The following is a 71,455-nucleotide window of genomic DNA, read 5'->3' as shown; positions in this document are numbered from 1 at the left end:
GGGAGTAACTTTGAAAAAAACCTCAGTTTATTGTTTAGCAATCTCACCTCAAAAACACTCCTCAGATTCTATAGCAACACGGTTGGTGATGGATCCGACAAAGTGTATGGCCTCTTTCAATGTCGATTTGATGTAGGGGACGATAGATGTAACGCGTGTGTTGGGGATGGAACACGAAGGCTAACTCAAGATTGCCATTCATTTCGCGAAGCTATTGTATGGTACAATGAATGCATGGTACGGTATGCAAATCGCAACATCTTTTACTTGAACCAGACGCTCCCTGCGTATTATATCCATAGCAACGCGAATGTAACAAATGAAGCTTCATTCGGAACAATTCAAGATACTGTGATGAATGGCGTCATCAAGAATGCGTCTTCAACTATCTTGAATTACGCTTTTTCAGTAACCAATTGGTCAATATCGGAGAAATTGTATAGTTTTGCGCAATGCACCCCTGATATTACTCCTTCTGGTTGCACTCATTGTCTCACAACTGCATTGCATGATATGGTTGAATTATACCCTTCAAGTGCAGCGGTGATCGTCTTTTATTCGAGTTGTCAGCTACGGTATAATACAACTGGTCCCTTCTTGTATGATATTGTTATGCCGCCTCCTGCTCCTCCCTCGGCCAAGAATTCCGGTGAGTTATTTCGCAAATTCATTCAAAATTTAAAAGTGAACAGAGCAACGCAAATCCTATTTTAGTATTGCCATGTATTCCCTCCGTCTCAATCATTTGTTTGCCTATGATTAAAATATCCTTCACAAAGAATAAAAAAGGCAAACAAATGATTGGGACAAAGGGAGTATATATTTATGCGAGAAAATGATCACTTCGCTTCCCTCGTTGACTCCATCGTTGAGCATAAACTTTACACATGACTGGGTCTTTATATCTTGAACTTCTCGTAATTTTTATTTTAAGATCCGTCACTGAATGTTGTTCAATGACTGGATTATTAGAAGTAACATTATTTCACCCCTTGTTTGAAATTGCAAATGGTACGGGTGTTATCCGTCTGAAATTAAGACGGATATCTTTTTTTTTTTTGGTGTTGAGTGTTGACCCTTCGGCGTACTGAAGGCCAAATAATGGGAAGATCCTTCTTAAGTTTGACTTTTTTATTCTCAAGAGTAGGAATCGAACTCTTGACCACTTGTTTGAGAGAAGAGAATAAAGGTATTAAGGTAAGAATATTAGTTATAACTTTTTATCACTAAATGGTCACTTTTTAGCATCAGAATCGAAGACGGCGGTCATTGCAGGAGTAGCAGCTTGCGCAGGAGTTGGATTGCTAGTTCTATCGGTTTTCTTGTGGATATGTGTGTGTCGTAAAAAGCCTAAGGAAGGGAGATTATTACGACGTGGTAATGATAATTCATCAATTCAACCATCTAAATACCGACATTTTTTATCGCAAATAACAATTCTGTGAAGAAACTCATATTTACCCACATGTGAGTGTTCACATGGACAAAGAGGAGAGAGTTTACCACTTTATAAGCTGAGGAACTGCTCTCTCTACGGCCAATTGGTTTTAGAGTGAAACCTCTTTGAACTTATGAAGCTGAGTGTCTCCTCTATTTGGATGTGACCCAAGCCTGTATGCATGATTTAACAATTTCTGTATAAAATACTTAAAATTAAAGCACGGAGTAAATCATCTTAAAAAGCTTATTAAGAATTTCAATTTGCATTTGTGTAAAATGGATAAACTAAAGCAAGTAGTATGAGACTGCTTTAAATGAGACAATAGTAACTAACAAGATTTGTTTTACAAATTTTCTTGTGTAAGGCTGTTTTACAGAAGAATTTGTATTCTATTCTGCATACTGTCTAATATCCCCAATTCCTTATGATGAAACAGTCGATAGTGATATAAGTCTTGGAGAAAAAGATGTTGTACAATACGATTTCGCCACTCTTAGAGTTGCAACCGGAGACTTCTCAGCCGAAAGTAAGCTGGGTGAAGGTGGCTTCGGCGGTGTTTACAAAGTACGCTCCTCTCACTTTTTTATTGTACACTAATTCAGATAGTAAACCCTTTAATCTTTTTATGTAGAAATTTTAACAATTTCAATACAATTCTGACAACATTAGAAAACTTTCATGTATTTTGATATAGGGTGCACTTGAGAATGGAGAACAATTAGCCATTAAGAGGCTCTCGGACACCTCAGGACAAGGTAACAAGGAATTTAAGGCAGAGGTTCGACTTCTGGCTAAGCTTCAACACAGAAATCTTGTTAGGCTCGTAGGGTTTTGCTCTGAAGGTGATGAAAAACTACTTGTCTACGAGTTTCTGTCTAATTCAAGCTTGGAACGCTTCTTATTTGGTACATATTCTTTTGCAACTTTACCTTTTGTTCTATCCACCGTAAATCATTCTATGGCCTTATTTTACGTCCAGACGGCTACTACCCCATAAGTATAATAACAAACCTTCGTTTATGTGAATAATGGGAAAAACATGAGGAAATGGGGGGAGTAGTATATAGTTGCAGAGTATTTCTTATCTTCTACTCTGTATATAATTATTTGATTGATAGACAGAGAGGTGTGAACATAATGAAAGATAATCAGACACAGATCAAACACCCTAATGATAATTGTTCCATAAGTTTTTGTGGTTATATGACTTGCTCCCCTTATGGTACTATAGATCCGGAAAAGCGTGCACATTTGAATTGGGAAACACGGCACAAAAACATAGTGGGAATTGCAAGAGGCCTTCAGTATCTCCATGAAGATTCACGATTGACTATTATACATCGTGACCTTAAACCTGAAAATATATTATTGGATGATGAAATGAATCCCAAAATAGCCGACTTTGGCTTAGCAAGACACTTCGAACATTCACAAAAGTTTGGGAACACCATTCGTATAGCAGGAACACGGTATGTCTATCATCTCCTTAGTTATCAGGTTTGTGGTTTTAGTGTCATTTTTCGTATTGAAGCCCTACTTATTATCATTGCTTATTCCTCTTGGAGCCATACTTATATTCGCGGTTTTTTGCCCAAGCGTGATAGAATACCGCGAAAAGACTTATTCGCTATGGATCATCTAAATACTAGCTCCTTATATTGAAATGAATGATAAAAAGTATGTGTGCATATGAGTATTTCACGAATCTCAAGACAAGGGGAACTTGTAATGCATCAAAGTTGAAATTGTTTTTATTAGTTCGCAAAATTAAGATTGATAACAGTTCGTTCTTATGAAAATGTTTCATTGAACCGATATATGCAGAGGCTACATGGCACCAGAATGCTTGTTAGGGGAGTATTCAAGCAAATCCGATATTTATAGTTTTGGTGTCATGCTTTTGGAGATAGTAAGTGGTCAGAGTAACAGAAGATTTAGCCAGAGATCAAAGGAGGATCTCCCAATTCATGTAAGCTTGAATACACAATTTTTTCCAATTCAATCATTTGTTTGCCTTCGATTAAAATACCACCCATAAAGAAAAAAAAAGTTAAACAAATGACCGAGAGATGGAAAGAGTATCAACTAAGTAAACCTTTGTTTCCATTGAAAGGCATGGATACTATGGAATGAAGAGAGATCCATCGAACTAGTAGACCCTGAATTGGACAAAACTTATTCAAGCAAAGAAATTGAGAGGTTCATTCAAATTGGATTACTATGTGTGCAAGCGGATGAAGAGCAAAGACCCAGCATGACAGAAGTGGTTCTAATGCTAACCGTCGCCTCAATCGATCTTACTTTGCCATCACCACCAGTGGTGATCGTCCCTCAACTAAATGTTGCATGGGCTAACCCTAATGGACAACATAGTACTAGTGATCAATTTTCCACAAAATCTATCACCCAAGACTTATACCCAAATCCAAGATGATTGGTATAGTTTCGCCAATATTGTTACAAAACCATTGTCTTCAAATGCTCAATATGGAGTGTCATGTGATTTGCAATTACATGGAACTAAATTTGACGAAATTGTAGTGTATACTCATATTGTGTTGCCATTTCCTTGTGAGTGGAGTTCTTTTTGTGAGGTTGGAGAATTTGAAGGTGTTAATATATACTTTCGTCCCGGTTATTTATTTAGCTATTCTATTTATGAGGGTCTTACTCTTTTGTTTACCTTTTTATATTGAGAATATTTTGGGAGGGCAATTTGATAATCCTCAAAACCTACTGTCCACTTATCACCCAATAAAAACCCCACAAATGGTCCCCTCCCATCTCTTAGATCTTTCTGTTAAAACCAAAGGTAAACAAATGATCGGAACGAAGAGAGTACAAGAATTTGGTACCATTTGGAAAATATAAAACAATTTCGTAAAATTGAAGCCAAATTGACATATTTTACCTAATTCTTCGACACACAAACTCCCTCCGTCCCGGTTATTTGTTTACTTAATTATTCGATTTTAGGTGCCTCATTCAATTGTTTATCTTTCTATTTTGAGAATGTCTTTGATGACAATTTGATAATACTTACTCTACAATACTTAATTTGGTCTACTTGTCATTCAATAACTCGTCCCCTTCTCTTTTCTTGATCTTTATGTCAAAATCAAAGGTAAACAATGACGGGGACAGAGAGAGTAAATATATAGAACTCCATTCATAAACGGTGGTTACACAATAACATGGGTGAAGGGATGTAATGGTTCACAAGTAAATCATTTGTACGGAGTATTATAGTTAGTTTAACCAAATCTGACCTCAGCCGCAAAGAGCACCACTTTCATCCCTAATCGACCCAAATAACGCCCAACCAAAACCCTATCCACCACACTGGACACCTACCCTACACTACAGTTTGACCTTCTGCCAAAAATCAAACTCCCTGGACCACCGGAAGACCCGTCGAACCCCTCTACAAAACCCCCAATCCAACCGCAACAACCCAGAAAATGTGACCAGACCGTCTGAGCAACGACCTTTACCACCCAATCGACCACCAATAAGACCACCTATGACCACGCTAGTTACCATTAGGAGAAACCCTGTTGATCCACCTTTACAACGGACCAAAAACCCTCTATTTATGACTTCGTTTGCCCATTCAAATATTGACTCAAACTTGCCTCCTCGATACTGATTTATCAAAACTCGAAAAATCACTTGTAATTGTGTACCTTCAATCAATTTCTTGTATTAGTTTGTACTTTTTCATCATCTTACAATGGTTTTATTTATGCACCATAGGAGCCTTTTGATAAAGTCTTTTTTATTATGTCATAAAACCATTTCAAAATCTCTATTCGAATTTGAGAAAACGATTATACTGTGTCATAGTTGGTATCGTAATAAACCGTATAATTCTTGCTACATTATAGACCAATTCATGCGAGAGCTATCCTATGTCATCTGGGTAGCTTAGGGTCACTAGACCGAGAGACGTCTAATCAACCCAAGACCCGCGTAGTAGACCCTAATCTCCCCCATATGAACCCATTTGTCCTAGTCTCTTTTTAATTGTTTGAATTCGCTATTGTCTTAGCGTTATTTAGTTTACACCACTTTTTATTGTTTTTACTGAATTGTCATAGTTTAGACCACAAACCAAACCCAAAACAGTGACCTAGGCACCACTCTAAATAGATTACATTTCATTGATCGACCGTCCTTGAGGATCGACCTCGACTTACGTACTATACTAGGTTGAGTATAAGCATTGTTTGATAGGTAAGTAAACGACCACCTATCAACAACAGTCATGCACTTGCGAGGTACATATAATAAATTTACAGTTTCGGTGTCATGCTTTTGGAGATAGTAAGTGGTCAGAGTAACAGAAGATTTAGCCAGAGATCAAAAGAGGATCTCCCAATTCATGTAAGCTCGAATACACAAGTTTCTCCAACCCAATCATTTGTTTACCTTTAATTAAAATATCACTCATAAAGAAAAAGAAAAAGTTAAACAAACGACCGAGAGATGGAAAGAGTATCAACTAAGTAAACCTTTGTTTTTATTGAAAGGCATGGATACTATGGAATGAAGAGCGATCCATCGAACTAGTAGACCCTGAAATGGACAAAACTTATTCAAGCAAAGAAATTGAAAGGTTCATTCAAATTGGATTGCTATGTGTGCAAGCGGATGAAGAGCAAAGACCCAGCATGACAGAAGTGGTTCTAATGCTAACAGTCGGCTCAATTGATCTTACTTTGCCATCACCACCAGTGGTGATCGTACCTCAACTAAATGTTGCTTGGGCTAACCCTGCTGGACAACATAGTAATAGTGATCAATATTCCACAAAATCTATCCCCCAAGACTTGTACCCTAATCCAAGATAATCCGTATAGTTTCCCCAATATTGCATGATCATTTACAATGCCATATTGAACACTCCTTTCAGTTGTGTTTCTTAATTCTTATGGTTATCAGGTTATGTGAGCTCATATGAAGTATTGAATTGGTCGATCACATTTTACATTATTCTCCTACACATATTACACATATGACATGTATAGAACTCCGTACAAAAACTATTAGTAAATATTCTGTATATATTTAGTTTGTTATATTTCCTTGTATATCTCGTAGTTAGTTTATCTCGTAGTTAGTAATGCAATCCCTAATTAGGGTATTGTATTATTGTCATATATATAGTTACAGTATCCTGAATACAAGGAAACGATATCACAAGATAAACTAACTACGAGATATACAAGGAAATATAACAAACTAAATATATACAGAATATTTACTAATAAATTAGGGTATTGTATTATTGTCATATATATAGTTACAGTATCCTGAATACAAGGAAACGATATCACAAGATAAACTAACTACGAGATATACAAGGAAATATAACAAACTAAATATATACAGAATATTTACTAATACAAAGGTTTACTTAGTTGATGCCATGATACTCTTTCCATCTCTCGGTTATTTGTTTAACTTTTTTTTCTTTATGAGTGGTATTTTAATCAAAGGCAAACAAATGATTGGGTTGGAGAAATTTGTGCATTCGAGCTTACATGAATTGGGAGATCCTCCTTTGATCTCTGGCTAAATCTTCTGTTACTTTGAGTCTCTGACCACTTACTATCTCCAAAAGCATGACACCGAAACTATAAATTTATTATATGTACCTCGCAAGTGCATGAGTGTTGTTGATAGGTGGTCGTTTACTTAGCTATCAAACAATACTTATACTCAACCTAGTATATCACGTAAATCGAGGTCGATCCTCAAGGACGGTCGATCAATGAAATGTAATTTATTTGGAGTGGTGCCTAGGTCACTGTTTTGGGTTTGGTTTGTGGTCTAAACTATGACAATTCAATAAAAACAATAAAAAGTGATGTAAACTAAATAACGCTAGGAGTCTAAGACAATAGCGAATTCAAACAATTAAAAAAAACTAGGACAAATGAGTTCATATGGGGTAGATTAGGGTCTAATAGTTGGGTCTTGGGTTGATTAGAAGTCTATATGGTCTTTTGGGCCGAGTCTCTCGATCTAGTGACGCTACCTATATGACATAGGATAGCTCTCACATAAATCACGCTATAATGTAGCAAGCATTATACGGTTTATTACGATACCAACTATGACACAGTATAATCGTTTTCTCAAATTCGAATAGAGATTTTGAGATGGTTTTATGACATAATAAAAAAAGACTTTATCAAAAGGCTCCTATGGTGCATAAATAAAACCATTGTAAGATGATGAAAAAGTACAAACTAATACAGGAAATTGATCGAAGGTACACTTACAAGTGATTTTTCGAGTTTTGATAAATCAGAATCGAGGAGGCAAGTTTGAGTCAATATTTGAAAGGGCAAACGAAGTCATAACTAAAGGGTTTTTGGTGCGTTGGAAAGGTGGATCAACAGGATTTTTCCAAATGGTAATTAGGGTGGTCATAGGTGGTTTTATTGGTGGTCGATTGGGTGGTAAAGGTCGTTGGTCAGAAGGTCTGGTCACATTTTCTGGGTTGTTGCGGTTGGACAGGGGGTTTTGTAGAGGATTTGACGGGTCTGCCCGTGGCCCAGGGAGTTTGATTTTTGGCAGAAGGTTAAAATGTAGTGTAAGGTAGGTGTCCAGGGTGGTGGTTAGGGTTGTGGTTGAGCTTTGTTTGGGTCGATTAGGGGTGAAAGTGGTGCTCTTTGTGGCTGAGGTCAGATTTGTTCAAACTTAACTATAATACTCCGTACAAATGATTCTTCTTTACTTGTGAACCATTACATCCCTTCACCCATGTTATTGTGTAACCACCGTTTATGAATGGAGTTCTATATATTTACTCCCTTTGTCCCCGTCATTGTTTACCTTTGATTTTGGCACAAAGATCAAGAAAAGTAGAGGGGACCTGTTATTAAATGACAAGTAGACCAAATTAAGTTGTGTGGAGTACGTAGTATCAAGTTGTCATCAAAGACATTCTCAAAATAAAAAGATAAACAATTGAATGAGACATCCAAAATAGAACAAGTAAACAAATGAGCGGTGCGGAGGGAGTTTGTGTGTCGGATAATTAGGTAAAATGCGTTCAATTCAGCTCCTGTTTTACCAAATTGGTTTATATTTTTCAAATGGTACCAAATTCTTGTACTCCCTTCGTTCCGGTCATTTGTTTACCTTTGATTTTAGAACAAAAATCAAGGAGATGGGAGGGGACCATTTGTAGGGTTTTTATTGGGTGACAAGTGGACAATAGGTTATGAGGATAATCAAATTGTCCTCCCAAAATATTCTCAATATAAAAAAGGTAGATAAATGACTGAGACCCCCATAAAATACATAAGGTTAATAAATGACCTTCAAATTCTCCAACCACACAAAAAGAAATCCACTCACAAGGAAATGGCAACACAATAAGTGTATACACACTACAATTTCGTCAAATAATTTCCATGTAATTGCAAATCACATGACACTCCATATTGAACATTTGAAGACAATGGTTTTGTAACAATATTTGTGAAACTACACCAATCATCTTGGGTTTGAGTATAAGTCTTGGGTGATAGATTTTGTCGAAAATTGATCACTATTACTATGTTCTCCAGTAGGGTTAGCCCAAGCAACATTTAGTTGAGGGACGATCACTACTGGTGGTGATGGCATTGTAAGATCGATTGAGCCAACGGTTAGCATTAGAACCACTTCTGTCATGGTGGGTCTTTGCTCTTCATCCGGTTGCACACATAGCAATCCAATTTGAATGAACCTCTCAATTTCTTTGCTTGAATAAGTTTTGTCCAATTCAGGGTCTACTAGTTCGATGGATCTCTCTTCATTCCAAAGTATCCATGCCTTTCAATAGAAACAAAGGTTTTTAGTTGATACTCTTTCCATCTCTCGGTCATTTGTTTAACTTTTTTCTTGTTTATGAGTGATATTTTAATCAAAGGCAAACAAATGATTGGGTTGAAAAAATTTGTGTATGTATTCGAGCTTACATGAATTGGGAGATCCTCCTTTGATCTCTGGCTAAATCTTCTGTTACTCTGACCACTTACTATCTCCAAAAGCATGACACCGAAACTATAAATATCGGATTTGCTTGAATACTCCCCTAACAAGCATTCTGGTGCCATGTAGCCTCTGCATATATCGGTTCAATGAAACATTTTCATAAGAACGAACTGTTATCAATCTTAAATTTGTGAACTAATAAAAACAATCTCAATTTTGATGCATTACAAATTTCCCTTGTACTAAGATTCGAGAAATGCTCATATGCACACATACTTTTTATCATTTATTTCATTATAAGGAGCTAGTATTTAGATGATCCATAGCAAATAAGTCTTTTCGCGGTATTCTATCACGCTTGGGCAAAAAACCGCTAATATAAGTATGGCTCGAAGAGGAACAAGCAATGATATTAAGTAGGGCTTCGATACGAAAAATGACACTAAAACCACAAAACCTAATAACTAATGAGATGATAGACATACCGTGTTCCTGCTATACGAATGGTGTTCCCAAACTTTTGTAAATGTTCGAAGAGTCTTGCTAAGCCAAAGTCGGCTATTTTGGGATTCATTTCATCATCCAATAATATATTTTCAGGTTTAAGGTCACGATGTATAATAGTCAATCGTGAATCTTCATGGAGATACTGAAGGCCTCTTGCAATTCCCACAATGTTTTTGTGTCGTGTTGCCCAATTCAAATGTGCACGCTTTTCCGGATCTATAGTACCATAAAGGAAGCGAGTCAAATAACCACAAACACTTATGGAACGGTTATCATTAGGGTATTCGATCTGTGTTTGATTATCTTTCATTATGATCACACCTCTTCGTCTATCAATCAAATAATTATATACAGAGTAGAAGATAAGAAATACTCCGCAACTATATACTACTCCCCCCATTTCCTCATTGTAAGACAGTATAATACGATATAATGACTTGATTAATATTGATGAAATAGAATACAATATATAGTAGAGTGTCTTGGAGATCACTCTAACAATCTTCCTAAATATCTTATAGAATATTATGATACCTCATAATATTCACCTAATCAATATATCATTCTAATATATCTCTAATACACCCCCTCAGTCAAAGCGGTAGTGAACGAACACTTTGACTAGACCAAAATATATAGTTGATGATGCCATTGTCGTAGGGGTAAGTTGACGTTGTCGACGATGGTATCGGATGTGATGCCTTGCTTGTCTTGATCTTGCCATAGTAATAGCCACACACATAATAATAACTAAGACTAATTGTGTGCGAGGGGCCGAAGCAACAACTCGTGAGACACACAACACTAAAACGTCAAGGTGTACGAGGGCCGTAGCAACTCGTGAAACACCGACTTAACAGAAAATAAATATGGTGCACGAGGGCCGAAGCAACTCGTGAAACACCGACTCAGCAGAAAATAAAAAATGGTGCACGAGGGCCAAAGCAACTCGTGAAACACCGAACGGTGAGGGCCGAAGCAAACTCAACGGTACAATTAAAATAAAACAATACTACTAAACCAAAAACAAAAGCACACACATCCGAGAGGCACTTCGATCCTGTGGCGATGTGGTTGGCCGTGCGGGTCGAAACCGGCGGAGTCATTCCACCCGGCCCGTTAGGCAGGGGTGGTTGCTAGGGCGAACCTGTAGCGGACAAGGAGAAGGCAATAGCGGAATGCGGCGGAGGTTTAGAACGGTGGCGGTTGCCGAAGCAACATGGCAAAGAGGGTTGTTTTAGCAACTCTGGACAGCGGCAAGTGTGTTGATGGTGGCGGCGTGAACACAATCAACTCAGCGGCATCGGCGGAGGCACACCGACTTAAAGAGCGGAGGAGGGTAGAAAATTTATTCCTAAACTAATACTCTAGGCGTCGGGACGGTGGTGGTGTTGAGGTTGTGTATGGATGGAAGGGTGGTTGTTGATAGGGATGGGGTTGTGGGTCCGGGTGTGAGAGGTGATTGGTACGGAGGTCAGGCAGCGGGTGGGGTTTTGATGTAGGGTTGAGGCACGGTGATGGTGGCTTGTTTTGGGTGGTGAAATTGGCAGGGAGATGAAAGGGGTAGCAGGTCAGGGGCGATGGGTCAGGAGGTTGGTCGGTCGGCCGGAGTCGGGATGTGGAGGCGGAAAGGCTGGTGGTGGGGAGGGAGATGTGGGTCGTGGGCTGGTTGGACAACGAAGGGCATAATGGTCTGGTTAGAAGATAGGATGGCAGGTGTTTGTGGAAATTGGGCAAATGAAAGGCAGTGAGCGTAGGGTTTGTGGCAGGGCTAGGAGGCCTAGATCACTTTATTGAAAAAAAAAAAAGAAAAACTAAAGTGCAGCACACTACTAACTACTAAGGAATTATGCGCATGACTTGATTACTAACGATGAAACGGGATACCTCTCGGAGATGGTATAAGACGACCATCTCCGGCCGGTGATTTAAAGACGAGGTTGTTGCAAAGCGGAAGAGTTTTGAGAGGATCGACTTTTAGGCTGATACCATGTAAGACGGTATAATACGATATAATGACTTGATTAATATTGATGAAATATGATACAATATATAGTAGAGTGTCTTGGAGATCACTCTAACAATCTTCCTAAATATCTTATAGAATATTATGATACCTCATAATATTCACCTAATCAATATATTATTCTAATATATCTCTAATACTCATGTTCTTCCCATTATTCACATAAATGAAGGTTTGTTATAATACTTATGGGGTAGTAGCCGTCTGGACGTAAAATAAGGCCATAGAATGATATACGGTGGATAAAACAAAAGATAAAGTTGCAAAAGAACATGTACCAAATAGGAAGCGTTCCAAGCTTGAATTAGACAGAAACTCGTAGACAAGTAGTTTTTCATCACCTTCTGAGCAAAATCCTACGAGCCTAACAAGATTTCTGTGTTGAAGCTTTGCCAGAAGTCGAACCTCTGCCTTAAATTCCTTGTTACCCTGTCCTGAGGTGTCCGAGAGCCTCTTAATGGCTAATTGTTCTCCATTCTCAAGTGCACCCTATCTCAAAATACATGAAAGGTTTCTAATGGTGAGAATTGTATCAAAATTGTCAAAATTTTTAGATAAAAAGATTAAACGGTTTACTATCAGAATTAGTCTACAATAAAAAGAAATGAGTAGGGCGTACTTTGTAAACACCACCGAAGCCACCTTCACCCAGCTTACTTTCAGCTGAGAAGTCTCCGGTTGCAGCTCTGAGAGTGGCGAAATCGTATTGTACAACATCTTTTTCTCCAAGACTTATATCACTATCCACTGTTTCATCATAAGGAATTGAGGATATTAGACAGAATGCAGAATACAAATTCTTCTGTAAAACCGCCTTACACAAGAAAATTTGTAAAACAGATCTTGTTTGTTATTATTGTCTCATTTAAAGCAGACTTGCATACGGGCCTGGACCACATTCAAATAGACGAGATAGTCAGCTTTATAAAGTAGTAAACTCACGTATAAGGCTGAGCAAGTTTAGGTCCGGACCAATAAAATGGACTAGACCAGACTAGACCAAAATTTGTTCTGAACCGAACCCGGATCGAATTCTTCTAGGGCTAGTCCTCGATCCTTGTTTTTTTGAAATTTCGGTCTTCGGTCCGGTCCGGTCCGGTCCAAGACCGGTAATTTTAGGTCCCGACCGAAATATATGACTTTCACGTCTATTTATTGAAACTTTGTAAATGAATTGGATATTTTACGTTAAAATGTCATTATAAACTCAATTATAGTCATTGTTTATATTAAACAATAGGTCAAATACTTATTTTATTTGATTTGATGAATTTAAAATTCATTAATCATATACTAAATACCGACATATCGTACTTTTCGGTCCATTTTGGTCTAAAACCTAACTGGACCGAAAAATTCGGGTTTGGTCCAGACCAGGACCGAAACTTTTAGGTCCGGTCTTTGGTCCACTTAATTTATTTTTAGGACCGATCCAATTCGGTCCGATCCCATTTTGGACCGATGTTCAGCCCTACTCACATATAGGTAAATATGGGCTTCTCCACAGAAATGTTATTTGCCAATCAAGAATATCGGTATTTAGATGGTTGAATTGATGAGTTAGCATTACCTCGTCGCAGTAATCTCCCTTCCTTAGGCTTTTTACGACACACACATATCCACAAAATAACCGATAGAACTAGCAATCCAACTCCTGCGCAAGCTGCTACTCCTGCAATGACCGCCGTCTTCCATTCTGATGCTAAAAAGTGACCATTTAGTGTTAAAAAGTTATAACTAATATTCTTACCTTAATACCTTTAACAGTAAGACTCTCTTCTCTCAAACAAGTGGTCAAGAGTTCGATTCCTACTTTTGAGAATAAAAAAGTCAAACTTGAGAAGAATCTTCCCATTATTTGGCCTTCAGTACGCCGAAGGGTCAACACTCAACACCAAAAAAAAAAAGACACATTTCATAACTTTAGAATTCTCTTTGATTAGTTTTCCATTGCTTTTTTGTTTCATATCAAACTACAATAATGGAGTGAAAAAAATAAATATTAATAAGGTGCCTATATATTTTAAATGTATAAATAATACCCCTGGAAATAAAAACTCTATTTATGCGGGATCTATACTAGTAAAAAAAAAGTAAACAAATAATTGGAATTAGAGGTGGCAATTATTGACACGACCCAAAAACACGACACGAACCCGACACGAAGTTAGCGGGTTAGGGTTAAGACGTTGTGACCCATTTAAGTAATTGGGTTGACACGGACATGACACGAAACTTAAATGGGTCTAGTGGACTATTCCTCTTACCCAGTCAAATAGTCAAACAATCAAAGTCTTTTTATACTCCCTCCTATTCTATATTTTCTTCCCCTCTCATTTTTACCCAAGAAATAACAAAGTGAATTTGGACCACACTAAACACACTACTCCACATATCATTGAATTTAGACCACACAAATCATCCCAAAAAAGGAAATAGGGAAGAAAACCCGAATAACCGAATAAAAAAATAGGGAAGAAAATATAAAATAGGAGGGAGTATTAATTAAGTAGTCGAAGTCTTTTTTAATTAATTTAGAACATATATAAGTAGTCAAACTGTCAAAGTCATACTCTGTGCCCAACCCGAGTCAAACATAATATTCAATCGACTCACCTAGTCACGTCTACTATTCTTGTCCCGACTCAAACCTGACCCATTATTCAACATATATAGATGTATACGATAATTCAAAATAAGTGAAATAATAATTTGTATAAATTAAATGAGAGATATGGGAGTACCTGATGATGGCAACGGTGACGGTGACGGTGACGGTGGATGTACTTGTGGTAGATACGAAAGATTGAAGAAAGGGAAAGCCTCAAACTGTACAATGCAGCTCGGCGCCAAAAACCGACCACCCGGCTTCTGTTGAAAGTATTGGATCGACGAGTTCAAACACTCATAACAATCATTACCAATTAAATTCGGGGTACATTGTCCCAACCCATATATAGGCTGACTCGCCGAATAGTTGACAAAATTGGTTGCAAATTTCTTAAAAGACCCGCCTCCGGCTGCTTGAACCGCGATCACATTACTAATCATATTCGTTACCACGTCCATGTATTGGATTTTGTCACCGATAATGTCGCTACCATGCCAGGCGATCAATCCAGGTACTTCATCCATATTATTGAAAAAAGACGAGTTTGAATACCGAACCTGACATTGGTCGTACCATACAATAGCCACCTTCATATTAGGACAAATCGTTGGAATGTCGGTAGTGGTAGCGGTAGCGACACATTGGTGACATGAGCTGATGTTCTGGTCCCCTCTGCAGAGATATTCGCCGTAGACAGCTTCTATTGACGGATTACCGACTGTGGTTCTATAGAAACCCGATGGGTTGTTAGTCGCGTTGGAGGCGAGAGCGCGAAAAAGGGTGTTTAAATTGGTTTGGTAGGTACTTCCGTTGGTGAACATTGTGTCATTTGTGCAGGTGTTGGCGAATTGGGCTGACACGGTTGTCGTTTGATGGATCATTGTAACGATTAGCACCGGTAAAAAGGCTAATATCCAATTAATTTGGTACATTTTTGTGCTTAATTACTAATTAGCTAATAATAAAATGAAAAATGAAAAATTGAGTTGAATTGTTGATGAAGAGTATTGTGTGTGAACCGTTGCATTTATGTGTATATATTTATTGGGGACTAGAATACTGTTATGGCTTGGAATCCTTCAAAGGAAAAAAAAGGTGGATGTTGATATTTTTCAATGTGTAATGTTCCGCGAAGGAGAAAATCAAGTTCCTAACCAAGAAAAGTCATTAAAGGAGAAAATTAAGTACCACTCAACATAGTAGTCCCTTTGACACTCTCCCCACACATGTGAGGACCACTTCAACGGATAGAATTTTCTGCGACTTGGGCCAAATAAGAGGTCCACGCATGGTGATGACGGGGGACGAATTGGTGGTTGGTATGGTGATTTAATGGAGGTGTGTTATGGTTGTTGATGATGGTGAAATGTATGATAATGGTGAATTGCAGTTGAATGAAGGAGGGAGGAGGAGTTTGCCAAAAGTCAACCTTTTGACTTTGTCAATTTGACTTCTCACGCTTGATCAATGCAAAACCTGTTATGAAATATTACATTATAATATTATATGGATGTCCATATCTTAGAATATTCTAGGGTATATTATATTATGGAAACTCTACCTCATTGTATGTGTATATATACCCCTCATAATGGAATAATATACAGTTCTGTCTCTACTTTCTTCTCCCTACCTTCTCTCTACTATTCTCCCTTCTCGTTATTTCACAACACGTTATCAGCACGAACCTTAACCGACTGAGCAACTCTTTGGATTTAATTGCAAAAGGATTATTGGGTCTTACTTATTTTCTTTACTCCGTAATTGATAAATTCTACCCCGCATTAATTTGTAAGTCTCGTATCCATCTTTATCATTTACGTTTGACTTGCTGTGATTTATCTACTGAATTGTTTGTGTAGCTAAACAGAAGGTACGTCAATAATAACATGCAATAACATTATTTTTCTTTACGATCGTATGGAGTATGACTTATCTCTTTTTGATTGGTATAGGAAATCTATCTCTTTATGAAATAATTATCTCGTACTTATTATATTCATGAAGTAACTTGTAGTCCGGCCACTTTCGTTTGCATTGAATTTACTGAGTCCTAGTCAATTGAGTTGTGTTTTATAAATTGAGATAAAGTCTTGACTTGTTAGTAATATCTATATCTATATCTATTACGGCTAATAATAAGGATAATGCTATAACCATTGTTTATTACGGAGTAATTGGTCTAATGAATACCCTCTTTGTTAACCATAGCGTTTGCTTTGTTGGGTTTGTTTTATGTGTGACCTTATTAGCTTATTGTGAATCTCCCTTAAAAAAAAAAAAAAAAACATGCGAGAAAGCCAAAATCACAAAAGACTCGAATTTGTGTAGCATGTGTCATTAGCCAATATAACTGATGTGTTAATTCTTAATTTCTAAGGTTGAATATCGTTATAAAATATTTGTTGCCTTTAATCTTTGACTATAAACATGTTCTGTAGTATCAATGATTGAACTTAATTTCTGGATGACAAACTTTAAGGGTATTGTGAATTTGTGATGATAATTTATTGGCTTGTGAATTATATATTGTGACAAAGTTTTTAAGTTGTTTGCGTGAGCATTGTATGTAGTCTTAATTATTTGCAAACTCTAATTTAATCAGAACCGTGACCGTAAAATTCTGATGATGGGCTACGATTTTATTCTTTTTTTGACATTAAAACATTTATGCGTATGTTCAACAAATTTTGAATAAAGGACGTATCATATAATTTTGGACTTGAAATTTCAAAAGGTTTTATATTATAAAGATGAGCAAATATGTCCATATTATAACTTTGGCCTGAAGTTCAAAGTTTTAAAGGTGTGTAATAGTTTAACACCGTCTCATCAGTACAATATACTCATATTGTATAAGTGTAAGTGGCCAGAAGTCCACATCTATGAGAATATGAACCGCTGTTGAGTTTAAAGCGGTCTTTATGAAAGGCAAATTTATTTGCTAATTGATTCTTGTTCACCTAAAGTTGAACAGTATAATGAGATATGAAATTTGGTCCATTCCTTGAAGTGAATGTGACATCTCATAAAGACTCTGTCTGTAGCAGAGATCGAGAATATGGCGTTATGATAAGCCTAATATCGCGGCATTAATTGAGCCTAATAATGTGGCATTTAATGAGCCAAATAAAAGAGGCTTAATTGAGCTTAATGATGTGGCCTTATTGAGCCAAATTCATTCATTGAAAGAAATGAAAATATCTCATGAAACTGAATATCTCATAGAAATCCTCGTAAGACTCGTATATGTAAGAGTTCAATATGAGAAAGGAAAAAAATTCTCGGGTGGAGATATTGACATTCACACTATGGCTTGAAGTCCATAGTGTTTACAAATGAATTATGTGGGTAATTATAACTCACATAAAGATGTAAGGGAAGAAAAAGGTCTCCCTTAAACGCAAATATTATTGTCAGGTAGATAATATAGCGTGATAAAGGAATTCACAATTATTTAAATTGATATTAATCACTCAGTTGATTGACAAAGTAATGAGTTATTTGAAAAATGTGGATTCCATCTGATTGGTAAATAGTCAATATTCTCCGAATTGAATACGATGATACTTACATTTAGTTGGATGAATATTATACCACTTGAAGTTATTAAGTGCGTGGACTTAAACATTGACAAGATCAATGTGTATATTTTGAGGATTCTTATATCCACGGTTAGCGGTGTGGCTAATACGATGATAAATATGATAATAATCCAAGTGATATGTGATCAAATTATTTAATACTATGAAGAGAATGATCACTGGAATTCGATGAAATTCACCACCTCCCCGAAGGGACGGATGAATCATTAATTGGGTTGAATGAGATTATTCAAATAATCAGTTTAGTTATGATTATTTGTATTCCTCGAAGGAATTTTGATGTATGATTTGTGTTCATACTACAAGAAAGAGCAATGTATTATAATCTCTGAAGGAATATTGCGATAGTCTTGCCAATATAAATGAGACACTAGTCAGCGTCTTATGTCACATCTATTGTTTATCTGGCTGACTGCAAAAGAATTAATTTGAGTTCATATGATGAAATGTTGCTAACTGGAAGTTTAGCACTATTATTATAGTCCACTACAAATTTGCACGTGATATGACATTGCTAACCATAAGTTTAGCATGATGAATTGTCAACTAGAAAGTGGCATGTGATAAATTAAATTATCTATACACAGCCAAGTGCTTATAAAATATTGTCATAAATTGTGGGCAAACTAAAAAAAGTTGACATGAAATGTTTCAGATGTGACAAATTAAAGCCATCCGGGTTCTTACTATACCCGTTTTGATAAACCTTGAGTTTATCTTCAAGAAAAGGTAAGTGCTGAAATTTTCTCGTGTAGAAATTTTATTAAAGGCAAGACACTACACTGCGATTGAGTATATATATAATGTTGGAGATCTAAACTACTCGATATTGAATAAAGAACTTAAATGTTCGTGTATGAATTGACACTATATCTACAATAATGATTTTTCTGAGTGGTTCTCGTGATTAAAAATCACATTCAGATTTTTATATAAAATCGTTGATCTCTTAAACTGGGCATTGTGAATCAGCACATTAAAAAAAAAAAAAAAAAATCCAACTGCATCACACATTTCTTCCATAAATATTTTGTTATTGTACAAAGATGCCCATATAAATTTTCATCGATGATATGAGAAATTGATGTCTAAGGTGGTTATGATAATTCTTGGACTATAAATTGATTATAGTTTTTACCACCTTAGGGGGAGAAATGTGAGTTAAAAGCTGGTAAAAACAACATTGATCCCATACTGAACTAAAAGTTCAGAGAAAGTTATATGTTAAATTCATTGAGTAGAGGTTTTTGAATTTGATATAACCATATATTTTACCAGATTAATACAAGTATATACACTTGAAGTGTATTATAATAAAAGTCAAGATGAATTGACGGTTCCAATGAATAAATGTGAAATAGCAAGTTCAAGCAGTTGGTATGACATAATTGCTATATTTGTAGTGTCCCTGAAGTGACACGATATCTGAAGGATAATAGATGGCTTAAATGAATATATAATGGTACCACATACATATTCAGATTCAGATATCATTAAACAGCACTGATATCATCAAGAGATGATGAAATTATATCGATATATTTATGGAACCTACATACATTTGCGCGCGATATTTTATGGACTTTATAAATAGGGATCATAAATTTAAGTCAATTTTGATTGTCGACATATAATCAATGATTATAAATGAGCTCATGGACTAGAAGTCCACTTATTGACTTGAAGTCAATCCAAATTATGAATATTGGAAAAGAAAACTGCATTTTTTGCATTTTGAGTCATCATCATGTGCATATAGAGAATAAGTTCTTCATTGCATCTTAGTTTTAATTTATACATTATTATTATTGCATATTTGTTAGAATCTGTTATTTAGAACTTAGTTTCATATCATATGCATGCACATGTTTCATAATACAATTTTGAATGGATAATGTTGGAAAGGAGAAATATATTATGATCTCTACTCTTTTGAGGATAACTCCCTGTAGGAGCCTCTTATAAATGATCATCAATTGTTAATGGTTGATCAATTGAGTTATTGAAAACTCTTGATGAAATATATAAACCTCTACAATACGATTGAAAGATATCGTGATTAGTTCCAAAATGGAACATCAAAACTCCTATAGAGTTTATTTAAAAAGTTATTGTCTCAACCTGAAGTTTGAGCATATGAAAATTCAGATTTAAATGAGCTTCTTGCTAACCATGTGAAATTAGCTTATGGTCCGTAGTACCATAACGATTGGAAAAATAACGTATTTAAAGTCTACAATGAGAATGTCAATACATACATATATGTGGTTTAGCAAAGAAAACCGCTCAAAGGAATTTGATGATTTATTCAATAATTATCAGATTGATTTTCCTTAATACAAGGAATTAAGGAATGATGGCTACACTCTTTTTCCCTTCGACTAGGTTTTTTGTCCCAACGGGTTTTTCCTAACAAGGTTTTTAACAAGGTAGCAGTATAAGCGCATTATTACGCTATAGTCATGATCATCAATATTGTTGAGATGACAATTATTTTCGACATATAATGTTATGTCGTTTATTGAGGAGAAACTATGTCATCTATTACGGAAACTCTATCAAAATTATGGAGGTATTAATTCAAGTGAAGAAACAAGAGTTATGAAATAATTATATCCAGACGGTGAGTTGTTAAAGAAATATGATATCGAAACTGTCATGAATTTCTATTGACCGAAGATTCAAGTTTATCAACCAATGGGTACTACTTCATCGATCATCAGGAAGTAATGTCAAAGCATGGATCATTTCAAGATTTATCAAGTTATGTAATCATCAGGGGGAGTAACACGCGCTGTACTCTTTTTCCTTAGCCATGGTTTTGTCCCAGTGGGTTTTCCATGGAAAGGTTTTAACGAGGCAGTTATTATTATGCGTGTTTGAAGATTATTGTACTCTTTTTCTTTCTAGCGTTTTTTCCCATAGGGTTTTTCTAGTAAGGTTTTTAACGAGGCATCTTCTTCAGTGATGGACATCCAAGGGGGAGTGTTATGAAATATTACATTATAATATTATATGGATGTCCATATCTTAGAATATTCTAGGGTATATTATATTATGGAAACTCTACCTCATTGTATGTGTATATATACCCCCTCATAATGGAATAATATACAGTTCTGTCTCTACTTTCTTCTCCCTACCTTCTCTCTACTATTCTCCCTTCTCGTTATTTCACAACACGTTATCAGCACGAACCTTAACCGACTGAGCAACTCTTTGGATTTAATTGCAAAAGGATTATTGGGTCTTACTTATTTTCTTTACTCCGTAATTGATAAATTCTACCCCGCATTAATTTGTAAGTCTCGTATCCGTCTTTATTTGTTTAGCACTCGATTTCCGTCTTTATTGTTCCGCCTCACCTGCATATAATATTAATATATTAATAAAATAATAGTAATAAAACTAATATTATAATAACACTACGAGTATACGACCAATTATTATAAATTAGTTAATTAAATGAGCTACTTAGACAATTAAGCACACAAAATCGAGTCGGAATTAGGTATAAATGCGGGGTAAAATACGACTAAAATGCTACTTATCAAAGAACATTTGTGGGGTTTTATCGGGTGACAAGTGGACAATAGATTATGAGGATGATCAAATTGCCCTCCCAATATATTCTCAATATAAAAAGATAAACAAATGACTGAGTTAAATATAATAGGTAAATAAATGACCCGACAGAAGACGTATATATTAACACCTTCAAATTCTCCATCCTCACAAAAAGAACTCCACTCACAAGGAAATGGCAACACAATATGTGCTTGTATACACTACAATTTCGTCAAATTTAGTTCCATATAATTGCAAATCGCATGACACTCCATATTGAACATTTGATCGAAGACAATGGTTTTGTAACAATATTGGTGAAACTATACCAATCATCTTGGGTGTGGGTATTGTTATAGGATTGATTATGACGAACAATAAATTTGACAAACAAATACAGACCGAATCGACTCTTGCTTTCCTTATAGAATAATTCGATCCTTATTCTTGTGCCTGGGTTATACCGAATTTTTCTACTGAGATAAGACGGTCCCCTCTGACTTTGGCACTCAAAGACCAGAGACGTAATATAGAAATATTGTGTGTAGTTTGTTAAACGTTTGTTGATGTCTGAAGAATTTTCTGTATATTTGCTTCTTCTCTTCCTCTTTGTTTATATAGAGAGGAAAACAGGGAAGGGAGGGAAGTTATTCTGAAGAGTTGCAACTCTTCAGAACCAGGAATACATCGAATTAGTTTCCCCTCAAATTAATTAATTATCTTTTCAGTGTAGACACGGAATTAAGTTCCGTTTCCTGCGAGACCCCCGTCATAGTCATTCGTCCGAATGCTAAACCGTAATTCCGTAAATAATTATGCAAGTATACTCTCCGTATTTTCCCGAACTTGCAATTTATTATTGAGAAAATTACCCACTAACGAACCAACCTTAATTACGCAAAATGAAACCGGTAATTACTCTTAAATCACCAACAATAAGTCTTGGGTTATAGATTTTGTCGAAAATTGATCACTATTACTATGTTGTTCAGTAGGGTTAGCCCAAGCAACATTTAGTTGAGGGACGATCACCACTGGTGGTGATGGCAATGTAAGATCGATTGAGCCAACGGTTAGCATTAGAACCACTTTTGTCATGGTGGGTCTTTGCTTTTAATCCGCTTGCACACATATCAATCCAATTTGAATGAACCTCTCAATATATTTGCTTGAATAAGTTTTGTCCAGTTCCGGGTCTACTAGTTCGATGGATCGCTCTTCATTCCATAGTATCCATGCCTTTCAATAGAAACAAAGTTGTACTTAGTTGATACTCTTTCCATCTCTCGGTCATTTGTTTAACTTTTTTTTTTTTCTTTATGGGTGGTATTTTAATCGAAGGCAAACAAATGATTGAATTGGAAAAAATTGTGTATTCAAGCTTACATGAATTGGGAGATCCTCCTTTGATCTCTGGCTAAATCTTTGTTTCATTATAAGGAGCTGGCATTTAGATGATCCATAGCGAATACAACGATATTGGCTATGCTGACTGCCGAGGGTTCATCTAGAGCGATTTTAGTGTACTCCGTAGAAGTTGTGGATTCTTCAAATTGATGGAATGTCGATAACATTTTCGTTTATATCCTTGCAAAGTATATTCTGGTTACTACCGATGTTTGCGGGAATTGTATGATTTTGTACATTCCTTTTGTAATGGTACTGACATGGACTTATTGTATAGTTATGTTTAGTAACTTTCGGGAGATGGTACTGCCATGGTCCATGGAGTTATTGTCGTCTTGGAAGATTCGCTTCTTTATAGAAAAAGCATCCAACCTTCAATTATCTATCTCTAGGCCGGGCGCATCTTCAGAAAACTCGTTACAATCACAAAGTCTGACACTATTCGGCATTGAAAGAGGTGGTAGACTTGGTTAGGAGCATCATCACCTTCGCAAGTATAGAACCTTGCTAGCAGAGGATTTAGATCTGAGATTGGTGGGAAGGAGATTGAGGTTCTTTTCGAATGAACTACTGTAATCTTTAGTTGAATTTATTCACTTCCGGGTATTCTATACCCCTATAATTACTTATGATGATATCAAATTTAGTTCTTTGTATTTGAATATATCACACATCATCCAATTTGGGATCTCATAAAACCATGTATAAAAATACACACAATTTTTAGCAAACCACACTGCAAATCACCAGAAGCCATAGGCTTGTTGTTGCGTGTCACCAAAACATTATATAGACAACATAGCCTATCATCTCGGTTTTGGGTACAAGTCCCGGGTTCTATTGAGTTCCATGGTGATCGTCATGGTGTCGGTGTCACTTTGTTGTTCACTAACGTTGATAGACACGCTTTGTAAAGGAGAGGACATTCCTAGTGATGTCGGTGTTGGAAGATGGCCAGAGCTTGTTAACTGTGAAACTATTAATGAAATTTCGGGTCTTTTCTCTGGATCATTTTGAAGACATAACAATCCAATCTGAATGCACCTTATTACACTTTTCTTCGAACAATCGTCACCGAGTGTAGGATCTCTTAAATCAAAGGGTCGACTCTCGTTCCATAGATTCCATGCCTTGTATTAGAAAATTAAACATTTACTCCGTATAATTTTGTCACTAATTTGTTATAGACATATATAACAATTGTGGTATGGGCATTTGAACTTACATGACTTTGGAGGCTCTTCTTTGATTCCTGGTAATATGTTCTATTGTTCAGACCACTCACAATCTCCAAAAGCATGATTCCGAAACTATAGACGTCGGACTTATTGGAATATTCCCCATTGACACACTCGGGTGCCATGTATCCTCTGCATAAATCATTTTGATATAGCTTTTCATATGAACCAACAATCGTAATCTGTGAAGAATAGCTCTAACAATCGTAATCTGTGAAGAATAGCTCACAATATAAGAAGCGTCTATTATTTAGTGAGTCTTTTTTGTTGTATGTCACTAGTTCATAGCAACAAATCTAGATATTTGAAAGTACTGAGAAGAAAGACGTACTGTGTTCCTTTAATGACGTCAGTGGTTCCATACTTCTCTGCGAGTCCCGTGCGTTTGGCTAAGCCAAAGTCAGCTATCTTGGGGTTCATCTCCTTATCCAATAAAATGTTTTCGGGTTTAATATCACGATGTATAATTGTAAGTCGAGAATCTTCATGGAGATATTGTAGACCTTTTGCAATCCCAGTTATAATTCTGGACCGTGTTTTCCAATCTAACAGAGTTCGCTTTGTTGGATCTTTAGTGTCATAAAGAGAAGAAGTCAGATAACAACAGAATCTTCATAATTAAAACTAGCTAGTTCAAAGACTAACAAAGGCATGGCAGTAAATGTGGTGCAAACCGCAAAGTACTAAATCATGTTAAAATGTGTCCTAAGCTTGAGATCGAGTTTTCAATGACACTAAGGTCCCAAGTTCAAATCTTGGTAAGTGGTAGGTTGAGCATGTGCATTATCCAGGCTTCAAACCCGAAGCCTTTGTGTAACTTGCATGCATGCTTTCGTATGAAGGGATCTATTAAGGTATGAGAACCAATTATTGGGATTAAACCATCACCTAAGACAAGCTATGGTAAGACGAAATTAAAGTTGTAAAAAAAAAAATTACCAAACAAAAATCGTTCTAGGCTTGCATTAGACATATAGTCATAGACAAGCAGTTTTTCTTCTCCTTCCAGGCAAAATCCTACGAGCTTGACAACATTGTTGTGTTGAAGCTTAGCAAGGAAGCGGGCCTCGGCCAAGAATTCCTCTGTACCTTGTCCAGATGTGCTAGAGAGTCTCTTGATGGCTAACTGATCTCCGTTCTCAAGCGTCCCCTATTGATCATTTGACAAGGTCTAGCCGCAATGAGATAATGATAAAGTGGAAAGTGTAAACCTTATATTTTATAAATAGAGTGCATCTCGGTCTCTAGAAAATTATTCGATAAGCTCTCTTTATTCATATAAGATACGGAGTATAAAATATAACATTTACTCCATACATTATTAAGCAATGTTTATGGTTAATGTCGCAATTTAAATGAATTGAGTAAAATGTAGAAGAGAGTACCTTGTAAACAAAACCGAACCCTCCTCTGCCCAACGTGTTTTCGGCTGAGAAGTCTCTGGTTGCAGTTTTCATAGTGGCAAAGTCGTAATGCACAAGCTCTGCCTCTCCAAGACCCTCTGTATCAACAGAAGGATCTCAGTTCCATTTTATTGTAAATATGTGAAAAATGATTTAACTCACTAATTGTACCGTCATTATTTTTATTTTTCGTAATTATGATATAAAAAACAACGGTTCGTTGACTTGGCTTTTGTTTTTTACTGGCAGAAAACAACCCAGTGACGATCCTCTGTCCCACTTTTGTGTTCCATTGTGTGTGCCACACCACTTACATTTCGACACATCACTTGTGGCAAAATAAAATATTACAATATATATATTAATTTGTTGAGGGTGTAGTACACACAATGTGACACCAAATGAGACAGAGAATCCTCACTAGAAAACAACCAACCATGATTCCAAGTGAAGAGTAGTCTAACATATAGATCACTGTTTTGGGGGAAGATTAGTAATGTAGAGTAACTTGGTTAAAAAAAAGCGGAAAAAATTCGATGAAAATAGTTATTTTTTGTTGTTTAAGGTGGCTAATCAATACTATATATTAATTTCAGAAACTAAGGGACATCAATGTAATTAAATAAATCTATACAAATTAATTATACTATATAGTTTTAAATCAATATCACTGTGCGATGGACCTGATCAAGGAACTTCAATGTAAATATAATATAGTTTTGGTTGAGGTATAAATTTAGAGAACACCGGAATATGATGATTTTCCTTAAATAAACACGTCTCACTTAAATAAACACGTCTCACTTATGTTTGGTAATTTTCATCTTCTATTCTTCTATAAATAGTTAGGAAATCACCAGGCATCTTCTTTCTTTTAGTCTCCTTGAAATTGACCATCTTAATTAATTATTTTATTTTAATGAAATTGACTATATTAATTAATTATTATTTTAAGAAAATTGTCCATCTTAATTAATTAATTATTATTAAGGAAATTGAACATGTTTAGGAAAATTACCAAGCTTTTATATAATTTAATTTTAACCCAAAAATATATAATATTTGTATTGAGATCCCTTAATCTGCTCCATCACACAGTGCTATTAATTTAAAACTATATAGTATAATTAATTTGTATAACTTTCTTTAATTACATTGAAATTCCTTGATTTCAGGATTTAATATATAGTATTGATTTCGGATCCATAATCGAAGTTTAACACAAACTAGGATAATTGACATAAACTAGAAAAATAAATCTATTTGGAAACAACTAATAAGAATATCTCGAAATATATCGTAATACTAATAGATGACTTACCAATATCATTTGGAGATGCTTTTTTAGACCTTTTACGGTAAAGACATATCCCCAAAACAAAAGCTAGAACTAACAATCCAACTGAAGCAGAAGCTGCTATTGCCGCAGTGATTTTTGATTTCGATGATGTTTCCTTTTCCGGTCTTGTTTGCTGAGCTGAATATAAAACGCGATTCTACGATTAGCAAATAGAGAAATAGGACCGGCTATAATGATACCAAAACCCAGAGCAGATCCTCTGTCCCATTTCATATCTCATCTTGTGTCTCATTATTTCTCCTAATGACACATCAGCACTTTGATATGTAATGTTACCATTTTTATTATTTCAATTGTGATGTGTCAAGATCTTAAGGGAATGAGACACAAGATGAGACATAAAAATGGGATATGTGATCTCTACACACCAAAACCAAAGAGTTTTATAGATCCTTTTGTTTGGATATTGTTACATCAATTTATCGTCTTCCAATCCTCAGATTCGACCTACTAACCAAAAAGTAAATTTTAATTTGGTCATGAGATTTTCTCACGTGTATTCTTCAACTTTTTTATTTTTTTAAACTGTACCTTCTTTTTTCCAAAAAACCATTTGACTGTCCATAATTTCTGAATACGAGTTCAGAAAATGGTAAATTTTTTTCTCAAACCGAAGATCTAGAAAAAGGCAATAAATTTGAATTTTTTTTTACCATTTTTTGAATCTGTAGGTGAAAATTTTTACCGTGATGGATGGCGGGGGCAGGAGGAGAAGGAGGCAGAGGCGGCGATAGAGATGGCTGAGGAATATCTTCCAAAAACGGACTCGTACCATACCTCAACTGACAACTAGGATAAAAGATCATTACCCCTGAACTTGCATTACAACATGAGTTCAATAGGGATAAAGCGCTTGTAAGACAACTATTACACCCAAGATTATCTATATCTGGCGTGCACTGCGCAAAGCTGTATAATCGTTCGAAAAATGTCGAATCAGTTTCTCCAAAAGCATAACGTGAAGAGGTAGATGACGCATTTTTGATTACGCCATTCAATGCTTTGGCTAGTATTGGAGAAAATTCTTCATAGTCCGCAACCTCACTCCCGGGCGTTAGGTAAGCCCATGGATAATCCTCGGACAAAGAGAAGATGTTACGATTAGAATACCGTAACATGCACTCAAAGTACCATACAATAGCTTCGCCATATAACGGGCATACGCCAGTTATCATTTGAGTCGCGTCATTGATGCACGCGCTACAAACGTTGAAGCTAATGTCAAAGCGACATTGAAAAATGCCATACACTTGGTTAGCCCCATCGCCAAAAGTGTAATTATCGAACTTGAGAGAAGTCGATTTGGAGGATAAATTGTTTAGAACTCGATCGAGGTTATTTTCATATACACTACCTTTTGTGTAATTCAATTCTGTACCGGTACAACCACTATGATCATACGTGAATTTTGAATCAACTTTGTTAGAAAGTTGACAAAACAAAATTGATGTAAGAACAAGCACAATATGTCCCATTTCAAAGGGATTAATGATAATGTGACTCACTCTTTTACGTTAATTAAAGAATTTGAATTCATAATCAAAGATTCACAAGGGATCGTTGTTGTATTTTTTTAAAATTTTGTTCTAAGTCAACTATCGGCAATTGAGTATGTATTTTCTATGTTTAATAATTGTCACAATTGTGATATAAGTACCAAAGTTGGCTGGTGTGAGTGGTAAGGGCTCTCATCTCTTAAACAAGTGGTCAGGGGTTCGATTCCTGACTCTTGCGAATGAAAAAGCCAAACTTGGGAGGGGTCAACCCATTAAATTGCCTTCAGTACCCCGAAGGAGATTGCCCCAGCTGTCGGTAGGGGATACTCCTGGTCAACACCAAAAAAAAAAAAAAAAAAAAAAAAACAATTGTGATATAAGTTAGCTGTACTAATGTACTATTGGTTGTAACGAAATTATGAATGGTCCTCTTAACTAATGTAGTTTCTTATTAAATATTCTTAACGTCCCGACCAATAGTTTATACTTGTTTTATTTCCATCTCACAAAATAAAGCAATTGTAAATTATTCACGCTTGAGACAAAGAGATTATTTACAAAGGAATATGTTAAAAATGAACGCGGTATCATATTTTTTGACAAAGTTGTCCACTTTCTTCTAAGCCAACCACCATTGTTTGATACTCCATCCCTCCCTCCCGGTGAATTGTTATCTATTTTTATTTTGGAGTGTATTATTCATTCGTTATCTATTTTTATATTGGATAAGTATTGAACAAGTGGGTTAGGGTGGGCAAGTCTAGGGGTGTACACGGGGCTGGGCTGTCAATTTGTGGCCCGGGCTTGACACTAAAATGGGGTCGGGTTAGGCTGTGCCGGGCTAGTCTCCATAATATCTGGCACGGCCCCGTTCCACATAGTGTTTTTTTTTAGTTTTTTGCGAGCCAAGCCGGGCTGGGCCAGAAATTTGGGACATTGACCCGGCCCGGGTAGATGGGCTTGAAAAAATCGGCCCACTGATGTGGGCTGGGCCGAGCTAGCCCGCACCATTGAACAGCTCTAGGCAAGTGGACATACTTTTCTTTAATATATATTCCCCTATCTATTTCACATATTATATTCTTTCATTTGTTTTTGTGTAAAATGGCATAGATAACAATTGACTGAGACGGAGGAGGATGTTCTATGTACTATGTTTAGCCAATGTAATATTCAAAATTAAACACACCATTTTATTTTATAAAACTATTCACCAATGAAGAGAATTTTCAAAATTCTGAGCAATATGTAAGAAAAATATAATCTTGTGAGAATTCAAACTTTTATATTTTTTTTATAATGGAAAACTCAAAATATTTAAGTTTACAATTTTCGTATTGGCAAACGTGTAAAAGAATAAAGGGAGTAACGAGACGGAAATATAACAAGTGGGTATTGATTGTAACGAGACCTTCAGCCCCGTGGTCAAACCCACGACGATCCGAACTGTCTTAAGCCTTGCAGTCACTCGTTCTTGGCCGATACACCAGCTAGATGTTAAAAATGCTTTTCTACACGGTGACCTTGCTGAAACGGTCTTCATGCACCAACCTCCGGGTTTTGTTGACCCCTCTAAGCCACGACATGTATGTCGCCTTCGCAAGTCCCTATATGGCCTCAAGCAAGCCCCTCGAGCTTGGTATCAGCGATTTGCGACTTTTATTCTATCAAAAGGGTTCACAAGTAGTGTGTGTGATCAATCACTTTTTATCTTTCGAAGTGGACATGACACGGCCTATCTTTTGCTCTATGTTGACGACATTGTGCTCACTGCGTCCAGTACATCCCTCCTCCGTCGCCTTATTCACGATTTGTCACAGGAATTCGCAATGACCGACCTTGGTAAATTGCATCACTTTCTCGGCATCCAGGTATCCCGAAATTCCTCCGGCCTGTTTTTATCGCAATCAAAGTACGCCCGTGATATTTTAATTCGTGCTAACATGGCCTCTTGCAACCCCGTATCCACCCTTGTTGAAACCGGGTCTAAACTTAGTGCTACGGCTGGCTCGCTCTTACCTGATCCTACTTCCTATCGAAGCATTGTAGGAGCCCTCCAGTACCTTACCATCACTCGACCCGACATTACCTATGCGGTTCAGCAGGTCTGTTTATTTATGCATGCCCCTCGTGAACCTCACTTCCAATTCTTGAAACGAATTTTGCGCTATCTCAAGGGCACCCTCGCTTGCGGTTTAACGATTTCAAAGTCTTCCTCTCATACCCTAACAGCCTATACTGATGCTGATTGGGCGGGTTGCCCGGACTCACGACGCTCCACTTCCGGCTACTGCGTTTTCCTTGGTAATAATTTGATTTCGTGGTCTTCTAAGCGCCAACGGACAGTTTCAAAATCTAGTGCGGAAGCGGAGTATAGGGGTGTTGCAAATGCTGTAGCTGAGACGAGCTGGTTACGAAATCTCTTGATGGAACTTCAGGTTCCTATTTCTTCGGCCACTCTAGTTTATTGTGATAATATCTCTGCGGTCTACCTTTCGGACAATCCTGTTCAACATCAGCGAACCAAACACATTGAGATCGACATTCATTTTGTTCGCGAACAGGTTCGTATTGGGAAAGTGAAAGTTTTACATGTGCCGACTGATTATCAATATGCCGACATTTTCACAAAGGGGCTTCCCAAACATCTCTTTACAAGGTTTAGATCCAGTCTCAGCGTACGGTCTCCTCCCGCTTAGACTGCGGGGTTATATTAGTAAATATTCTGTATATATTTAGTTTGTTATATTTCCTTGTATATCTCGTAGTTAGTTTATCTTGTGATATCGTTTCCTTGTATTCAGGATACTGTAACTATATATATGACAATAATACAATACCCTAATTAGGGATTGCATTACTTTCACTTTGTTTCTATTGACAGGCATGGATACTATGGAATGAAGAGAGATCCATCGAACTAGTAGACCCTGAATTGGACAAAACTTATTCAAGCAAAGAAATTCAGAGGTTCATTCAAATTGGATTGCTATGTGTGCAAGCGGATGAAGAACAAAGACCCACCATGACAGAAGTGGTTCTAATTAATGCTAACCGTCGGCTCAATCGATCTTACATTGCCATCACCACCAGTGGTGATCGTCCCTCAATTAAATGTTGCTTGTGCTAACCCTAATGGACAACATAGTAATAGTGATCAATTTTCCACAAAATCTATCACCCAAGACTTATACCCAAACCCAAGATGATTGGTGTAGTTTCCCCAATATTGTTACAAAACCATTGTCTTCAAATGTTCAATATGAAATGTCATGTGATTTGCAATTATATGGAACTAAATTTGACGAAATTGTAGTGTATACTCTTTAGTATACTCTTTTAAGTTATTTTTAATGAATATGACTCAATGTTTTTAATACTTTTTATAATTCTTGTAAAATTGGTAATGAATATACGACTCAATGTTTCGTGGTTTTACGATATTATTTTAATACTTTTTATCAAAGATAGGACCATATTGAAAAATAATATATCCGGTTTCAAATTTTGCCGATACGTATTTGATACAGTTTATATATAACTCGTATCGTATATAAGAAAATTTGTAAAGGATATACGGAAGTCTGTATAATCGAAATCATATACGGCATCGGATATGTATAATAAAACCGTATCATATATTTTTGCTCACCCCTACAAACGAGTCGCTGTTCAGACAGGTCTGGTGGGGTACTTTTATAAATCCAATTAGTTCCAATTGACAAAGGCCTATTGTTTATCCCAAGTGAATGTTGACCTAATTAGAGTGGAGCAACAATAGTGGAGCAACAGTACAACAAACAGCAAATAGTAGAATTAATCAAATCCAGGCTTGTTCTTCTTCTTTGTTTTCGTCTGACAGAGTTCGATGTGAGCCAACGTTGTTTACACCAATTACATTGGTTAAACATTGAATATATCATATGGAATAGTATATACGGTGATTGACTTTAATTGAAAATATGTAGACAAGTTCAACAGTAGCAATCAACCGTTTAACATCTACGATAGTTGGGTAGCTCTAAAACAAACGAAACGTGCATCTGCATAATCAACGGTTTTCGTTGCCAAAAGAAATACACACACAATCACACTTTTATTTCTCGTCATGGGGGCAAAAGTTCTTGTTTTTGTTTCGCTTTTGGTTTGTCAACTTTCAATTACCGTTAATGGTAATCTTACATATGTAGATACCACGTGTTTTTACTCGCGTATGGAGTTCAATGACTCCGAAGGGGGTGCTTTTGACAACAACCTCAGACGGTTTTTCAGCAATATCACTTCTGAAAAAACTCGTAATTTCTATAATTACTCCGTTGGTTCTGGATCCGACAGAGTGTACGGCCTTTTTCAATGCCGATATGATGTTCCAATTGAAGTTTGCAACACATGTGTTGGGGATGCCATAGAAAAGGTTGATCAAGAGTGCCATTTATTTGGTGAAGCAACTATTTGGTACAAGGAGTGCATGTTGCGGTATGCAAATCGCTACATCTTCGCCTTGAACGAGACGACCCCTGGCGCTTTTAGGTGTAGCACGACCAATGTAACAGTTATAGACTTTGATGGAATAATAGAAGAACAAATGAAGAGCATCATCCGGACTGCTGCTTCTGCTTCCACACGTTTCGCTATGAGCGAAACTGGTTGGACAAAGACCGACAAGTTGTTCAGCTATGCGCAGTGCACCCCTGATATTACCGATGATGGCTGCAGAAATTGTCTGGAAACTGCTTTAGATCTAATGATAAACCATTGCACTTCAAGTTCGCAGGTTGATGTCTACTGCCAGAGTTGTCAGTTATGGTATAATACAAACGACCCCAAATTGAATGATAGTTATGTAACGTCTCCGGCCCCTCGCCCGGTTGAGGATCAAGGTGAGTTCCTTCTTCAATCTTCTTTTACTCTTTGAAATTAAAATTTTACGGAAAATTCATGTGACATTTCTAAGGTTTTACACTTTGGCGATACCCAAATTTTTCAACCGAAAAACTTTAACTCTAACATTTAAAGTTTTTCGTTTGAAAAAATTAGGTCTCTCATGCAAAGTGTAAAATCTCGAGGATACCACTTGAATTTTCTGTAAAGTTTTATAACGTATGGACGTCAATTATGTTGGTAACATGAATATGTTACTCCCTCCGTCCAGATCATTTGTTTACCTAGGTTTTGACACAAAAGGTCAAGAAAATGGGAGGGAAGCATCTGTGGGTGTTGTTGTTAGGTAACAACTAACAAGTCCATAATGGATTAGTATGATGATAAAATTACTCTTTAAAAATATTTCTGATAAAAAAAAGTTAAACAAATTAAATATATTTCTGATAAAAAAAAGTTAAACAAATTAAATGAATGAAAAAATTAAATAAATGACAGGGATGGAGTAAATAAACGATACAAATACAAGATACCAGAATTGATGTCAATGCGACGCAAGGGTTCTAAATATTTTGATAAATATTTCGGAAGATGTATGCGTTGTTGTTGAACTTTGATGTTTTGCCCAGAATATCCAATTTTTTTATCCGTAAAATTTTAAGAGGCTATAACTCGTATATACGAGCTCCGAAAGTGACGCTTTTTTTACAAATTGATTATCTTTTCGAGAACTACGACTTGAAAAAAAAAAAAATTTGTCGAGTTTGGAATTCGTGACCAAGAGATATGGTCACTCAAAGTTTGTTCAGTAAAAAAACTTTGACGTAAAAAAACTCCTAGCCACGGGATCCAAATACGACAATTTTTTTTTTTTTCAAATCGTAGTTCTCGGAAAGATAATCGATTTGAAAAAAAAAAATTATCACTTTCTGAACTCGTAGACAGGAGTTATATAGCCCCTTAAAGTTTTCCGGAACAAAAAATTAGGTATTTCGGGCAAAATTCGAAACTTTAAAAACACCGCGTGCATTTTCCCTAAATATTTCCTACATTATCTTCTAAGTTAGAAGTATTATATTATGATGTTTATAGTAAAATTTTGGTTTTCTACATGTCATCGGTGTTTTCTCAAATTCGACCTAGTAACCCCACTTTTTAGAAAACATAGATATTAACCCTCAACTCTATTAATAAGAACTCTATTAATAAGTATTGATGTGATCCTTAATTTTTTTTAGGTCAATTTTGTCCGTTAATGATGTGATGTGAACATGTGGCCAATTGAACTTTGATATTCCCAACAATGTAACCCTCTGTATTTTAAAATTCAACCTAATAACTCTATTTGTTTTTTTTTTACAAATGAAATTCTTAAAAATACTCTCTTAGTATCCTCAATTTATCATTCTTAGCACGTTTTACACCTCGATTACTAAACAAAATGTCAACTCTTAGTATCATCATCTATTTAAGGTATCATTACCATAAATCTCCAAAAATTGAGTTCAATAACTAACAAAGAAATCATCTATTAAGCTCAATGTTTACAAATGAGTCTCCACTCCTCAACTGTACCCAATTTTATTGTGCCAATTTGTCGAATAATTAAAGTGAGTTATTGTTGTGTTTACAACATTTTTCAGTTTTTGGGTATTTGATCAGGTTTCACAACATAAGTTTTTTTAATTAGATTAAATCTATGAATTAAATTTGGGATTGATAATTATAATGTTCGGTATGGAGTACTTTTACTTTGATATTTAAAATATCTTATTAGGAATTCTTCTATATCGAGCAAAGTTCTTATTAGATTTTTCTTGCAAAACTCGGTTCATTGACGAGTAATGGGGCGAATTTGACAATTTGGGTGTAATCGAGTAAAATTGTGAGAAGAAAATTAATCAAGGGTTATGTTTTTAAGCACGTTTGTTCTGTAGAAAAAGTTGAGTTATCTTGTAGAATTTTTAAAGATATAGGGTTACTTTGTAGAAAATCTCAAAATTCAATTGGCCACGTCATATACATAACAGACAAAATTAAAGAGAAAAAAAGTTAAGAATCACACGACAATACGCATTAATAGAATTGAGGGTTACCATGTGTGTTCTCTGAAAAATAGGGTTACCATGTAAAATTTCAAAAAACACGGGGTTATCATGTAGAAAAACTTAATAGAACAGCGGAATATATTTTGACCCATATAGTTAGCTAGGTAGACACAAAATAGATACGGATACATGATACGACGTCTGAAAGTTAAGATCTATGCCACGTTATTCAAAGTAATAAAATAAATATTTTATAGTTACAAAGTAAAATGCTAATTTTGTAAAAAAAAAATGATATTTAAATTTGAGCAAGTGAAGTTTAAATTTTGATTATAATTCACTCATTTTTCACCCGAAACCATATTCTAGGCAATCTCATAAAGGGCCCAAATACCACACACACGTTCATGTAAGAGACATGCGTGTCCAAATACCATAGGCACGTGTCATAACACCCCCTTCTTACCCAATCAAGGTAATGAGAGGATGTTACCATCTCGGTTTTCCGAGGCAGTGAATTGGAGTTGAAATTAAGAAACATTTAATATAAATAACAAGTTTAGTGAATTACAAAAACTATATACAAAACAATAAATGAAATGATACAACTCATGACTATTATACTCTCCTAACGAAACTATGCTCGACTCGAATGCCACCACAGCTTGTGGCTCGTCCCGTCTCCCACGTGATACCAAACATAACCTGCAAATGACTGCTCCCCATATGTTCGGAAATATCATATCGATCAACACAGGCCACACCGAAAATAGGTGACAACTACACACAACCCAAACACGCCAGTTTCAATAAATAAATATAAGGTACAACATAAAAAGTAAATATGTAACATGTCCATGATATGATCGTGACACTATTATACCATTGCCATACATACCGGTACCGGGACACGCCCAGATGTACGCACAACCATAACTAGGTATTCGGAACATGTCCGTGGTACCGGGCCCGGAAGCCAAACGAATCCCCTGTTAGACATCGTGCCTCACTACACGAGTCCATCCAAACTCAAGTCATTAATGTGCACATCCCTCTTGGAGTGGGAAGCTCCAAGAGGCGACTCAAGCATAAGACGTTCTCCCAACCGTCTTACGTCTCCTCAACAACCAATAACCGAATACAATCCATTATTTTCTCTCCAATACACAAGACAACACAATAAATATAAGATACTGTATGACATGCTAATCACCGACTCATCGAATCATTTTAGCCAACACCATATCATAATGCAAATGATGCTCCAACCATGTGAGACTAAATACAATGACAACAATAACATATGCAACAACCGCAATATTGAAACCGAGTAGGATTAACCTAACTTTTAGCATTCTTCATAAGCTACTCGAATCCGACTCAATTCCGTCTCGTAAGACCGTCTTATCCTATCAAAATTACAGAGTACTATAACCATACATCCTATACTACAATACAAGCTAAAAACCCCTTATTATTATCCACTAATTACCAAGATTACTCATACTAATTACTAATTAACTACCCATAATAAAACCCCCAAAAGTTAGGGTTCATAAAGAATAAGAAAGGTTAGATCTCAACTTATAAGGTGAAAGAATTAAAGATTAGATGAGCAATCTCCTAATGCAACCATGAATCAATAAGGATGTGTTTATGAGGGTTTTAGAGAGAAGGGAGAGGATTTGGAGTGAGAAAGAAGAAGATAGGATGAATTAAAATAAGATTCCGAAATGTTATTTCACGGGTACTGCTCAACGGCACTCGGTCGAGTGATGAGTTCACTCAGTCGAGTGCCACTCACTCGATCAAGTGACACCCTATTTGGTCGAGTCCAACTCACTCGATCGAGTGACACTCCACTTGGTCCACTGCAGCCTCACTAGGTATAGTCTAGGTCCTACTTTGTCTAGTATACGGTCATCTCTTATCTCGAGTAGTCTCTGGTTACGTCTATGGGCCATCTTACGCATCCTAAGGTACTTTTGGATGTCATCCCAAAGTATCCGAGTATTACACGAAATGACCGGACCCGATAGCGACCCAACCTGAATGACTCGACCCGAAATGTAGGCTAACCCGATATCACTTGAACCTAATATAACTCGACCGACTTGACCCGACTTGACTAACCTAATTGGCACTTCTAATTGTGGATGTATAATGTAGGACTCCTCCTTAAGGTTATTAACATTTCAAATACACAAATGGATTTGTGTATGTGGAGTATTGATATGTGTATTTGGATCTAACAGATGAATCATTCGGGTTGGGTTTTAGTCAGTTTATTTTCGGGTCAACAATTTATTTCAGATCACGTCTTTTTTAGTCGGGTCATTTTTGGAACGTGTCATTTCAGGTTGGGTTATTCTGGGTGAACTGGGTCGCTTTGGGTCAGGATTTTGCTTTAACTAAGTTATTTGAGGCGGGTCACCTCAGGTCTATAGAGTCACACTTTTTGGGTCACTTGGTGTCAGGTCATTCAGGTCGAGTCAGTTTTGCAAGGTCTATGTGTATTCAGAGCGTCCATACAATTCGTACCGTAAATCAGTTCATAACTATCCTAATGAGTAATGACCCTAATATATTGATTCGTAAGGAGTATTTGTTATAAAAGAGTTGTATCATTGAGAATTGTAGAACCACATAATCCTCCAACAACGCCGCCAAGCGTCATAAAATCAGCATCACGCCCGAAAACGGTGATCATTGTAGCAGGGTTAGCTGGTGCAGGAGTTGGATTGCTAGTTCTGTCAGTTGTTTTGTGCATATGTTTGTTCCGTAAAAAGCCTGTGGAGGTCGACAAAGATATACCTTCAGCCTCACCAAGAATACTACATCACGGTAATGGTTAATAAATATATAATTCCCCGACTCCCTCCGTCACATTTTATATTGTCCTCTTTTAATTGTCTCATTCGTTCATTTGTTTATCTTTTCTTTTATGGCCAATTTGATAATCCAATTGGGATTATTCTCCACTTGTCAATCAATACACTATACCCACAATTGGCCTCATCACCTATGCTTGGTCTTTTTGCCAACAACAAAGATTGGCTAATGACCCGAACATAGGGAGTAGTAAATTATCTAGTGCTATGTTGGAAAAAAATTAGAAACGGAATAATAATTTTCGGCTAAATTGAGGTCCAGTTCTCATTTCTTAATTCATCTTTTTTCGTCAGTCCCACCCAAGAGCCGAAAGTTTAGGCTCAAACTTATTATTCATAGAATCATACTCCCTATCAAAGTTGGCTGGTGTGAGTGGTAAGGGCTCTCATCTCTTAAACAAGTGGTCATAGGTTCGATTCCTAACTCTTGCGAATGAAAAAGCCAAACTTGAAAGGGGTCAACCCATTAAATTGGCTTTAGTACTCCTGATCAACACCAAAAATAGAATCAAACTCCCCCCATTCATTTGAATTCATACGATTGGAATAAATACGCCTTACATATATTCAGTTAAGTACCTATCCAGTGAATAGGTGGAGGCTTTAACTAATAATGCCAGTTTAACTCTTCGATATCGTTTATTATGAAACAGTCGAAAGCGATGTAAGAAGTCTCGGAGAAAAAGATGTTGAACAATACGATTTCGCCACTCTCAGATCTGCAACCGAAGACTTCTCAGCTGAAAGCAAGCTGGGCGAAGGCGGCTTCGGTAGTGTTTATAAGGTACAGCCTACTTCCTTCTTTAGCTACATGCTTATTCATTATTTCATTTATTTATTCAAGTTAGTCTTTGATAAATTACATTTGCTAGCTAATTAATTTGTTTGAGTCTGTATTTTTATCACAAAATCTCATTATAGACATCACATATCCGTCTATAACTAAAGACGGGCCAAATACAATACCACATTTCTAATAGGACAAGCAACAAGTGGGGTGGTGGGGGCCAAAAATGTCACTACTTTTAAGCTATTTGACCCGTCTTTAGATATAGACGGATATATCCGTCTATAGCAAGACTAGTTGAATTTTTATAACATCATTTCTCCACTCTCTCTCTCTCTAAAATTGGAGAGAGAAAATCCCCTCTAAATAAAACACCCCAAATCTAATAATACTTTCTTTCTACCACCGTATTTGTCTCCCACCCATCTCAATCCCCTTGCATCACATCTTTTCGCCGGAGATGTGGCTGCCTTAGGCCCATCTTCGGCGAACCTCCATGCTCCTCTTGGTTAACACCCTCGGTCTTCCAATTTGGTCCTTCTGTCTTCCGGGAAGTGGTCTTTAGTCTGTTTCCTTCGCTTTTTTCTCATCGTTGCTTTTCCGGCTTTACTCCTTCACCTCGGTGTTGCTGTGTGTCGCTCATTCAGTTGTTTGTTTCTAAAAGTAATGATATTCCTTGATTAATTCATGCTGTACAATCTCCTATTTATACAACCATATCATCTAAGAGTTAGGTAGGTAGGTACAATATTCTAGCCTATAAACTAGCTAAGTCAAACGAGAATATGGCTACAATTATGGAGTAAATATGTTGACCAATATTTACTGAATATACAAGATATGCTATATGCTAATACGCTCCCTCAATCGAAGCGGGAGGAGGGCGGATGCTGAGATTGGAACGAAAATCGTCAAATAAGACCTTGGGCAGCCCTTTCGTGAAAATGTCCGCGAATTGGTAACGCGATGGAACATGACGGACTTTAACTTGTCCTAAGGCAACCTTCTCGCGTACAAAGTGTATGTCAATCTCGATATGCTTGGTACGTTGATGATTAACAGGATTGCCGGATAAGTAAATAGCTGAAACGTTATCGCAGTAGACCACCGTGGCCTTTCGAATGGGACAGTGAAGTTCAAGTAGCAAATTCCGAATCCAACATGATTCGGCTACGACATTGGCCACAGCACGATATTCAGCTTCAGTACTAGACTTTGATATAGTAGCTTGTCGCTTAGACGACCATGAAACAAGATTTACTGAATATACAAGATATGCTATATGCTAATAGTTTCTAATCAACTGTCGCCGTCGTCGCCATGGTCATCTACCTCTTTATCGCCGCCGTCGCCGCCGTGTTTCGAGTGCCCTCGTCTGGGATTTTACTTACGAGGTGTTCCCCTTCCCCTCGCCCCTTCCCCCACCTCCGATGGTAAGATCTGTCTTTGACCCGGGTTGTCTGTCTATGTGTCGGTCGTTCTGTTTTTTGTGTTTTTTGAGGTCTATCTTCCTCACGGTGGTTGTGTTTGTGTCTTTCTCGGTGTTTCCTCTCCCCTCGCCTCTTCCCCCACCGATTGGTCTTTGCATGTCTAGTTGGGGTTGATCGTTCGCTTGCATGTCTTTTTAGGACTGATCGTTGCTTGCATGTCGCCTTTGTGGTCCTTTGTGGCATCTTTAGGCTTTGTCGGTATGTCCGGGGTTGAGTTTTGGTATGGATGGTCTGTGTGCTTTGGCTGGTTTGTCATGGTTATGTCAGTTTTCTAGTTTTTATCACATATTTTAAGTGTTGTGGGTGAAGTCGGATGTCTTTCGAGTGAGAAATCTGTCTCGGGTTCGGACGATTGTTCTCTTCCCCGGTTGCCTGGGATTCTTTTTGGCTGCTTTGTGTTAATCAGTGTGGTAATGTAGGTTGGATTGTGTGGTTAAAGGGTTAGTTAGTGGTGTTGGGAGGGTTGGGAGGGTTGGATGCGGTGGTTCTCCTCCAAATTCATGCCGTCTTTTAGTTTATTTTTCATCATGTTTTTAGTAATAATCTTCCTTTATGGGAAACTCTTTGATAGGATTAGTTATGTCTTATCGAATAATGGCCTCTTAGAGGCGTCGTTGGATGTGACCTTGCTCTGTGCTGGTGGGTTTACTTTTAATCCTCCTTCGAGGTGCCTGGTTAGGAGATTGGTTGAGGGGAGCTTTCTTGTCCGTCTTATCAGATTACTCGGTTCATTGGGTTCTTGGTCTTTGGACTGTTGGGGTCGATCACCATGGTGTAGGAGATTCTTCTCCACTGAAAACGAGCTTGTTCGGCTTGTTCTTCCCCTTTTCTTTCTACGCTCTTGTGGCGTAAGTGCATCTGGTCCGTCCTGTTGGCCTATGGGATTTGTTAGTGTTGCTGATGACGTAGACGTGGGTGCTTCTGTTCAATCTCTTCTTCATCATCATGCCCTCGTTACTCCAGTTTGCTTTGTTATAATTTTACTTTTAATTAGTGTTTATGTTATCTTTAAGTTTGGCTTTGTAGCACTAGATTTGTTACTCGGGTTTCTAGTGCCACCTAGTCGACTAGCTTGTTCTGTATCTTTTGCGGTATTATAAGTTACCCTTTTTCAATCTGACAAAAATAATAATAATAATAATAAATAAGTATCTTAATGCAAAACGTCTTTTTCTATATGACCAAGTCATGAGTGACATTCCAACAACATAAAGGTGTATGCAACTATGCATGAAGAAATATTTGTTTTTTTGGTGACAAGGGCTAGCTTACTAATATGACTTTATCAGTTAAATCAGCCAACATATGTGTACAGCACAAAACAATCTAAAATTAATAAACAAAAGTACCATAGAATATTCAAATCAGTACTTTTTTTTATTAAAATTAATGGAATTATTGAAAATTAAAAACTTGATTTCCCAAATAAATTATATCGATTTTTTTACAACTTTCGCATTCTCATTATATCAACTAACTCTAACAGGGTACACTTGAGAATGGAGAACAATTAGCCATTAAGAGGCTCTCTGACACCTCAAGACAAGGTAACAAGGAATTCATGGCAGAAGCTCGACTTCTGGCCAAGCTCCAACACAGAAATCTCGTTAGGCTCATAGGATTTTGCTCTGAAGGTGATGAAAAACTACTCGTCTATGAGTTTCTGCCGAATTCAAGCTTGGAACGCTTCTTATTTTTTTTTTTTTTTTTTTTTTTTTTTTTTTTTTGATGACGAGGGGTTGAATCCCCCCGGGCCCATGCATTCCCGCACCACCACATGGACCATGTAAGCCACCCCCTTCTTATTAGGTACATACTATTTCGAACATTTACCATTTGTTCTATCCACGCGAGATCACCTGTCGTGCAATATCATAATTATAACCATCACATAAGTGTTTGTGGTTATCTGACTTGCTCCCTTTATGGTACTAAAGATCCGGAAAAGCGTCCACATTTGAATTGGGTAACACGGCACAAAACTATAGTCGGAATTGCAAGAGGTCTCCAATATCTCCATGAAGATTCGCGAATTACTATTATACACCGTGACCTCAAACCTGAAAACATATTACTGGATAATGAAATGAACCCGAAGATAGCTGACTTTGGCTTAGCAAGACTCTTCGAACAAACACAAAAGTTTGGGAGCACCATCCGTATAGCAGGAACACGGTATGTATATCATTTCCTTAATCCTTAGTATTTAAAATTTTGTGGTTTTTTCCTATTCTTCTAGGATCATCTAAATACTAGCTCCCTTATAATGAAACAAATCTTTCATTGAACCGATATATGCAGAGGATACATGGCACCAGAATGCTTGTTAGGGGAGTATTCGAGCAAATCCGATGTCTATAGTTTCGGTGTCATGCTTTTGGAGATAGTACTTGGTCAGACTAACAGAATATTTAACCAGAAATCAACAGAGGAGGACCTCCCCATGCATGTAAGCTCAAATACAGAAACCGCATTGTATATCTAACCATATCTTAGAGTATCAACTAAATCAACCTATTTTCGATTGAAAGGCATGGTTACTATGGAACGACGAAAGATCCATTGAACTAGTAGACCCTGAACTGGACAAGAGTTACTCAAACAAAGACATCGAGAGGTGTATTCAAATTGGCTTGCTATGTGTGCAACCGGATGCAGAGCAAAGACCAACCATGACAGAAGTGGTTCTAATGCTAACTGTCGGCTCAATAGATCTACCGTTGCCATCACCACCAGAGATGACCTTCCGTCAATTCAAATTGCGTGGAATAAGGACTGGTGAACAACGAAGTGATAGTGAACCATTTTCCACAAAATCTATCACCGATGACTTACATCCAAAGCCAAGATGATTGGTGTAGTCTACGTAATATTGCATGATTTACATGTGCCTTGGCCTTTTGTTGTGTTTCTAATGGTTCTCTGAACCTATATCGAGTGTTGTGTGAACTAAACTTGATGACATTGTAGTTTACATCGCGGGAATCCTGGATGCTTGTTCTACTTCTCTATAAATGTATGTTGCATTTCCTATCGGAAAAGGCTTTTTCTTCTTCGTCAAAGGCGATTGTAACGAATTTCTTAAGAATATGCCTTCACAGATATTTGAAGGTCGGGTGCTGTTTATATAAAGAAATGATTATTGCAAGCCGACAATAACTCCATCGCAGAACCACCAATGAAAGATTGATTTCGAAACTTAACTATACAATCGATCAGCATGGACAATAAGTCAATAACTCCATGTTAGTACCATTACAAAGGAATGTGCAAAATCAAACAATTCTCGCAAACATCGACTATAACCGGAATACACTATACAAATTAAAGATATGAATTAGTAGTACACAATATAAACGAAAATGTTTTCGAAATTCCATGGATATGAAGAAACCACAATTGTTATGAAGTACATTTAAATCGCGCTGGATGAGCCCTTGGCTTAAACAATATCGTAGTGATTGAAAATATATCATAATATTGAGTTCACAATTTTTTCCGATTACTTTTTCCTCCACCTATATCTAGATTCAGTGACATAAGAGACATCATCGACAGAAAAAGTTTCTGATTCGCGAATTTCCGGCAAAGGAAGACGACGATTAGGCACAGGAAGAGCAATAGAGTGACTTTCTAATGTGAGAACGACATTTGCCATTGTCGGCCTATCCTCTGCGGATACTTGGGTGCACAACAAGCCAAGTTGTATGCATCTCATAACTTGTATTTTATCGAAGCATGAGTCTCTTATCGTTGGTTCCACAAAATGTATTGGTGTCTCGGCTTCCCAGTGTTTCCAAGCCTGTGTATATCATACTTTCTATCACAATTCTACCAATATTATGTCATTTTTTAGAGATATTATAGGATGTACTACTGAATTTTTTAGTTTTCTACGTGGCATCCCTGTTTTTTTTTTGAAATTTATATTGTGCACCCCTAAATTTTATATTTAGTCTTTATGAGATTGTATCGATTGTCGTCCTTCACTTGGTTTGTTGGGTGTTCAACTACCCATTGAGGCATTAACACACTCAATCCACCTATGAACCCACATAATAACTCATTCATCATAAAATTAAGGTACATCGTAGAATTTTCCCTTTTTTTTTATTTCAACGTTAAATTGAGGAATAACTTACGTTGGTTAAAAGGTCCTCGGCGTCATTAGGTTGATTGGAAGTACATATTGTTTTTCCACTAATGATCTCCAATATAACCACACCAAAACTATATGCATCTGATTTAATGGAGAATTGTCCATTCATTGCATACTCCGGCGACATATATCCGCTATCAAGTATTATGTTTAAGAAGAAGAAAAATAATTCATTAGAAACATATGAAATATACGAGCATATATTTTAGGGGCATTTGGATAAAGGGTAATTAAGAAAATCGAATATCAATAGTGTAATTCCTCTTTTGAGAAACTAGTTTTGTAATCTATTGTATATCAATTCCCTTTCTTTTTCTTGTAACCCTTTAACCAAATACCCCCTTAAATAAGGGAACTTATATTGACACGGGAATAATTTATAATGCCACGAATATCCCTACATGCAAATGCAAGTAGTAATTAATTAATGCACTCATAAATTTCGTGGCATTAAAGGATTTTTTCGTGGCATTATGAGTGCCCAATAATAATACACCATAACTCCCTAAGAGTAGTAATTACTTACTGTGTCCCGATCACATTGTTTGTATAGTTGCTTAAGGTTTGACCCATACCGAAAATCTTTATGGTGTCGAAATCTGAAATTTTTGGGTTCATCTCCTCATCCAACAAGATGTTATTTGCCTTAAGATCACGGTGTATAATTCTGACCGGAGAGTCGCGATGAAGATATAGCAATCCCCGAGCAATGCCTATTATAATATTGTAACGACTTTGCCAGTCGAGTTGTCGTCCATTTTCATGATCTAAGCATTATAAGTCATACAAACGGCATTTATAAATACGAATGTAAAATATATTCCGTTCATATCAATCATTTGTTTACATTTGATTAAAAGTTTAAAATAACCGTCACGAAGAATAAAATATGTAAACAAATGATTGGGACGGAGAGTCGAGAGACTAAGTCATTTGGTTGTTGACTTGTTGCTCTAAAACAAAATGAGTACCATGTCTCTTATGATTGTCTAGTACTAATTTATTGTTCGACAATCTCATCCAAAAAATGTTAAAAATGCATTTAACGAATAGTCGAATGCCATACCAAAGATGAATTTGTCAAGGCTTTTATTGGCAGCATATTCGTACACAAGTAGCTTCTCTTGTTCGGTATAGCAAAATCCAAGCAGTCTCACCAAATTCCGATGTTGGAGCTTGGCTACAATCAAAATCTCTGTTTTAAATTCTTGTACGCGTTGGCTAATACTTGAAGATAGTCTCTTCACTCCAATCAATTTTCCATTGGATAACGTGCCCTGTGCATACAAATTCTAATTTAAGACATATATACCGATAATGAAAATTTGTAGTTCATGATTTTAGACTATTTTTTATTTTGGAGACAGCCAAGTTTTATAGCATGAATTTACCTTGTAGACGATACCAAATCCACCTCGGCCTAGTTCATTCCCGGCTGAAAAATTATTGGTCGCCTTGAGAAGCGTAGCGAGGTCATATTGCAAGGCCTCAGCAGTGAAATCTTGATCAGCTAAAACATTGCACAATCGCAAACAAAAGTGAAAATTATAAATTATTCAACAAATATCGACAAATAAGAAAAATTATCTATCGCTCTTGTTAGGTTTTTAAAATCGTCTCAAATGCATACTACAACGTTATCCTTACCGATTGCTGCATTAGTAACCACGTTAAACTTTCGGGCTTTAATCTTTTTCCGGTAACAAATGCATACTACAACTAATGCCGCAAGGAAGAGAAGAAGAGCAACAATTATGATGGCAGCTAGCACTTTCGCTGACAACTTTCCTGCACATTAAGTCAAGTTAAAGATGAATATATGGATCAACAAATTCATCCTCTCTTCGCTAATAAGAAAGAAATCAAAATACCGCTTGAGCTGCTTGAGTCGCTAGAGCCGGTTGGTGGTGGTGGTGGTGAAGGAGACGGTTGCAGTGGCAAGTACGACAGATCAAAGAAGGGGTGAATCTCATATCGTACAATACAACTCGGTACTATAACCCGACCACCCAAGCTCTCCTGAAACTTCTGAATAGATGATGTTAGACACAAATTACAATCGCTCGAACTCAAGTCCGGTGTGCACTGTGCCAACCCATATATAGTCTGAAAAGTTGTATAGTTTGCAAAATCGGTCGCAAATTTCTTAAGGGATCCGGCTTCTGCAGCTCGAACTGCAATCACATTGTTCATCATATTTTTTAATATTTCGATAAATCGGGTAGAGTTTCCGGTTATGTTGTTGTCGCTCCTGTAGTTAATTGGAAACGAATTGTCCATCTTGTCGAAAAATGACACATTAGAGTACCTGTAAATCATAGAAATTTGATCCCGTCTTACTATTAATAAAGAAGAATGATTTTAATTTTTAATTACTTGGATTACAAGTAAACCAAAATAATAGTCGATGACCAAACTTCTCATCTATAACATTCAAAAAAATAAATGATTGGGATGAAGGAAATACGATAATGCTATAAGTTACTATGAAGAGGCTTCTGTTTTATGATACGCCCGCATGTGAGTATCTCATATTGATAATAAAATGTGTGTTCGCTAATTTATAACCAATGATTTTAAATTAAATTTATAGGGGACAACAAAAATGGGATAAGACGGGGTAGAATTTTAGTGTCGACCATACCTCACCATACATTCGTCGTACCATATTATCGCAATCTTTCGGTTAGGACATTCCTTTGGTAGGCGCTCGGTGGTGGCGGTGCTGACACATTGCATGCAAGAGGTGGTGTTCTGGTCACCACGGCAAAGGTAGTGACCGTAGACGGCTTCAATTGTGGGATCTCCGATAGTTGTTTGGTAGAAACCCCACGGGTTTTCAGTGGCGTTGGAGACGATATTGTGGAAAAGAGAGTTTAAATTGGTTTCGTATGTACTTTCATTTGCGAAAATTGGGTAATTTGTGCAAGATGTTCCCAAAAAATTCAATTCAATTGAGGTTGATGTTGTTATGTGGTTCATTGTTAGTGTTATTACTAGGAGTAAAACTAATAACAAGCTATTATTTAGATACATTTTTATTGAATAGGAGCAAAACCGATAACAAGCTCAAATAAACCAATTGTTTCGATGAAGTATATATGGAGAATTGTCGCACTTAAATATCAGATATATTAAACAAACGTATGAAATTCATCTGAATAGAGAACTACGAAGGAAAATGAACAAAGATGCCTACGCGGTCCAAACACTCTTTGATATCTTGCCATAGGTGATGATGGATTCATGGAATATAGGCAATGATGTTTTTTAATCTAATGTTTGGATTAGAATATAGTTTAAGGTGCAAGTCATCTTCAATGTCAACCATAATAATAATTTGATGTTTTCTTTGGTAATGCAAATGGTAATTGAAGTAATCAACATTCGTTAACTTCGTGCATAAGAAACCATGTATTAAGAGACCTTTAAAATCGTCGGGATTTGATGTCCTTATATGTGTTGGCTCCTTAGGTTGCTTGAAACTTTGTAAGTTTGGTTCCTTTAATGTTTAGTACCACTTTAACAAAAAAAAAAAAAAAAAAAAAAAAAAAAAAGAGACCTTTAAAATCATCAACATGGTTTGGACATTATTATGCAGAGGAATGCGGAGAACAAATTCTCTTTTGTGACTCGTCACGGGATTGTGGTGTCTGATAACTGGCTTAAAAATGAAAAAAAAAAAAAAAAAAAGGTGGTTGGGAGACGTAGAAGTATCTTTTCATCACAAGCAAGAATAGTTACAGAGTGCAAAAGGTTCATTCTAGCACGAAATGTTTCATTTCAAATTCGATTGACAAATGCCAATTCCCATCGAAGAGGTCTTGAGGTATTGTGTGACAATAGGTTACGGGTTTAAATCCCTCTCCCTGTATAATTAAATTGTACTGACCGTGTACCTCATCCTTTGACAGCAAATCCCGACGATTTTGCAAGAATTTATATAAGGACGTATTCATAATGAATGGAAGGATCTATCTAGACTCTACCTAGGAGATGACTAAAATAGATTAATAGTGCAGAAATGCCTTTTTTTTGTATTGAAATCGACATACATTCTGGCAAGCTTTTAAAATGGATTTATTAATCCTAGTTGGAGTAAATGTATCAACTGTTGTTATCATTGCTGCAATTTTGGTTTGAATGTTTCCTTCCAGCCTTACTAAAATTATTAAAAATGCATGTCAACTATGCTGGTGATTGAATTTTTTCCTTAAATGGGGTTTAAATCCAAAATAACTACAAAAATGGAATACTTTCAAATTATTTATAAGAAATGGATCCACGTCGTCATCATTGGAGGAATCTTTTATTCTTTTTTACTGAAATTGAAGCTTCTCGCTATGTGAGACAGCGTGTAGTTCTCACTGCATTAAGTGCATTTGCTCTTGATATGCTATTTTATTTGCCTTAGTTCTTCGTGCTCCGACCATCAAACAACAAACCACCGCCACATTTGGAAACCCAAGACCCACCCAACAAATCTGAAGCTGAGACTTTTGTTGAGACTCAAGTTGGTCCCCCGTTAATCATAGCCTTATGTTGGGGAAGCGTCCTGTAAACTGCGGGAAGAATCTCACCCAACAACGATATTAGGATGGAACACAAACAATAAAAGTAAGTAATAAGAAATAAAATGACCCCACAATTTCTCACGTGGAAACCCTTCTCAACTAAGGGAAAAACCACGGCTCTCTCGACAAATTAATTCACTAATAAGATATTACAAAGTTCGTAAGTACAATCTCTCACACTAGTATTGTCACTTTCTCTCAAACTTTGCCTCACTCTTATTATTTCTAATGGATGTTGAACACTCTCTTTTCTCTCTTCTAGAACAAGAAGTATTCTCACCAATTTATATTAATTTCTCTCTCTATATTTTGTGTGTACTAAAACTATTAGCATCAACATCAATTTATACTAAAAGTTCTCATAACTTCTAGTAAACCATTAATTATTTTCACTAAAACAATTTCATAACCATTTGTGCATTATATGTTTCTTCTTCCAAAACGTAAAAACGTATTAGCATGTGAAACATTTAGCACTTTATTTCAACATTTAATTGTTAGAGTTTTTGGGAGATTAATCCAACAATTTCCTCCCTCGATCAAAAGCTCCAAACACCTTAACTATCTCGGAAAAGCGGACTTTTAGTATAAATTGATGTTGATGCCAAAATCAAAAGTAAACAATGACGAGGACAGAGGGAGTAAATATATAGAACTCCATTCATAAACGGTGGTTACACAATAACATGGGTGAAGGGATGTAATGGTTCACAAGTAAATCATTTGTACGGAGTATTATAGTTAGTTTGACTTAATCTTTACTCAGCCGCAAAGAGCAACGCTTTCACCCCTAATCGACCCAAACAAAGCTCAACCACAACCCTAGCCACCACCCAGGACACCTACCTTACACTACATCTTAACCTCTTCGCAAAAACCAAACTCCCTGGACCACCAGAAGACTCGTCGAATCCCTCTACAAAACCCCCTGTCCAACCGCAACAACCCCGAAAAATGTGACCAGACTTTCTGACCAACGACCTTTACCACCCAATCGACCACCAATTAGACCACCTATGACCACCCTAGTTACCATTAGGAGAAACGCGGTTGATCCACCTTTCAAACGGACCAAAAACCCTCTAGTTATGACAACGTTTGCCCTTTCAAATATTGACTCAAACTTGCCTCCTCGATACTGATTTATCAAAACTCGAAAAATCACTTGTCTGTACCTTCAATCAATTTCTTGTATTACCTTCAATCAATCCCTCTACAACACTCACGCACTTACGAGGTACATATAATAAATTTCACAAGTATGTAGAAACGTCATATTTTGAAAATATCTTTTTTTAATGGAGGCTATAATTTGTTAGATTTTGATAGATTGATATTTTGTTAATTTTGATGTCGATTGTAAAAAAATATTGAAGTGAATACATTATTTTTCATATTCTTTGGTTGATTTATGACGAAGAATATGTAAATACGGAATTTGCGGCCTTTAACTTTTGATGTAAGGGATGTCACAAGGACGAATGCGATGCTGATGGGGTTAAACTCAGATTATGAGTACCACGGTCTGTCGGTCCACCCCTCATGATTTCAAGACTTTAAAATAGATTTTTTTAGAGAAATTAAAAGAGTTTAACATAGATTTATAAAACCGATTGTTATCATTGCTACATTTTGTGTTTGAAGGTTTCCTAGCAGCCTTGTAGAAGTCAAGACAAGACTCTCAGGAGAGACAAAAAGAAGTTGTATTATTGCGACCATGAACTGATTACTATTATTGCAATCCATATGTATATTATTTATTAAGTACCAAGTGTGACAAGTGTGAAATTGTTTATTCTTAAGAGATTTTTAATTTGTTATATAAATCTTCTCTAATATGGAGTAAATATTTGTAGCTATTGTAAGTGGTAACTAATTTATGATTGTCAGTTTCATCCATCTTTGTGCATCCCCACTACAATGGTCAGAGAGTAGACCTATAAAATTTTGACCTGACTCGGCCCATTTTTTTCAAAGTCAAGATCCAAATTTCGACGTCCGATAGTTAAGTTAGGGTTGAAACCCAACCTAATGAATTGATCCATTGAGTCAAAAATAAATCAAAACTTTTATTAATATATTAATAATTATACAATGTTTGAAATTATAATTAAAAATTATTAGTTTAGTTTTTTAAATTATAAACGCAATACGTTTTAACATAAAATAATTATTAAAATAACTTAAGTTCTACAATTGTTTCAATAAATAAATGTAAGCATTGCATATGACTAAAATGTTAATATAAATATGCTCAAATTTTTAGAAAAACATTTTGTCCGGTTAAAATGACAGATTTAAACCGCTAGAAACTATATTTTTACCCGTATTTTAACTCGATCTAACCCGATCAGAGACCCGTATAACCCAATCCGTATGATCCAACCCGATACACGACTCGCATGACCCATTTAACCGGTCTAGTCTTCGTCGGGTCAACACCCACTAACAAGACAATGACTAAATATATAGCAAAAACAAATTAAAATTAAAATTAATTAAGGATAAGTTAAACTAGATTGTATATTTGTTTGCCACTTGATCAGTCATCACCAAATTCATTTATTCTTGTAGTGTAAACACAACATATAAAACTTTTTTTTTTTTGGGTGACTAGACCATACCAAACCATATCATGAAAGTTGACTTGGAAGAACATAGGCAACTTCAATTATTTTGCCATGTAAATATTTGTTCAAAAATCACATTTTTTATCCCCATAATCACTTGTTCTCCCTTACAAAATAGAAAGACAAAAATTAATATAATCTTTTCCTTGGCATGGGAAAAAAATTTCTTCTTTTGTTATCACTTTTTCTTTTTCAATTTTATATCAAAGTTGATGCAGAATTTACATATTTTTCTTCTTATTGTCCGGAAACCGATTTGAATTACACTAAAGGTAGTGTTTATCAAAAAAACATAAATCTCCTTTTCAATCAATTCATCTCAAAATCGTCATCTATCCGATTTGATAATATCACTGTCGGTGATGGTTCAAACCAAGTTTACGGCATTTTTCAATGTCGATTTGACGTTAGTCTCGACGTTTGTAGCGCATGTATTGAGAATGCCACTCAAAAGATAGTTGAAGAGTGCCCTTTACTTGATGAAGCAATTGTATGGTATTACGAGTGCATGTTACGGTATGCAAACCGTAACATATTCAATTTAACCGAGGCATCCCCGGCAATGCATAATTGCAGCCCGACTAACGTAACAAATTATGGTGAATTTGCACCGGTACTAGCAGAGGCGATGAACGAGATCATCGAGACTGCTGCTTATACCCCTGCACATTACGCTTCAAATCAAACAACTTTCTCGCTCTTCACTCAATTGTTTACATTTGCACAATGTACTCCGGATATTAATAATACGGGTTGCGAAAAATGTCTTAGAAGTACTTTATGGGTTTTAACTACATATTGTAATGCAAGTGATTGGGCTATGGTCTTTGATAATAGTTGTCAGATGAGGTACGATGCATTCTATCCTATTTTAAATCAAACACAAACTCGTCCGTCGCCTCCTCCTCCTCCTCCCGGCATCAATGAAGGTGAGTTTGATAAAGTTTTGCCTTGTTTTGATCGTATTTTAGGAGGGGACGACCAAGGCTGGGAGTCCTGGGACGAAGCCAGAGAGGTCGTCCCCATTGAAAAATAGAAATTTCGGAGTTTAATTTTTAATTAAAATTTTTGAATTTTTTTCAAATTTACCTTATACTATTTACTCCTTTACCCCTGCTACGAAAAAATCCTGACCCCACCACTGGGCTAAGGAGTGCAAGGGATGGTACTTCATATCATATTGCTCACCGGACAAGCGAAACTACCTCTTCGCTTTTCTTGCTTTCTCATTTACTTCGAATCTCTCCATCAATGGATTGATTTTGAATGTTGTTAATTGTAGAATCAGATTTGCGTCCAGCTTCTCCATCAAACACAAAATCGACACTGAAGCCGGGGGTCATTGGAGCAATAGCAGCTAGCGTTTCCGTTGGAATGCTAGTAGTAATCGTTGTATTGTGGATATGTGTATGCCGAAAAAGGAATGTACTTCCACTTTCACAAATGGGGCAGAATCATGGTGTAGGTAAGTTAATTCATTTTCGAACCAAATATTTAGACGATATTTTATGATAATACTCGTTTTTTTATATGACGTTTTCTTTTTCTGAGGTAAGCAGTTGTACAATCATATCGAACTTTAATCGTTTTGATGATACAGAGGGTCTTGGAGAGGCAGAACTTGTGCAATACGATTTTGCCACCATGAAAACTGCCACCGGAGACTTCTCGGCCGAAAACACATTGGGTAAAGGAGGGTTCGGTTACGTTTACAAGGTAATCATATATAGCTTAATAATGTAAATCCTATATCTTATATATAAATAAAGAGCCTCTCAACTTACAAGTCGAGAGGCTCTCAATATATAAAATATAGGGTTGTACCTTTCGAATGTATGGTTTTCTCATAGTAACTAGTCCTTGGAAAATAATTAATAGGGGACACTTAAGAACGGAGATCAATTAGCCATCAAGAGACTCTCCAGCACCTCGGGACAAGGTACCGAAGAATTCTTGGCCGAGGCCCGCTTCCTTGCTAAGCTTCAACACAACAATGTCGTCAAGCTTGTCGGATTTTGTTTAGAAGGAGAGGAAAAATTGCTCGTCTATGACTTTATGTCTAATTCAAGCCTTGAAGGATTTTTATTTGGTAAATACTTTTTTTTTGCAAACTTTAATTTAGTCATAGTGTAAACTATTGACGGGAACATAAATATAAATTATGACAAAAAATTTGTGCTTAATTTGAAGCACATAGTGGTTGAACGTGACCTTGGTTAACCATAAAATCAAAGGGGGTCAACAATGTTAAAAATAGTGCAGTCGCATATAAATATATAATAAAACTAGAGCCATGCCAGGCTAGCAACAGTAGCAAGGGTTGTGGTCCCGTTAAAAGACAATAATGATTCCAATTATTTTATCCGTCTACTTGTCGTAACAATAAGTCAAGTGGATTCATTATTTATTGCCTTATGACGATGCACCACGTAGACCTGTACTCGGGCCGGGCTGACCAGGGGCAGGCCAGGCTCTCCTGGTCAAACCCGGGCCAGGCTAGGGGGAGGGACGGGCTTGGCCGGGCCGGGCCGGGCTGGGATATGCTTGACCCGGGTCAGGACCAGAGGCGGGCTAAGGCCGGGCCGGGCTAGTGGGCCTTATCATTTTATTTTTTTATTTTTTATTTTTGCTAAAATGGCGGGCTAAGGCCGGGCTGGGCTGGAATTTCAGGACCCGGGCCAGGCCAGGGTTAACGGCGGGCTAAGGTCGGGCCTGGCCGGTTCAGACCAGGCTGCATAAAATAACGGGCTAGGGCGGGCCGGGCTGGGTCAGCCCGTACCGATGGCCAGCTCTATAATGCCATGACTTTGTTGACCGCTGAATTGATTTTTTTTTTATTTTTTTTTGAAAGTAACCATTGAGTAGTATCTAACTTCTTCTGTTCATGATACCTTAGATCCAATAAAGCAGCCTCTTTTAGATTGGAAAACGCGGTCGAGAATCATAACGGGGATTGCGAAAGGTCTACAGTATCTCCATGAAGATTCACGGCTTACCATTATACATCGTGATATTAAACCCGAAAACATTTTATTAGACAAGGAAATGAACCCGAAGATTGCTGACTTTGGTTTGGCCAAACTCACCGGTATTGAAGAAAAGTATGGAATCACCACTACTACAAATCCAGGCAACTACAACGCCCCTTTAACAACGATTATTCACGAAAATCACAATAGACGTTGTAGAATGTATGGCGCGAATTTTACTAAACTAAATTACAACGGGTATGGTTATAAACACCGTTGTTATTAGTTTTAACAACGGGTCACCCATGCACAACCGTTGTTAATAATTTGGCGCAAAATTGGCGCAAAGTTAGTGAAAAGTAATCACAACGGTTATTTTTGAAACCCGTTGTTAAAACTTATTTAACAACGGGTGTTTTTTACAACCGTTGTCAAAACATATTTCACAACGGTTGTTGTTTAATAACCGTTGTCAATACCTTCCATACTATAAACCACACAAACACAAGTCTGCTGCAGCCACAAAACACAAACCTTAATACACAAACACAAACCCAGCAGCAGCCAAACACAAACACAAAACACAAACACAAAACACACACTTTCTCATCGTCTCTTTCTCTCTTTCTCATCGTCGCTTTATCTTCTCGCCGTCACCGTTGATTTCATCGTCTCTTTACGTACGTTACGTAATTATCGGTTTGTTTCATCGTCATTATTTTATTGTTCTAATTATTTCATTTCAATGTATGTGTTTTTATCGACCATTAGGTTCCGTTCAAAGATCTCTGCTAATTATTTCATTTCCATGTATGTGTTTCTAATTATTTCATTTCCATCTTCTTTGGCGTCCTTCAATACGGATCGAGCATGTTTTAGCGATTAGGGTTTGGAGAATATATTGAGATAATGGAAATGCATGTTAGTTGAGATAATGCAATGTATTTATACTAATGTGTGAGTTGAGTTGTTTTTTAATTAATATATATGTTAGGAAGTTGTGCCATATATGTTAGGAAGTTGTGCCATAATCGGATCTTGATGATGACAGATAGATCTATGGAGTTGAAAAAATGGAAGCAAATCAAACAAGCATAACTCAACACTTTCAAAATGATCATTTCATTTAATTTTAAACCAAATACATTACAAGAATTATCGAAATCAAAAGATGTATAATAAGCCGGAACAACCCCGGTTAAGCGTAAAAAGCGCTTCTCAACCTTTGCCACCAATCACGCCACTCGGTATACCGCTAACTTCCGGGGTCATTGGCTTCATATTTTGCAATAACAGATTGAATATATGCAAGGACACGACTTGCATGTGGAGATAAGGTTGGAAGAGTACAACTCAACATATCTCTGGCGCATGCACCAAGTTGCGAGTAAATGTAGCCGACTAGGGTATGAAGATGATGATGATGATGAGGCTTTGTTGACAAGCCGGACTGCTTCACGCCTCTTAATCCAATAATTCCGTTGATGTTCAAGGGATGCTTTGATTAATGGGTGTTGATCGGCGGGAAGCCCGGCGAGAACCTTCCCATCATCTTCAATCGTTTGTGTAAGCCATTCTTCGTTGTTGATAAAATTAGGGTTCATTGCCATGTTGTTTCAATTAATGAATGTTAGTAAAGGATGCTTTAATATGTTGGTAAAGGATGCTTTAATATTTATAGCTAGTAATATTTAATTTAATTTTTTTTTATTTTTTAAGAACAAACAACAACGGTTATTTACAAACAACCCGTTGTCTTTAGTTATAACAACGGTTTTGTATATTAAAACCCGTTGTTATAACTTTCCCCCCAAAATTGAGTCACACTTTCCAAAACGGGTCTTTATATTTAAAACCGTTGTTAATAGTTTTAACAACGGTTTCCGTAAGAAAACGAACCGTTGTTAAAACCTTCTACAACGGACGCTTTAACAACGTCCGCTTTTTTATATAACAACGGTTTTTGACCGTTGTTATAGCCTGTATCTGTAGTAGTGCACCGGCATTATTAAAGGAACACAGTACGTCCTTCCTTTCCGTACATTCAATTATTCACGTTTTAGCTATGGAGTAGCGAGATAAAACAAAACAGACTTACTAAATTACGGAAAATGATAATGCAACTACATTTTTTTTGTTAATGCCACAACAATATAAGCTAAGTTTAAGGACATTAGTAATTTCAGAGTGGTATTATGCCTTCTCTAAATTAAAGGTAATTGAGAAACATCTTTCTTATAAAAATCCGCTATCGACGGACACTTTAAAGGAATATGGTATGGTATTGTTATAATTATTGTTTTTAGACGAATTAAGGTAGTTGGTGTTTACGAACTGATGTATGCAGAGGATACATGGCACCAGAGTGCGTCAATGGAGAATTCTCAAATAAATCCGATATCTATAGTTTTGGTGTCATGCTTTTGGAGATTGTGAGCGGTCAGCACAATAGAAAATATTACCTGGCAAACGAGAAAACCCTCCAAAGTCGTGTAAGTTCAAACGTGAATTTCTCATACAAGAATGACCATATCTATCCATTTTTCTATCTATATACAATTATACGTACGTTAGTGACAAAGTTTTGTTTGTAATGTAAGGCATGTAATCTATGGAATGAAGGGCGACCTTTCGAATTTAGAGACCCTACACTTGGTGACGATTGTTCGAGAAAGGATGTAATAAGGTGCATTCAGATTGGATTGTTATGTCTTCAAATAGATCCAGAGAAAAGACCCGAAATTTCATTAATAGTTTCACAGTTAACAAGCTCTGGTGATCTTCCATCGCCGTCAGAACTAGGCTTATCCTCTCATCAACTAATTGTGCCTATCAACGATGATGGAGACCAAAGTGGTAGCGACACTGTCTCGCTCACCATGCAACTCACAATGACACGGGACTTGTACCCGAAACCCAGATAATAGGTTGTCTATATAATTTTTTGGTCACATCCATGCAACAAACCAATGTCTTCGAGTGATTTGCAATGTGGTTTGTTAAAAATTTTGTGTATATTTGTATGGTTTTATGAGATCCCAAATTGGAAGTCGTTGATATATGCAAATAAATGGAACTAAATTTGTAATTAGAATTCTGTTTATTTCTTTTTCTCCATTTTCTCTCACAAACCCATTTAATAATATTTTTTCCTCTACACCTTACTAACCCTTTATTTTCTTAAATAAATCTTGAACCGTTTGATATTTGCAGAATGCAATCTAATCCATTGATAGAAAATGGCATATTTGTTCTTTTTAGAAAACAGAGAGGGTCTTAACTCCTAAATTTAATATCATCGTGCTTGTTAGCGTTCTTGCAGGTCAAATAATATAGAGAGATAAAGTGAGGAAACAGAGATGAATAATCACAAAAATAATAATAAAAAATCTCAGCCACCAAAAATATCCCCAAATCACACCCAGAAATCAATCAACAACCTAGTCACCGCCTCAACCACACGCCAACCGCCTCCGCCCTAGACCACCATCGCATGCGCCCTAAATTACAGACAACGTCCCTCTTCTTTCGACCATTCCGAGTCCTAGTGGAAATCCTTCGCTCAATGGTCAAAATCCTCCATTCCCGCACCACCACATGGACCATGTAAGCCACCCCCTTCGGGAGCTACAGTGGCCAAGTGACCACCTGCTTCTTACCGAACCGACCTTACTGATTCCCTTTTAAGGAACCTTAGCCCCCGTCGATCTCACCTCAACAACCCCACGATAAACCGCCTGAGAGCAGCGAACTTGATGCCTCTGCCCTCTCTATCATCATCCCACATCATGTCCTTCTCTCCGTGTGATCAAAATGGGAAAACTCATCGGGGAGTCCCTCCACTGAGGCCACCTGTCATCCTTGTTAGAATTGTGCCCCAGAGCAATCGTTAAATATGTAACATTTTGAACGTATTTCATACAATGTAATTATTAATGGAGATTAATAATTAGATGGCTTTTTTCTTATTATCTTATAAAGATATTAATACGATGATAAGTGTAACACTCCCATACTCCAAGTGCCTTACCAGGACCACTCAGGTATAAGGATGTCACCATCTCGGTTACCCGAGGCATGATATTCATAAAACAATAACGAAACAATTTTAAAAGTAAATAAAGTTTAAAGTGATTACATAACAAATCCAAACTGATAAAAAAAAATACAAGATTCTCAGACGGTCTACTGCTAAAACTATCAAAGCTATAAAACATCGTCGACACACAATGAAGACTTCTAACTGCCACGTGATGACTCATCCCAGCTATCCCATACGCGTTATATCATACCTGCTCAATAACTGCTCACCACCCCCGAATGGATCACCACAGTTTTTAAAACATTTAAACGGGGTCAGTACTAATCACACAATTCAATATATCAACAATAAGATAAACAGACAGCTTAACCGTCACACACACACACAACCACACCAATCCCAACAATCTCAATCACCGACTGTCCACTGGACCAGCCCTTCCAGTGGGGGACCCCAGCCGTACCCACCAAATTCCCGCTCCTTATAATGAGCGATAACCCTGTCCATTAATGTGCACATTCCCTTCCGTGGCGGGTTCCATGAAGGGCGAAACTAGGGCGTGAAGCCACTCCCGCAAGTGACTCCACTCAGCCGAGAACGCATCTCGAGAACCAGAGACAAACAATCACAATCACAGCCGTCACAATACAATTACGATATTAAACAATCAATCTCAACACATCAACAATCATCCCATTATGGGACTAATACCGAGTAGAAATCCTACCCGAAAGCACAACATCGAGACGGTATCAACAAATTTGTATCAAAAGCCTCTTCTACAAATCCTCCTCTTATCATACATACACATAATCACTACCAAATCACAATCTACACAAAACCCCCAAATCCCCATATTAGGGTTTAACCAACTTTAAGTAAAAACTATAAAAACGATACGTAGATCTTACCCTCGACGCAAGGATCACAACGGTATAAAGAAAGGTAGAATCCGACTTTCCAAACTCCAGGATTTGCCAACAATGCGATAGATGCGAAGAACGATGTTTTGTTTTCTCTCTTGACAGTAAATAGGTTTTAAAAGTGTTTAAGGAAAAGTGACGGAAAAGATTATATACCTAATCGTATTATTAACAAAACCCGAGAAATAACTCCCCGTAAACCGGCTACTCGATCGAGTAGCTAAGGTACTCGATCGAGTGCCCCCTTACTCGATCGAGTATCTACGTTACTCGATCGAGTATCCAACAGGTCAGAAACTATTTTAAAACGCAACTCACCCTTACTCGACAGAGTAAGGCCTACTCGATAGAGTACCCAGATACTCATAAATACGTAGTATTACAGTCTTCCCTCCTTAAAAAGAACTTCGTCCCCGAAGTTCAACCCATACATAAAAACAAACCTACCAACTTGACTAGGACACAACAACGCAACTAAGACTCAAAACAAAACCTCACCCTATAACTCATGAACTCTTAACACCAACTCCACCACTATTCCTACCTCCACACATCGCTCACGATGTCGTATCAACTACATCATAAACTCTCCCGACACTAATTCCATACATCACCAACTACCATCCTCTAACGCTGCTAGCTCCATAGTATCATCCACTATCAAATCCAAAATCAAGACACTCATAGACATCAAACGGAATGTTACATTCTACCACCCTTAAAAGGAACTTCGTCCTCGAAGTTTACTCACACTCATAACCTCATCATCCAACTGTCAACACTAGTGAAATATTCTCACACTCCTAAACATCACACCACTACAAGCACGACCATGGCCTTTTAACATTATCAACCACAAAACAAATCCCTCCTTTACGCTACGCTAATACTCTACTTCCAATTATATTACAACATGCATAAACATGAAACTTTCTTTTATCGCATCCTACTCCTCTTAAGACAAATGTTACGTCCTCGTAACTCACTAATACTAAATCCTTAGTCATATCATCTCATTATCCTCATCACCACCGCATGTCAAAGATAACCGCCTATAACCTCATTTCTATAACCATTCCTATTTCCAAGGTTCTCTTACTTAAAACAGTTCTCCCACCTCAATTCACTCGGCACACCACCACTACTACAGATACAGGCTATAACAACGGTCAAAAACCGTTGTTATATAAAAAAGCGGACGTTGTTAAAGCGTCCGTTGTAAAAGGTTGTAACAACGGTTGGTTTTCTTAAGCAACCCGTTGTTAATAGTTTTAACAACGGTTTTAAGTATAAAAACCCGTTGTGGAAAGTGTGACTCAATTTTGGGGGGAAAGTTATAACAACGGGTTGTAATATACAAAACCGTTGTTATAACTAAAGACAACGGGTTGTTTGTAAATAACCGTTGTTGTTTGTTCTTAAAAAATAAAAAAAAAATTAAATTAAATATTACTAGATGCATGTATAATTACGGCCCGTTAGAATTCCGATGCATGCAGAATATCCCTTAAATTAATTACCAATGGTTTTGAAAAAACTTATAAATGTGACTAGCTATAAATATTAAAGCATCCTTTAGTATCTAACATTCATTAATTGAAACAACATGGCAATGAACCCTAATTTTATCAACAACGAAGAATGGCTTACACAAACGATTGAAGATGATGGGAAGGTTCTCGCTAGGGCTTCCGCCGATCAACACCCATTAATCAAAGTATCCCTTGAACATCAACGGAATTATTGGATTAAGAGGCGTGAAGCAATCCGGCTTGTCAACAAAGCCTCATCATCATCATCATCTTCATACCCTCGTCGGCTGTTACATTTCAAACTTGGTCGCAGCCAGAGATATGTTGAGTTGTACTCTTCCAACCTTATCTCCACATGCAAGTCGTGTCCTTGCATATATTCAATCTGTTATTGCAAAATATGAAGCCAATGACACGGAAGTTAGCGGTATACCGAGTGGCGTGATTGGTGGCCGGTTGAGAAGCGCTTTTTACGCTTAACCGGGGTTGTTCCGGCTTATTATACATCTTTTGATTTCCGATAATTGCTGTAATGTATTTGGTTTAAAATTAAATGAAATGATCATTTTGAAAGTGTTGAGTTATGCTTGTTTGATTTGCTTCCATTTTTTCAACTCCATAGATCGTCATCATCAAGATCCAGATTATTACGCCATTCTTGTCCAATAAGATTTGAAGCAAGATTTGAGAGATATGATGATTATTATGGCACAACTTCCTAACATATATATTAATTAAAAAACAACTCAACCCACACATTGCTTAGTATAAATACATTGCATTATCTCAACTAACATGCATTTCCATTATCTCAATATATTCTCCAAACCCTAACTCAAAAAACAAACTCCAAATAAATTAACCCTCTCCTTAATCTTTCAAAACAAACTCCAAACTCCAACAAAATGAATGATATCATCCTTAAGACTCTTACTATGCTCGATCCGTATCAAGGACGCCAAAGAAGATGGAAATGAAATAATTAGCAGATCTTTGAACGGAACCTAATGGTCGATAAAAACACATACATGGAACTAAATAATTAGAAAAATAAAATAATGACGATGAAACAAACCTGATAATTACAGAACGTACGTAAAGAGACGATGAAATCAACAGTGACGGCGAGAAGATAAAGCGACGATGAGAAAGAGAGAAAGAGACGATGAGAAAGTGTGTGTTTTGTGTTTGTGTTTGGTCTTTTCTTTGGTTTGTGTTTGTGTATGTATTAAGGTTTGTGTTTTGTGGTCACGCAGCAGACTTGTGTTTGTGTGGTTTAGAGTATGGAAGGTATTGACAACGGTTATTAAACAACAATCGTTGTGAAATATGTTTTAACAACGGTTGTAAAAAACACCCGTTGTTAAATAAGTTTTAACAACGGGTTTCAAAAATAACCGTTGTGATTACTTTTCACTAACTTTGCGCCAATTTTGCGCCAAATTATTAACAACGGTTGTTCATGTGTGACCCGTTGTTAAAACGAATAACAACGGTTTTTATAACCATACCCGTTGTAATTGATTTTAGTAAAATTCGCGCCATACATTCTACAACGTCTATTGTGATTTTCGTGAATAATCGTTGTTAAAGGGGCGTTGTAGTTGCCTGGATTTGTAGTAGTGCACTTAACCTATACCACAAAATCTTTAACATAACCAATACTCCAACTCTTCCACATTACCCCAACATGACATACCTATCTAGATAAGACACCTATTGCCAAAAACATAACTCACGGTCCACACTTGCTACGCATATTCACACTAGATATTCGATTTCTTTTCTTCTATTACCACAAAACTCATTCATCACTTAACATGATACTATTCTCCAACACCCTATACTCACTGTCCCAATAAGAGATTATGAAACACTTACAGCTTCCATATCAGTACAACACCTATTCCACAAATCACTTGTCATGACTATGTCTATCGATACCTCATCCTAAAACAAAATCAAAATTACTGTAACCACTTCTCACAACTGTGTCCCATCGACAGAATATCACTATACCATGACAACAACGGAAACATGCACAACTATCTTTCTTATCATACTCTACCTTCATTCCCAAACCGAAACTGGTCAGAAACATCAACAAACAAAACAACAGTCCACCTGTTCAACCAAAACTCACAAGGAACAGCAGCAAACAAAACAACAATTTATGGATGACTGGTATGTATTTTCGAAATTCGAATCATAATCATCCCGCCTACTCCACCACAACCGGTGACGGTATCGCAACACCGCCACCAACAGCCACACCGCAGTGCGAAAATACCCGCACAAGGAACTTTCTCAAGACTGCTTTACTAGATCACAACACCATGTATCATACTGAATAACAGACAAGAATCTCATGCATACCATCCATACCTTTTTACGGAATAAACATATATCATGAATACACATGCAAGTATAACCAGTCATGTCAGACCACCCAAACTATCACTTTTGATCATCTTTCCATTTAGTTACCGTATCCAACATATATTACGAAACATTCGATAACAACATTATAACTATCACACCATACCGCTTCTCGTGAGGTCACAACCTCACACAAACATTTATATACATCTTAGACCCATAATCACATCCAACTAGTCAATCCTGATCACGTAAGTTACCACTCAACAAAGGTTACCTGTCGCCCGAGCTTAACTCATACGCCCCTCATCACATATTTCTCCATTCGCATAACCATCACCTTCTGCCAAGAATAACCATTCAGCTAGGACTCAACTACTAGCAACCGCCTCCTAAGGCCACACCTCATACTTCCTTACAACCGTACTCATCAATCGGGTCTCTATAAAATCAACATCTTTAGAGTTGCTACCCTTCTTATCTATCATCACCTTTAACCATTATTGACCGTACCACAACAAACCTCTTACACTCATCTCCAAACATCACGGTTTCTTTCATATCTTTGGTTAACATCCCCAAATCACGAACATCAAACCCATCAACCAAATTCACCCCAACACTATTTCCAATTTCATCCTTAATTGTATCGTCATCTAATTCTCCATCTCATATCATGTAGATACTCTACCAACCTCTTACTCCCTTAATTCCTCGAAACTCATGACTAATCACGTTGTTCTGAAACTCCTATATAACCATTAACTAATATCCTCATGATAGTATCATAAATCTCGACGATTCCTTACTTCTATATTATATAACTCCGGTGAACATTTCCCTAGTTTCACTCCCTTCTTTCTTTTCTTTTTACCCTCGGCAAACGCAATTAACCATTCAACTCCTTATCACTTCTACCTAACTAGTCCCGTAATCAAACCGACTACAATTCGCCTTGTTCTATCGCTCGCGGTTACACAAGGCTGGCATCTTCATCAAATCGACATAAACAATGCCTTTCTTCAAGGGAATTTAACTGACACTGTATTTATGTCACAACCTGCAGGTTTCGTTGACACAGACAAACCCGACTATGTCTGTAAACTACAAAAAGCTATCTACGGCCTAAAGCAAGCACCGAGAGCATGGTATACCGAACTCAAAACTTATCTTATTAATTTTGGGTTCAAAAATTTTATCTCTGATCCATCTTTGTTCATTCTTAATTCCACCACAATTCATTTACTAGTTTTAGTTTATGTAGATGATATAATAGTAACCGGACCAAACCACAACCACATTACTCAATTTATTACACAAATATCGACCAAATTCTCATTAAAAGACCTAGGCCCTCTTTCCTACTTCCTTGGCATAGAAGTAACCCCCACCAAAACCGGGATTCATTTCAACCAAACCAAATATTTATCTGACCTTCTCCACAAATACAACTTCCATGAATGCAATCCAGCCACCACACCAATGCTTCCGTACCCACCTCTTCTACCTGACTCAACGAGTCCCATTGTCGATGAAGGGGACTACCGAGCTATCATTGGTAGCCTCCAATACCTCTCTTTGACAAGACCCGACATTGCCTTCCCGGTTAATAAGCTAGCACAATTCCTTACCCGTCCCACCACAAACCAATGGACTGCACTTAAAAGGCTCCTACGTTATCTTCGTGGTACACTACACATGGGCATCCATATTTCGAAGTCCTCTCCCCTATCGTTACATGCTTTTTGCGATGCCGACTTAGCCGGTGATAACTCCGACTATGTCTCCACCTCGGGCTATCTAGTATATCTAGGCTCGAACCCCATTTGCTGGTCCTCGCGCAAACAGCGAGCTGTATCTCGCTCTTCCACAGAGGCCGAATTCCGAGCTGTAGCCGATACCACAGCTGAACTTCTTTGGCTACACTCCCTACTCCATGAGCTTGGCGTCACAGTTACTAAACCACCTTTCATCTATTGTGATAATCTAAGCGCCACTATCTACTCCGCGAATCCCGTGTTTCACTCCAAAATGAAGCATCTTGCGTTGTCCTTTCACTTTGTTAAAGAGCAAGTTCGCCTTGGGAAAATTCGAGTTCAACACATTAGCGGTGATGACCAACTTGCTGATACGCTTACCAAGCCCCTACACAAATCACGGTTCCTTGGTCTCATTCACAAGATTGGCCTGCGCTCTCGCCCGTCCATCTTGAAGGGGCATGTTGAAGATAAGAATCCGTCACATTAACAAATCATATAATATCTTGTACATATTATCTACTTACTCTAGTTAGTTATATCTTATGCCTTAGTCAAATGTATATATCTTGTTGCCTTCTTTATCTCCTTAATTAGTGGAATTTGTTTAGCTATTCACACTGTAATCCTAGTATATAAATCCCTGTACAATCCTTTGATATTCATTCAATACAAATCATTTTCTTTATTTACACACCCAAGCTGAAAGTGACCTGAAAAATGTTCGGGTTAATTGAAGTAAATAGACTCCAAATGACTAATTTAAAATCACACTTTAACTTATTTATGTTAAAATAAAAAATAATCAACAAAATTAATACTACATACATTTTTCTCTCTTAATCATTGACCCAAAAACGATGCGGACATGAAATAACTCGACCCACTTGACCTGAAAATGACCGACCAACATATCAAAGTAGACCCGAAATCCAAAATGACTCGACTCGTCCCAAATTAACTCGAAAATGTGGCGCACCCGAATTATCCCAACCCAAAGTAACCCGATTTAAATCCGACCCAATCAAATGACTCGTTTGCCAAGTCTACCAACCCCTATATATTTCGAACAAATAATGACAATAGCTATATCTTTGATTATTTCCAACAAATAATGACATTAAAAGTACCTTTTAAGTCAAATTTTATATCATTAACAGCAAGTAGCAGCGCCCATGTCGGACAGCCGTGCAGGAAATTAACGTGTATTCTGGATTGCTTGCAGCAAAATAATTAAATAACAGAAAGTTTCCCTTTAGACGGTCATTTCCGTCAGAGGTTTCAAACGGGCCTTATATGATCATTTTTATGTCCGTCTGAAATGAGAATTAGTGATTAAATAATAATGGTTGACTTAATATTAAATTGATATTCCCTTGTAAATAAATAGGCAAATACAAGTAGAGCATTATCTTCTTGCATAGCAATGAAGAGAATTGTGCTTCTTTTAGCATTAGTTTTGTTCTTCCAAATACCATATACAAAGAGCAAATGTATAGAAACAGCATCTAACTTCACCTCAGGCAGTATATTTGAAACTAACCTCGACAATCTTCTTTACACATTCAAAGTACAATCATCTTCACTCAAATTCTATAGCGACACGGCCGGTAAGGCACCAAATAAAGTGTATGGCCTCTATCTATGTCGAAACGACATTGACATCGATGTCTGTAACACATGCATCGATGGTGCGTATCGAGGAATAACCGGAGAATGCCCTTTTTCCGGTGAAGCAATAGTAATTTATGATAAATGCTTATTACGGTATGCATCCCGTAACATTTTTAATTTGTCCGAAACATCGCCTGCTTTGCGTGAAATATACTCGCTCGAGATGCCAAATTACGCCGTGTTTGTTCCCATCTTTAATCGAACAGCGAGGGAATTGATCAAGAATGCTTCGTCCGAATTGCCATATTTCGCAACGGCGAAATACAAATGGGCATCAAATCAAACAGTCTATAGTTATGCGCAGTGCACCCCTGATTTGAATGTTACAGAATGCTCTAGTTGTCTCGACACGGCTTTAACTGATATGATGAAATGCTGTAGTAAGTATATGGGGGCAAAGATCTTACAGCCTAGTTGTCAGATACGGTTTGAATCCGCACCCTTTTTGAATGATAAGCTATCTTCTCTGCCGGCTTCTCCTCCTCCTCTTCCGCCAACTCATTCCCCGGCCAGTCGTGACCTCTGTGAGTCATCTCATTACCTTGCATTGTTAGACATATACTCGGTATATTTTTCTTTTTTTCTTTTTTTTTTTGTTATAAATGATAGGATTGTAGATATACTCCTTCTGTCCCAAATCTGGGGCGGTCCAGAGGGGTTTTGGTTGAGTTCTATTAACCGGGGCCCTTGAAACGAGTGGCATTGTATATATACTCCCTCTGTCCCAATCTGGGGCAGCCCAGAGGGGTTTCGGTTGAGTTCTGTGAACCGGGGGCAAAGGAAACGAGGGGCATTGTAGATATACTACCTCTGTCCCAATCTGGGGTGGCCTAGAGGGGTTTCGGTTGAGTTCTGTGAACCGGGGCCAATGAAACGAGATGTGGCACAATCGATATCATTGCGGTATCCATCATGATAATAGATTAATTCTAAATTTGTTAACTGTCAAATCCAATTTGAATCCAGCTTTTCCGTCAAGCACAAAAACATCATTGAAGCCGGCAATCATTGGAGCAATAGCGGCTAGCGTATCAGTTGGATTGATAGTAGTAACCGTTGTATTGTGGATATGCGTATGCCGTAAAAGGAATGTACCTCCACTTTCACATTTGGGGCAGAATCATGGTGTTGGTAAGTCAATTCGTTTTCAAATCAAGACATTTAGATAATACTCGGTGATAATACTTGTTTTTTATATATATGACGTTTTTGGTTTTCGAGATGAGCCGATGACTTTTAATTGAATAACTTTTATACTTTGATGATACAGAGGGACTTGGAGAGGCAGAACTTGTGCAATATGATTTCAGCACTATGAAAACTGCAACCGGACACTTCTCGGCCGAAAACACATTGGGTAAAGGAGGGTTCGGTTATGTTTACAAGAGAAAGCCTCTCGACTTTTCTGTGTCAATAGTCGAGGGGCTCTCAATTTCTAAAATACAGGGTTATTACAACCCTCAAGTGTATCGTTTTCTCACAATAGCTAGTCCTTGAAAAATGATCAATAGGGGACACTTAAGAACGGAGATCAATTAGCCATCAAGAGACTCTCCAGCACCTCGGGACAAGGTACTGAGGAATTCTTGGCCGAGGCCCGCTTTCTTGCTAAGCTTCAACACAACAATGTCGTCAAACTCGTCAGGTTTTGTTTAGCAGGAGAGGAAAAATTGCTCGTCTATGACTTTATGTCTAATTCAAGCCTTGAAGGATTTTTATTTGGTAAATATTTTCTTAATAACTTTAATTTAGTCTTATCATAGATTACCACCGGAAAATTGGCCTCGCTTAATGATATTAACTTTGACAGATATTTTGTCATAGCAAAAGACATTTTAAAATTAATGATATGAAGACGCTTGTCTATATTAAATCATAAATATGACAATTTTATGTGCATTTGTGCTTAATTTGAAGACCATAATGGTTGAAAGTGACCAAGGTTGACCATAAAATCAGAGGGAGACAACAATCCTAAAGTAGTGTAGACAATATAATAAGGATTGGCATAATGCCACGAAGCAATTTGTTAATGCCACGATACTTATTCCTGCGTAAACAGTACAGGCTTTTGCATTTGCTGCATTAGTTTTCGTGGCATTAAAGAGAATGGCTGTGGAAATATCAACTCCCTATAATAAGACTAGAAATCACTAGTGGTGGAGCCGGAAAGAGGTTAGGAGCGGTGGTCACTGGTCACCCCCGCTAAACAGTAAAAGTTATGAAATTTTTATTAGAAAATTTCAAATTTTTAGTAATTTATCCTAGCGGAAATTTCTCACCAATAGTAATGTGAAATCCTGATTCCGCAACTAAAAATCACGTAATCACGATAATTTAACAATAGGTCAAGTGGCTTTATTAGTTATTCAAGATCAATTAAGAAATGGTTCCTTTTGTTTTATCCGTCTACTTGACTTAACAAGTAGTCAACTGGATACATTATTTATTGCCTAATGACGATGCACCATGTGTAATGCCATGATTTTGTTGACCATTGAACTGTTTTTAGTTATGGAAGTTCTTTGTTAGTATCCTACTACTTGCCTTAACAATAAGTTCTTCTGTTCATGACTATAGATCCAATAAAGCAGCCTCTTTTAGATTGGAAAACGCGGTCCAGAATTATAACGGGGATTGCGAAAGGTCTACAGTATCTCCACGAAGATTCACGACTTACTATTATACATCGTGATATTAAACCTGAAAACATTTTATTAGACAATGAAATGAATCCGAAGATAGCTGACTTTGGTTTGGCCAAACTCACCGGTGTTGAAGAAAAGTATGGAATTACCGGCATCATTAAAGGAACACAGTACGTCCTTCCTTTCCGTACTTTCAATTATTCACGTTTTAGCTATGGATTAGCGGAACAAAACAAAACTGACTTACTAAATTACGGGAAATGATAATGCAAGTACACTTTTTGTTAATGCCACAACAATACAAGCTAGGTGCGAGGACATGTTACTATTCACCGTCTCATAAATATGAGTGACATTAGTAATTTTAGTCTCGCATTATGCCTTCCCTAAATTATAGACACTTTTTATATTGTGAATTACAAATTCGATTGACCCAACAGACGTATTGAGGTAGTTGACTAGTTGGTGCTTACGAAAACCATTATCAAACTGTTGTATGCAGAGGATATATGGCACCAGAGAGCGTCAACGGGGAATTCTCAAATAAATCCGATATCTATAGTTTTGGGGTCATGCTTTTGGAGATTGTGAGCGGTCAGCACAATAGAAAATATTACCAGGCGAACAAGAAAACCCTCCAAAGTTGTGTAAGTTCAAACGTGAATTTCACATACAAGAATGACTATATCTATCTATCTGTCTATCTATATACGATTATACGTACGTTATTGACAAAGTATTGTTTGTAATGTAAGGCATGTAATCTATGGAATGAAGGACGTCCGTTTGATTTTCGAGACCCTACACTTGGTGACGATTGTTCGAGGAAGGATGTAATAAGGTGCATTCAGATTGGATTGTTATGTCTTCAAACAGAACCCGAGAAAAGACCCGAAATTTCATTAATAGTTTCGCAGTTAACAAGCTCTGGCAATCTTCCATCACCGTCAGAACTAGGGATATCCTCTCATCAACTAATCGTGCCTATAAACGATGATGGGGACCAAAGTACTGGTAGCGACACCAGCTCACTCACCATGCAACTCACTATGACGCAAGACTTGTACTCAAAACCCAGATGATAGTTTGTCTATATAATTTTTTGCTCACATGCATAATTACATACAACAAGCCTGTGTCTTCTAGCGATTTGAAATGTGGTTTGCTAAAAATTGTGTATTTTTTTTATGGTTTTATGAGATCCCAAATTGGATGTCGTTGATATATGCAAATACAAGGAACTAAATTTGGCAACATCATAATTTATTTCAAGATTGTTGCATTTTGAGAGTATAATTATGAAGAAGTACAATTTACTGCAATTCCAGTGGACGGGTCCATGAAAAAAGAAACTTGGTTAAACTTTTGGTTGAAATAATTTCCTGACATGGTCATGAGTTCGAATCTCACATCCT

The 71,455-nt window shown here is 37.0% G+C and overlaps 8 protein-coding genes and 1 long non-coding RNA gene across 9 annotated transcripts in view; 6 read left to right on the top strand and 3 right to left on the bottom strand.

The window, feature by feature from the left end:
* LOC141590750 (cysteine-rich receptor-like protein kinase 10) overlaps positions 1-3,927 on the top strand; it is a 4,044-nt gene extending 117 nt beyond the window's left edge. The window contains exons 1-6 of the mRNA XM_074411313.1: positions 1-649; positions 1,806-2,005; positions 2,136-2,346; positions 2,673-2,910; positions 3,266-3,410; positions 3,555-3,927. The exon at positions 1-649 is cut by the window's left edge and continues 117 nt beyond it. Coding sequence (XP_074267414.1) covers positions 1-649; positions 1,806-2,005; positions 2,136-2,346; positions 2,673-2,910; positions 3,266-3,410; positions 3,555-3,875 — 1,764 coding nt within the window. The 3' untranslated portion in view covers positions 3,876-3,927. The remainder of the gene's footprint in view (positions 650-1,805; positions 2,006-2,135; positions 2,347-2,672; positions 2,911-3,265; positions 3,411-3,554) is intronic.
* A 1,825-nt stretch (positions 3,928-5,752) lies between these two features.
* Positions 5,753-6,294, top strand: LOC141590749 (putative cysteine-rich receptor-like protein kinase 33). Its single transcript, XM_074411312.1, has 2 exons — positions 5,753-5,827; positions 5,974-6,294. Exons 1-2 carry the CDS (start codon positions 5,753-5,755, stop codon positions 6,292-6,294), a joined length of 396 nt encoding a protein of 131 aa, XP_074267413.1.
* Positions 6,295-8,853: 2,559 nt separating this feature from the next.
* Positions 8,854-15,613, bottom strand: LOC141591373 (cysteine-rich receptor-like protein kinase 19). The gene is made up of 7 exons (XM_074411683.1): positions 14,714-15,613; positions 13,540-13,671; positions 12,589-12,716; positions 12,248-12,458; positions 9,922-10,159; positions 9,421-9,565; positions 8,854-9,274 (listed from the first exon to the last, which is right to left on the bottom strand). The coding sequence occupies exons 1-7, from the start codon at positions 15,510-15,512 to the stop codon at positions 8,954-8,956; spliced, it is 1,974 nt and encodes a 657-aa protein (XP_074267784.1). The 5' UTR covers positions 15,513-15,613; the 3' UTR covers positions 8,854-8,953.
* A 7,252-nt stretch (positions 15,614-22,865) lies between these two features.
* On the bottom strand, positions 22,866-28,635 carry LOC141590748 (cysteine-rich receptor-like protein kinase 6). Its single transcript, XM_074411311.1, has 7 exons — positions 27,846-28,635; positions 27,122-27,277; positions 25,783-25,898; positions 25,337-25,547; positions 24,729-24,966; positions 24,385-24,529; positions 22,866-22,991 (listed from the first exon to the last, which is right to left on the bottom strand). Exons 1-7 carry the CDS (start codon positions 28,633-28,635, stop codon positions 22,866-22,868), a joined length of 1,782 nt encoding a protein of 593 aa, XP_074267412.1.
* Positions 28,636-32,764: 4,129 nt separating this feature from the next.
* LOC141590747 (cysteine-rich receptor-like protein kinase 10) lies at positions 32,765-43,605 on the top strand. The gene is made up of 7 exons (XM_074411310.1): positions 32,765-33,536; positions 38,226-38,429; positions 39,130-39,260; positions 42,240-42,449; positions 42,690-42,928; positions 43,055-43,202; positions 43,285-43,605. Exons 1-7 carry the CDS (start codon positions 32,765-32,767, stop codon positions 43,603-43,605), a joined length of 2,025 nt encoding a protein of 674 aa, XP_074267411.1.
* Positions 43,606-44,255: 650 nt separating this feature from the next.
* Positions 44,256-47,894, bottom strand: LOC141590746 (cysteine-rich receptor-like protein kinase 8). The gene is made up of 8 exons (XM_074411309.1): positions 47,557-47,894; positions 46,784-47,220; positions 46,560-46,700; positions 46,304-46,413; positions 45,979-46,189; positions 45,439-45,679; positions 44,896-45,046; positions 44,256-44,555 (listed from the first exon to the last, which is right to left on the bottom strand). Exons 1-8 carry the CDS (start codon positions 47,892-47,894, stop codon positions 44,256-44,258), a joined length of 1,929 nt encoding a protein of 642 aa, XP_074267410.1.
* A 5,861-nt stretch (positions 47,895-53,755) lies between these two features.
* LOC141591372 (uncharacterized) lies at positions 53,756-55,099 on the top strand. Its single transcript, XR_012520825.1, has 3 exons — positions 53,756-53,832; positions 53,995-54,205; positions 55,013-55,099. It is a non-coding gene; the product is annotated as an uncharacterized LOC141591372 (long non-coding RNA).
* A 2,340-nt stretch (positions 55,100-57,439) lies between these two features.
* LOC141590745 (cysteine-rich receptor-like protein kinase 10) lies at positions 57,440-58,009 on the top strand. The gene is made up of 2 exons (XM_074411308.1): positions 57,440-57,577; positions 57,686-58,009. Exons 1-2 carry the CDS (start codon positions 57,440-57,442, stop codon positions 58,007-58,009), a joined length of 462 nt encoding a protein of 153 aa, XP_074267409.1.
* A 9,135-nt stretch (positions 58,010-67,144) lies between these two features.
* Positions 67,145-71,249, top strand: LOC141590744 (cysteine-rich receptor-like protein kinase 15). Its single transcript, XM_074411307.1, has 7 exons — positions 67,145-67,916; positions 68,359-68,523; positions 68,663-68,778; positions 68,904-69,114; positions 69,973-70,210; positions 70,543-70,687; positions 70,796-71,249. Exons 1-7 carry the CDS (start codon positions 67,145-67,147, stop codon positions 71,120-71,122), a joined length of 1,974 nt encoding a protein of 657 aa, XP_074267408.1. The 3' UTR covers positions 71,123-71,249.
* Positions 71,250-71,455: the final 206 nt, after the last annotated feature.

The sequence above is a fragment of the Silene latifolia genome, chromosome 7 (assembly GCF_048544455.1).
Source record: "Silene latifolia isolate original U9 population chromosome 7, ASM4854445v1, whole genome shotgun sequence".
NCBI classification, from domain to species: Eukaryota; Viridiplantae; Streptophyta; class Magnoliopsida; order Caryophyllales; family Caryophyllaceae; genus Silene; species Silene latifolia.
This window is presented reverse-complemented; position numbering and strand designations above follow the sequence as displayed.

Bases quoted from the DNA above. Each gene is read 5' to 3' on its own strand.
- LOC141590746 (XM_074411309.1), bottom strand. From the start codon at position 47,894: ATGAACCACATAACAACATCAACCTCAATTGAATTGAATTTTTTGGGA. The intron at 47,221-47,556 runs GTATGGTCGACA...TATGATTTACAG, and splicing joins TACGACGAATGTATGGTGAG to GTACTCTAATGTGTCATTTT. The intron at 44,556-44,895 runs GTAAGTTATTCC...TGATATACACAG, and splicing joins CCGAGGACCTTTTAACCAAC to GCTTGGAAACACTGGGAAGC.
- LOC141590749 (XM_074411312.1), top strand. From the start codon at position 5,753: ATGCTTTTGGAGATAGTAAGTGGTCAGAGTAACAGAAGATTTAGCCAG. The intron at 5,828-5,973 runs GTAAGCTCGAAT...TTTTATTGAAAG, and splicing joins AAGAGGATCTCCCAATTCAT to GCATGGATACTATGGAATGA.
- LOC141590745 (XM_074411308.1), top strand. From the start codon at position 57,440: ATGGCACCAGAGTGCGTCAATGGAGAATTCTCAAATAAATCCGATATC. The intron at 57,578-57,685 runs GTAAGTTCAAAC...TTGTAATGTAAG, and splicing joins AGAAAACCCTCCAAAGTCGT to GCATGTAATCTATGGAATGA.
- LOC141590748 (XM_074411311.1), bottom strand. From the start codon at position 28,635: ATGGGACATATTGTGCTTGTTCTTACATCAATTTTGTTTTGTCAACTT. The intron at 25,899-27,121 runs GTAAGTCATCTA...CTGTTGATACAG, and splicing joins AGCATCTCCAAATGATATTG to AGGGTCTTGGAGAGGCAGAG. The intron at 22,992-24,384 runs GTAAGTTCAAAT...TTCTATTGAAAG, and splicing joins AGAAGAGCCTCCAAAGTCAT to GCATGGATACTATGGAATGA.
- LOC141591373 (XM_074411683.1), bottom strand. From the start codon at position 15,512: ATGTACCAAATTAATTGGATATTAGCCTTTTTACCGGTGCTAATCGTT. The intron at 13,672-14,713 runs GTACTCCCATAT...GTCACTTTTTAG, and splicing joins GTCACCGTTGCCATCATCAG to CATCAGAATGGAAGACGGCG. The intron at 12,717-13,539 runs GTAATGCTAACT...ATGATGAAACAG, and splicing joins AGGGAGATTACTGCGACGAG to TGGATAGTGATATAAGTCTT.
- LOC141590747 (XM_074411310.1), top strand. From the start codon at position 32,765: ATGGGGGCAAAAGTTCTTGTTTTTGTTTCGCTTTTGGTTTGTCAACTT. The intron at 42,450-42,689 runs TTTTTTTTTTTT...TATGGTACTAAA, and splicing joins GCTTGGAACGCTTCTTATTT to GATCCGGAAAAGCGTCCACA. The intron at 43,203-43,284 runs GTAAGCTCAAAT...TTCGATTGAAAG, and splicing joins AGGAGGACCTCCCCATGCAT to GCATGGTTACTATGGAACGA.
- LOC141590744 (XM_074411307.1), top strand. From the start codon at position 67,145: ATGAAGAGAATTGTGCTTCTTTTAGCATTAGTTTTGTTCTTCCAAATA. The intron at 68,524-68,662 runs GTAAGTCAATTC...TTGATGATACAG, and splicing joins GGGGCAGAATCATGGTGTTG to AGGGACTTGGAGAGGCAGAA. The intron at 70,688-70,795 runs GTAAGTTCAAAC...TTGTAATGTAAG, and splicing joins AGAAAACCCTCCAAAGTTGT to GCATGTAATCTATGGAATGA.